Raw genomic sequence first — 70,218 nt, forward strand, 5'->3', positions numbered from 1 at the left:
AATAGATTTCAAAATACTGCTGCTGGTTTATAAAGCACTGAATGGTTTAGGCCCAAAATACATTACTGACCTCCTGCTAAATTATGAACCATCCAGATCTCTCAGGTCTTCAGGGACTGGTCAGCTTTCTGTCCCCAGAGTCAGAACTAAACATGGTAAAGCAGCGTTCAGTTATTATGCTCCAAATATCTGGAACAAACTCCCAGAAACCTGCAGGTCCGCTGCAACTCTTACTACTTTTAAATCCAGGCTGAAGACTTTTCTTTTTGTCGCTGCTTTTAATTGAACTATTCATATCTTAAACTGCACTTTAACTTTTATCCATGTACTTTTTCTTTTAATGTTTAATTGAACTATTCATATCTTAAACTGCACTGTAACTTTTATCCATGTATTTTTCCTTTTAATGTTTATTTTATTAGCTTTTCTTTTTTATGCTTAATTTCTTTCATTTTTTGTAAAGCACTTTGAATTGCCTTGTGTTGAAAAGTGCTATATAAATAAACTTGCCTTGCCTATATTTGAAACATATATTGTAGGGCCATACCTATATAAAACGTGTCTGTGAAGTTTTTTTCTTCAAAATACCAAACAGATCATGCATTTTAGCCATGCCTCATTTCGCTCTATTTGCTCTTTTCCAGCCCTGTTTTTGCAAGGGCTGATTCTGCTTTTGTGGCAGACTACAGCGTCACTTACAGGCCTGGCATATATACTACAGCGTCTCCAGCGCTTTCAAGCGGTCTCTCATTCCCCTGATAGGTAGAGTGTTGCCCATATGGGCGGAGCTCCTCTTTTCTGACGTCAGAACAATTCAAATAATAATCAGCGCCGTTGCAGCCCCGTTTTTAGAGATTTGGGTATGGAGGAAAAGAGAGAGGGTTGTGTTTTCTGACACTTGGTGATTTCCCTGACACACCGGGGACACATATTCATGTATAAAAGACGTACAAAGGTGCATTTTGCATGATAGGTCCCCTTTAAGTTGAACATTGAACTTACAGTAGAGCAGATGTAACACACAAAACTACAGTTCAACATTAACAATACTCTTGTTTCACAGTTAGGTGCCATGCCATTGTTTCAACTGTCCATTATTATGAAACCCCAATAAACCCCAGAAAAGCTCACATTAAACCGAAAGCCATTTTGTTCTACACCAAGTTATCGCTAGAACAAATAGCCATTGCTACAAAGGCCTATTGTTCTTGAAAAAACTCACTCTGATACAAACAGATTATGTTTGATGACTTGGATATTCGTGTATTTTTTCCAGTTTCATCATCTACTTCTACTTCTACATTCAGAGTACGCAATCTTTGTTTATGTTCAAATGGTCGCCGTTTCAAAAAGGCAATGATATAGTAATAAATGATTGCCGTGTCTCCGCCAAGAGACCCCCGACTAATCATAGCTTGCCGTCTTTTAAAACCTTCATGATGTTATTGTGAATGAGGTGATGGATAAAACTTAGGAGAAGAAGAATGTAAACAATTTGCTCAGAAGCATTGTGCTTGATATCGACTATTTTGATTTGAAAAGCCAGAATAAAACAAAATATATATGACTGACCTTTCCTTTGTTTCGCAGTCCCACCTAGCAGCACCCTCATAATTCCTCTTCTCTTTGTTAAAATGTCTGTGTTCCTATTGTCCAACTTCACGAAACAAGTAAAATGTGTCATATTTGGAATAAAAAGGCAAAAAACTATGGTCTTTATGAGAATGTTGAGAGACATAGAGTCAGTTGTCCTCCTCTACAAGGTACCCAATCTGTGTAAGAATGTACCAAACCTCTGCATTCTGTTGGCTTCAATGGTAAACTGCTGAGTTAGATGGTTCCCTGAGGGGGAGGGGCTACCCATTCTTTACGTTAGTCAGGTATAAAAGGAAAGGGTTAAACCAGGTAGATATCAGTTCACCAGCAACAGCACATCTACAGCCAACATGAGCAACACCGGCATGAACATGAGGGGCAAGGTACTTTCAGAAGTCTTTTTGTGATAAGCAGAAATAACTATTTGCAATATCACCATCTGTACCTTGCTAATCTATTTCTAACAATTACAATTCCCTTCTTTCAGATCACCTTCTACGAGGAGAAGAACTTCCAGGGTCGTTCTTATGAGTGCATGAATGACTGCTCTGACATGTCCTCCTCCCTGAGCAGGAGCCAGTCCTGCAGGGTGGAGAGCGGCTGCTTCATGGTGTACGACCGCAACAACTATATGGGAAACCAGTACTTCATGAAGAGGGGCGAGTACTCCGACTGCATGAGCATGATGGGAATGAGGGAGAACATCAAGTCTTGCCGTATGATCCCCATGGTGGGTATACAACTGTAATCGTACGATTCTACTATGGGTGACCACCCCACAACGCTTTACAGTAAATCATTAATTTATCATTCTTCTCCCCAAAGCAGCACAGAGGCCAATTCAGGATGAAGATCTATGAGAAGGAGAACTTCGGTGGTCAGAGTCACGAGATGATGGAGGACTGTGACAACGTCATGGACCGTTACCGCATGAACGAGTGCCAGTCCTGCAACGTGATGGACGGTCACTGGCTGATGTACGAGCAGCCCCAGTTCAGAGGCAAGATGATGTACATGAGGCCCGGAGAGTACAGGAACTTCAGAGACATGGGCATGAGCTGCCAGAAGTTCATGAGCATGAGGCGTATCACCGATTCCTGCTAAATGTTCACTGAATGTTTCCTGAATTCATAAAATGCCAAATAAAAATTAACCTTGAATGTGACTTTTGTCATGCTTATTGTCCAACTGTTAAAATCACACATTATTAATTGAAATTAATTATATAATATTTATTTGACAGTAGGCAACTATTAGCAATGCAAATGTTGCTCCTAACATGTTTTATATCTGATGAGAAATTTGTTGCGAGATTGACAACAACAAAAAACAGAGAATGCCTTACAATTGATATTGGATGACAGATTAATACACTGGGTTGATAATATGTGAAAACACTTTGGGTAAATAAATAAAAAGAGATTACTACGTTTTTAAACCAAGGTATTATTTGTATTTAGTAAACTTGTCATGGTTTTAGATTTATGTTGCAATTTTACGGTTTCATTTTGACATTGTGTTCTCCCTTTGTCTGGTCTTCCTTCCTGTGTTTTCCCTCCTATGTCTGATTGTCTCATTGTGTTCACCTGTTGCAAACTGTTGACCCCCGCTCCACTCTGGCAGGAGGCTGCGCTCCATCAGGACCAAAACCTCTCTCCAGCTGAACAGTTTCTTCCCCTCTGCTACTGGCCTCATCAACAAGGCCCAGGACCCCCACTGAAACTGACTTTATCCACCGCAGAAAAAACGTTATGCATTACATTAATGCACATAACATAATGCGAACAACATCTTGTTATTTTTAAAATGTTGCACATTTCTTCTCCACAACTTTTAAATCAGCACAGCTCTCCACTTTAAATAGAGCATATAGTATTTGTCATATGTTAATGTTGTACATTTGTTATAAAGTGTTACAATTCTTTTTTTTAAATAGCTGTAATAACAGTCCTATTTGTATTTGATTTGCTACGTATTCTTTTTTCTGTGTCTTTGTATGCACCATTTACACCAAAGCAAATTCCTCGTATGTGTAAACCTACTTTGTAATAAAACGATTCTGACTATTACATAATTCAATCACAATTCATTTCTTCATTTCTCAAGGTATGGCTTCAGTATTTAAGGGTTTCGAATATTGAGTGAACACCTGTACGTAGGGGTGTAACGGTTCACAGAGTTCACGGTTCGGTACGTACCTCGGTTTGGGGTTCACGGTTCGGTACAACAAGAAAAAGGTCCCAAATGCATAATTCAGGTTTGTTGTTATTTATTTTTTAACAGTATAAAAATAAGGAACTCTAACATTTTGAATAATTAACTGTATTACACAGTTCACACACACACACACACACACACACACACACACACACACACACACACACACACACACACACACACACACACACACACACACACACACACACACACACACACACACACACACACACACACACACACACACACACACACACACACACACACACACACACACACACACACACAAACTATAGTGGCTGATGTCAAACAAAAAGGTTTCATCAAGCTGTAAAACTGAAAGAATGTCTTGAAAATATTTACAAAATACCGCCCCCTGGATTATATATAGTGTAATGGATACTTGCCCTGAGTGACAGACTTTTCCCCACTCATAAAAAAGGCATATTCGTCGTGTGACTGCATTTGCCGAACCGTGACTGCATTTGCCGAACCGTGACGTCCGAACCATGACGGTTCGGGACGAGTACGGATACCGTTACACCCCTACCTGCTACGTCATATGAAGAAAATCTGATTAGAGATGCAATTGTGGTCAGCACATTATGAAGCTTAAAGCCAATCGAGGTAGAAAGTGTTATCTTATTGTTATCTTATGTTGTTCAAGCCACTTAGTAAGATTTAGACATTCATTATTACTCTTGACTTCTGGTAAATGTCAGGGGAATGCAGCTATTACAATTTAGTGTTTTTGTTCCCAACTCAAATAATGAAGCATTTTGAATTTAACATTACATTAGCCCTGATTCCTTCAACTCGCCCTCAACACAACATTGTTACCTCTGGCTTATATGGGTATTACAGTTATGTATATCCATTTTGCCATACTATCTTGTTTCTTTGTATAGCACTTTGCAACATTGCTATATTAATACAATAATAGCATTAATATTAATAGAAAGAACACATTTTTTTGTTGGGAATAAATTCAATGTATGGCCATTAGATCAACCTCTGATATTTGTAATATCGAGGAGACTCGAACATCAGGACTTACCTATTTAAAGTGGACCTATCATGCTATATTAAACCGCTCTTAAAAAATAATAATCTAGATGCTTCAGTAATGAACAATTACAGGCCCATATCAAACCTTCCATTTCTAGGTAAAATCATTGAAAAAGTTGTTTTTCAAGAGTTGAGTAATGTTTTGCATTTAAATAACTGTTTCGATGTGTTCCAGTCAGGCTTTCGTCCAAACCACAGCACTGAGACTGCTCTTGTAAAGGTCTTTAATGACATCCACTTAAACACAGACAGTGGCAGAACTTCAGTGTTAGTATTATTAGATCTCAGTGCTGCGTTTGACACTGTTGACCACAGCATATTACTAGACCGACTGGAAAACTGGGTGGGACTTTCGGAAACAGTTCTAAATTGGTTTGAATCCTACTTAAAGGATAAAACAACTTTGTTTCTATAGGTAAATGCACATCTGAGTTGACAAATATGACATGTGGGGTTCCTCAAGGCTCCATCTTGGGGCCTCTTCTCTTTAACATCTACATGCTACCACTGGCTCAGATAATGAAAAACAACAAAATAAGTTACCATAGCTATGCAGATGACACACATTTACGTAACAATTTCACCAGGAGACTATGCTCCAATTCAAACACTGAGTAAGTGCATTGAACAAATCAATGACTGGATGTGTCAGAACTTTCTCCAATTAAACAAAGATAAAACTGAGGTAATGGTTTTTGGAACCAAGTCAGAACGTATAAAAGTTAGCGCTGAGCTTCAGTGTGCAATGTTCAAAACAACAGATAAAGCCAGAATCTAGGTGTAGTCATGGACTCTGACCTGAGTTTCAACAGTCACATTAAAACAGTTACTAAATCAGCCTATATCACCTAAAGAATATATCTAGGATTAAAAGACTAATGTCACGGCAGGATTTGGAAAAACTTGTCCATGCCTTTATCTTCAGTAGACTCGACTACTGCAATGGTGTCTTCACAGGTCTCACAAAAAATCTATTAGAAAGCTGCAGCTGATTCAGAACGCCGCTGCTCGAGTCCTCACTAACACTAAGAAAGTGGATCACATCACTCCTGTTCTGAAGTCTTTACACTGGCTTCCTGTGTGTCAAAGAATAGATTTCAAAATACTGCTGCTGGTTTATAAAGCACTGAATGGTTTAGGCCCAAAATACATTACTGACCTCCTGCTAAATTATGAACCATCCAGATCTCTCAGGTCTTCAGGGACTGGTCAGCTTTCTGTCCCCAGAGTCAGAACTAAACATGGAAAGCAGCGTTCAGTTATTATGCTCCAAATATCTGGAACAAACTCCCAGAAACCTGCAGGTCCGCTGCAACTCTTACTACTTTTAAATCCAGGCTGAAGACTTTTCTTTTTGTCGCTGCTTTTAATTGAACTATTCATATCTTAAACTGCACTTTAACTTTTATCCATGTACTTTTTCTTTTAATGTTTAATTGAACTATTCATATCTTAAACTGCACTGTAACTTTTATCCATGTATTTTTCCTTTTAATGTTTATTTTATTAGCTTTTCTTTTTTATGCTTAATTTCTTTCATTTTTTGTAAAGCACTTTGAATTGCCTTGTGTTGAAAAGTGCTATATAAATAAACTTGCCTTGCCTATATTTGAAACATATATTGTAGGGCCATACCTATATAAAACGTGTCTGTGAAGTTTTTTCTTCAAAATACCAAACAGATCATGCATTTTAGCCATGCCTCATTTCGCTCTATTTGCTCTTTTCCAGCCCTGTTTTTGCAAGGGCTGATTCTGCTTTTGTGGCAGACTACAGCGTCACTTACAGGCCTGGCATATACTACAGCGTCTCCAGCGCTTTCAAGCGGTCTCTCATTCCCCTGATAGGTAGAGTTTGCCCATATGGGCGGAGCTCCTCTTTTCTGACGTCAGAACAATTCAAATAATAATCAGCGCCGTTGCAGCCCCGTTTTTAGAGATTTGGGTATGGAGGAAAAGAGAGAGGGTTGTGTTTTCTGACACTTGGTGATTTCCCTGACACGGGGACACATATTCATGTATAAAAGACGTACAAAGGTGCATTTTGCATGATAGGTCCCCTTTAAGTTGAACATTGAACTTACAGTAGAGCAGATGTAACACACAAACTACAGTTCAACATTAACAATACTCTTGTTTCACAGTTAGGTGCCATGCCATTGTTTCAACTGTCCATTATTATGAAACCCCAATAAACCCCAGAAAAGCTCACATTAAACCGAAAGCCATTTTGTTCTACACCAAGTTATCGCTAGAACAAATAGCCATTGCTACAAGGCCTATTGTTCTTGAAAAAACTCACTCTGATACAAACAGATTATGTTTGATGACTTGGATATTCGTGTGTATTTTTCCAGTTTCATCATCTACTTCTACTTCTACATTCAGAGTACGCAATCTTTGTTTTGTTCAAATGGTCGCCGTTTCAAAAAGGCAATGATATAGTAATAAATGATTGCCGTGTCTCCGCCAAGAGACCCCCGACTAATCATAGCTTGCCATCTTTTAAAACCTCATGATGTTATTGTGAATGAGGTGATGGATAAAACTTAGGAGAAGAGAATGTAAACAATTTGCTCAGAAGCATTGTGCTTGATATCGACTATTTTGATTTGAAAAGCCAAAATAAAAAAAATATATATGACTGACCTTTCCTTTGTTTCGCAGTCCCACCTAGCAGCACCCTCATAATTCCTCTTCTCTTTGTTAAAGTCTGTTCCTATGTCCAACTTACGAAACAAGTAAAATGTGTCATATTTGGCATAAAAAGGCAAAAAACTATAGTCTTTATGAGAATGTTGAGAGACATAGAGTCAGTTGTCCTCCTCGACAAGGTACCCAATCCCTGTAAGAATGTACCAAACCTCTGCATTCTGTTGGCTTCAATGGTAAACTGCTGAGTTAGATGGTTCCCTGAGGGGGAGGGCTACCCATTCTTTACGTTAGTCAGGTATAAAAGGAAAGGGTTAAACCAGGTAGATATCAGTTCACCAGCAACAGCACATCTACAGCCAACATGAGCAACACCGGCATGAACATGAGGGGCAAGGTACTTTCAGAAGTCTTTTTGTGATAAGCAGAAATAACTTTGCAATATCACCATGTACCTTGCTAATCTATTTCTAACCATTACAATTCCCTTCTTTCAGATCACCTTCTACGAGGAGAAGAACTTCCAGGGTCGTTCTTATGAGTGCATGAATGACTGCTCTGACATGTCCTCCTCCCTGAGCAGGAGCCAGTCCTGCAGGGTGGAGAGCGGCTGCTTCATGGTCTACGATCGCAACTACATGGGAAACCAGTACTTCATGAGAGGGGCGAGAGTACTCCGACTGCATGAGCATGATGGGAATGAGGGACATCAAGTCTTGCCGTATGATCCCCATGGGGGTATACAACTGTAATCGTACGATTCTACTATGGGTGACCACCCGACAACTCTTTACAGTAAATCATTAATTTATAATTCTTCTCCCCAAAGCAGCACAGAGGCCAGTTCAGGATGAAGATCTATGAGAAGGAGAACTTCGGTGGTCAGAGTCACGAGATGATGGAGGACTGTGACAACGTCATGGACCGTTACCGCATGAACGAGTGCCAGTCCTGCAACGTGATGGACGGTCACTGGCTGATGTACGAGCAGCCCCAGTTCAGAGGCAAGATGATGTACATGAGGCCCGGAGAGTACAGGAACTTCAGAGACATGGGCATGAGCCCAGAGGTTCATGAGCATGAGGCGTATCACCGATTCCTGCTAAATGTTCACTGAATGTTTCCTGAATTATAAAATGCCAAATAAAAAATTAACCTTGAATGTGACTTTTGTCATGCTTATTGTCCAACTGTTAAAATCACACATTATTAATTGAAATTAATTATAAATTTATTTGACAGTAGGCAACTATTAGCAATGCAAATGTTGATCCTAACATGTTTTATATCTGAGGAGAAATTTGTTGCGAGATTGACAACAACAAAAAACAGAGAATGCCTTACAATTGATATTGGATGACAGATTAATACACTGGGTTGATAATATGTGAAAACACTTTGGGTAAATAAATAAAAAAGAGATTACTACGTTTTTAAACCAAGGTATTATTTGTATTTAGTAAACTTGTCATGGTTTTAGATTATGTTGCAATTTTACGGTTTCATTTTGACATTGTGTTCTCCCTTTGTCTGGTCTTCCTTCCTGTGTTTTCCCTCCTATGTCTGATTGTCTCATTGTGTTCACCTGTTGCAAACTGTTGACCCCGCTCCACTCTGGCAGGAGGCTGCGCTCCATCAGGACCAAAACCTCTCTCCAGCTGAACAGTTTCTTCCCCTCTGCTACTGGCCTCATCAACAAGGCCCAGGACCCCCACTGAAACTGACTTTTATCCACCGCAGAAAAAACGTTATGCATTACATTAATGCACATAACATAATGCGAACAACATCTTGTTATTTTTAAAATGTTGCACATTTCTTCTCCACAACTTTTAAATCAGCACAGCTCTCCACTTTAAATAGAGCATATAGTATTTGTCATATGTTAATGTTGTACATTTGTTATAAAAGTGTTACAATTCTTTTTTAAATAGCTGTAATAACAGTCCTATTTGTATTTGATTTGCTACGTATTCTTTTTTCTGTGTCTTTGTATGCACCATTACACCAAAGCAAATTCCTCGTATGTGTAAACCTACTTTGTATAAAAACGATTCTGACTATTACATAATTCAATCACAATTCACTTCTTCATTTCTCAAGGTATGGCTTCAGTATTTAAGGGTTTCGAATATTGAGTGAACACCTGTACGTAGGGGTGTAACGGTTCACAGAGTTCACGGTTCGGTACGTACCTCGGTTTGGGGTTCACGGTTCGGTACAACAAGAAAAAGGTCCCAAATGCATAATTCCAGGTTTGTTGTTATTTATTTTTTAACAGTATAAAAATAAGGAACTCTAACATTTTGAATAATTAACTGTATTACACAGTTCACACACACACACACACACACACACACACACACACACCACACCACACACACACACACACACACACACACAACACACACACACCACACACACACACACACACACACACACACACACACACACACACACACACACACACACACACACACACACACACACACACACACACACAACTATAGTGGCTGATGTCAAACAAAAAGGTTTCATCAAGCTGTAAAACTGAAAAGAATGTCTTGAAAATATTACAAAATACCGCCCCCTGGATTATATATAGTGTAATGGATACTGCCCTGAGTGACAGACTTTTCCCACTCATAAAAAAGGCATATTCGTCGTGTGACTGCATTTGCCGAACCGTGACTGCATTTGCCGAACCGTGACGTCCGAACCGTGACGGTTCGGGACGGATACCGTTACACCCCTACCTGTACGTCATATTGAAGAAAATCTGATTAGAGATGCAATTGTGGTCAGCACATTATGAAGCTTAAAGCCAATCGAGGTAGAAAGTGTTATCTTATTGTTATCTTATGTTGTTCAAGCCACTTAGTAAGATTTTAGACATTCATTATTACTCTTGACTTCTGGTTAAATGTCAGGGGAATGCAGCTATTACAATTTAGTGTTTTTGTTCCCAACTCAAATAATGAAGCATTTTGAATTTAACATTACATTAGCCCTGATTCCTTCAACTCGCCCTCAACACAACATTGTTACCTCTGGCTTATATGGGTATTACAGTTATGTATATCCATTTGCCATACTATCTTGTTTCTTTCGTATAGCACTTTGCAACATTGCTATATTAATACAATAATAGCATTAATATTAATAGGAAGAACACATTTTTTTGTTGGGAATAAATTCAATGTATGGCCATTAGATCAACCTCTGATATTTGTAATATCGAGGAGACTCGAACATCAGGACTTACCTATTTAAAGTGGACCTATCATGCTATATTAAACCGCTCTTAAAAAATAATAATCTAGATGCTTCAGTAATGAACAATTACAGGCCCATATCAAACCTCCCATTTCTAGGTAAAATCATTGAAAAAGTTGTTTTTCAAGAGTTGAGTAATGTTTTGCATTTAAATAACTGTTTCGATGTGTTCCATCAGGCTTTCGTCCAAACCACAGCACTGAGACTGCTCTTGTAAAGGTCTTTAATGACATCCACTTAAACACAGACAGTGGCAGAACTTCAGTGTTAGTATTATTAGATCTCAGTGCTGCGTTTGACACTGTTGACCACAGCATATTACTAGACCGACTGGAAAACTGGGTGGGACTTTCGGAAACAGTTCTAAATTGGTTTGAATCCTACTTAAAGGATAGAAACAACTTTGTTTCTATAGGTAAATGCACATCTGAGTTGACAAATATGACATGTGGGGTTCCTCAAGGCTCCATCTTGGGGCCTCTTCTCTTTAACATCTACATGCTACCACTGGCTCAGATAATGAAGAAGAACAAAATAAGTTACCATAGCTACGCAGATGACACACAAATGTACTTAACAATTTCACCAGGAGACTATGCTCCAATTCAAACACTGAGTAAGTGCATTGAACAAATCAATGACTGGATGTGTCAGAACTTTCTCCAATTAAACAAAGATAAAACTGAGGTAATGGTTTTTGGAGCCAAGTCAGAACGTATAACAGTTAGCGCTGAGCTTCAGTGCAATGTTCAAACAACAGATAAAGCCAGAAATCTAGGTGTAGTCATGGACTCTGACCTGAGTTTCAACAGTCACATTAAAACAGTTACTAAATCAGCCTACTATCACCTAAAGAATATATCTAGGATTAAAAGACTAATGTCACGGCAGGATTTGGAAAAACTTGTCCATGCCTTTATCTTCAGTAGACTCGACTACTGCAATGGTGTCTTCACAGGTCTCACCAAAAAATCTATTAGAAAGCTGCAGCTCATTCAGAACGCCGCTGCTCGAGTCCTCACTAACACTAAGAAAGTGGATCACATCACTCCTGTTCTGAAGTCTTTACACTGGCTTCCTGTGTGTCAAAGAATAGATTTCAAAATACTGCTGCTGGTTTATAAAGCACTGAATGGTTTAGGCCCAAAATACATTACTGACCTCCTGCTAAATTATGAACTCCCACCAGTCTCTCAGGTCTTCAGGGACTGGTCAGCTTTCTGTCCCCAGAGTCAGAACTAAACATGGAGAAGCAGCGTTCAGTTATTATGCTCCAAATATCTGGAACAAACTCCCAGAAACCTGCAGGTCCGCTGCAACTCTTACTACTTTTAAATCCAGGCTGAAGACTTTTCTTTTTGTCGCTGCTTTTAATTGAACTATTCATATCTTAAACTGCACTTTAACTTTTATCCATGTACTTTTCTTTTAATGTTTAATTGAACTATTCATATCTTAAACTGCACTGTAACTTTTATCCATGTATTTTTCCTTTTAATGTTTATTTTATTAGCTTTTCTTTTTATGCTTAATTTCTTTCATTTTTTGTAAAGCACTTTGAATTGCCTTGTGTTGAAAAGTGCTATATAAATAAACTTGCCTTGCCTATATTTGAAACATATATTGTAGGGCCATACCTATATAAAACGTGTCTGTGAAGTTTTTTCTTCAAAATACCAAACAGATCATGCATTTTAGCCATGCCTCATTTCGCTCTATTTGCTCTTTTCCAGCCCTGTTTTTGCAAGGGCTGATTCTGCTTTTGTGGCAGACTACAGCGTCACTTACAGGCCTGGCATATGTACTACAGCGTCTCCAGCGCTTTCAAGCGGTCTCTCATTCCCCTGATAGGTGGAGTTGCCCATATGGGCGGAGCTCCTCTTTTCTGACGTCAGAACAATTCAAATAATAATCAGCGCCGTTGCAGCCCGTTTTTAGAGATTTGGGTATGGAGGAAAAGAGAGAGGGTTGTGTTTTCTGACACTTGGTGATTTCCCTGACACACCGGGGACACATATTCATGTATAAAAGACGTACAAAGGTGCATTTTGCATGATAGGTCCCTTTAAGTTGAACATTGAACTTAGAGCAGATGTAACACACAAAACTACAGTTCAACATTAACAATACTCTTGTTTCACAGTTAGGTGCCATGCCATTGTTTAACTGTCCATTATTATGAAACCCCAATAAACCCCAGAAAAGCTCACATTAAACCGAAAGCCATTTTGTTCTACACCAAGTTCGCTAGAACAAATAGCCATTGCTACAAAGGCCTATTGTTCTTGAAAAAACTCACTCTGATACAAACAGAATATGTTTGATGACTTGTATATTGTGTATTTTTCCAGTTTCATCATCTACTTCTACTTCTACATTCAGAGTACGCAATCTTTGTTTTTGTTCAAATGGTCGCCGTTTCAAAAAAGGCAATGATATAGTAATAAATGATTGCCGTGTCTCCGCCAAGAGACCCCCGACTAATCATAGCTTGCCATCTTTTAAAACCTCCATGATGTTATTGTGAATGAGGTGATGGATAAAACTTAGAAAGAAGAATGTAAATTTGCTCAGAAGCATTGTGCTTGATATCGACTATTTGATTTGAAAAGCCAAATAAAAAAAATATATATGACTGACCTTTCCTTTGTTTCGCAGTCCCACCTAGCAGCACCCTCATAATTCCTCTTCTCTTTGTTAAAGTACTGTATTCCTATAGTCCAACTTTACGAAACAAGTAAATGTGTCATATTTGGCATAAAAAGGCAAAAAACTATAGTCTTTATGAGAATGTTGAGAGACATAGAGTCAGTTGTCCTCCTCTACCCAATCCCTGTAAGAATGTACCAAACCTCTGCATTCTGTTGGCTTCAATGGTAAACTGCTGAGTTAGATGGTTCCCTGAGGGGGAGGGGCTACCCATTCTTTACGTTAGTCAGGTATAAAAGGAAAGGGTTAAACCAGGTAGATATCAGTTCACCAGCAACAGCACATCTACAGCCAACATGAGCAACACCGGCATGAACATGAGGGGCAAGGTACTTTCAGAAGTCTTTTTGTGATAAGCAGAAATAACTGTTTGCAATATCACATGTGTACCTTGCTAATCTATTTCTAACCATTACAATTCCCTTCTTTCAGATCACCTTCTACGAGGAGAAGAACTTCCAGGGTCGTTCTTATGAGTGCATGAATGACTGCTCTGACATGTCCTCCTCCCTGAGCAGGAGCCAGTCCTGCAGGGTGGAGAGCGGCTGCTTCATGGTCTACGATCGTTCCAACTACATGGGAAACCAGTACTTCATGAGAGGGGCGAGTACTCCGACTGCATGAGCATGATGGGAATGAGGGACTCAAGTCTTGCCGTATGATCCCCATGGTGGGTATACAACTGTAACGACGATTCTACTATGGGTGACCACCCGACAACTCTTTACATTAAATCATTATTTATAATTCTTCTTCCCAAAGCAGCACAGAGGCCAGTTCAGGATGAAGATCTATGAGAAGGAGAACTTCGGTGGTCAGAGTCACGAGATGATGGAGGACTGTGACAACGTCATGGACCGTTACCGCATGAACGAGTGCCAGTCCTGCAACGTGATGGACGGTCACTGGCTGATGTACGAGCAGCCCCAGTTCAGAGGCAAGATGATGTACATGAGGCCCGGAGAGTACAGGAACTTCAGAGACATGGGCATGAGCGGCCAGAGGTTCATGAGCATGAGGCGTATCACCGATTCCTGCTAAATGTTCACTGAATGTTTCCTGAATTCATAAAATGCCAAATAAAAAATTAACCTTGAATGTGACTTTTGTCATGCTTATTGTCCAACTGTTAAAATCACACATTATTAATTGAAATTAATTATATAATTTATTTGACAGTAGGCAACTATTAGCAATGCAAATGTTGATCCTAACATGTTTTATATCTGAGGAGAAATTTGTTGCGAGATTGACAACAACAAAAAACAGAGAATGCCTTACAATTGATATTGGATGACAGATTAATACACTGGGTTGATAATATGTGAAAACACTTTGGGTAAATAAATAAAAAAGAGATTACTACGTTTTTAAACCAAGGTATTATTTGTATTTAGTAAACTTGTCATGGTTTTAGATTTATGTTGCAATTTTACGGTTTTATTTTGACATTGTGTTCTCCCTTTGTCTGGTCTTCCTTCCTGTGTTTTCCCTCCTATGTCTGATTGTCTCATTGTGTTCACCTGTTGCAAACTGTTGACCCCGCTCCACTCTGGCAGGAGGCTGCGCTCCATCAGGACCAAAACCTCTCTCCAGCTGAACAGTTTCTTCCCCTCTGCTACTGGCCTCATCAACAAGGCCCAGGACCCCCACTGAAACTGACTTTTATCCACCGCAGAAAAAACGTTATGCATTACATTAATGCACATAACATAATGCGAACAACATCTTGTTATTTTTAAAATGTTGCACATCTCTTCTTCACAACTTTTAAATCAGCACAGCTCTCCACTTTAAATACAGCATATAGTATTTGTCATATGTTAATGTTGTACATTTGTTATAAAAGTGTTACAATTCTTTTTTTAAATAGCTGTAATAACAGTCCTATTTGTATTTGATTTGCTACGTATTCTTTTTTCTGTGTCTTTGTATGCACCATTTACACCAAAGCAAATTCCTCGTATGTGTAAACCTACTTTGTAATAAAAACGATTCTGACTATTACATAATTCAATCACAATTCACTTCTTCATTTCTCAAGGTATGGCTTCAGTATTTAAGGGTTTCGAATATTGAGTGAACACCTGTACGTAGGGGTGTAACGGTTCACAGAGTTCACGGTTCGGTACGTACCTCGGTTTGGGGTTCACGGTTCGGTACAACAAGAAAAAGGTCCCAAATGCATAATTCCAGGTTTGTTGTTATTTATTTTTTAACAGTATAAAAATAAGGAACTCTAACATTTTGAATAATTAACTGTATTACACAGTTGACACACACACACACACACACACACACACACACACACACACACACACACACACACACACACACACACACACACACACACCACAACACACACACACACACCACACACACACCACACACACCACACACACACACACACACACACACACACACACACACACACACACACACACACACACACACACACACACACACACACACACACACACACACACAATAGTGGCTGATGTCAAACAAAAAGGTTTCATCAAGCTGTAAAACTGAAAAGAATGTCTTGAAAATATTACAAAATACCGCCCCCTGGATTATATATAGTGTAATGGATACTGCCCTGAGTGACAGACTTTTTCCCACTCATAAAAAAGGCGTATTCGTCGTGTGACTGCATTTGCCGAACCGTGACGTCAAACCGTGACGTCCAAACGGACGGTTCGGGACGAGTACGGATACCGTTACACCCCTACCTGTACGTCATATTGAAGAAAATCTGATTAGAGATGCAATTGTGGTCAGCACATTATGAAGCTTAAAGCCAATCGAGGTAGAAAGTGTTATCTTATTGTTATCTTATGTTGTTCAAGCCACTTAGTAAGATTTTAGACATTCATTATTACTCTTGACTTCTGGTTAAATGTCAGGGGAATGCAGCTATTACAATTTAGTGTTTTTGTTCCCAACTCAAATAATGAAGCATTTTGAATTTAACATTACATTAGCCCTGATTCCTTCAACTCGCCCTCAACACAACATTGTTACCTCTGGCTTATATGGGTATTACAGTTATGTATATCCATTTGCCATACTATCTTGTTTTCTTTCGTATAGCACTTTGCAACATTGCTATATTAATACAATAATAGCATTAATATTAATAGAAAGAACACATTTTTTTGTTGGGAATAAATTCAATGTATGGCCATTAGATCAACCTCTGATATTTGTAATATCGAGGAGACTCGAACATCAGGACTTACCTATTTAAAGTGGACCTATCATGCTATATTAAACCGCTCTTAAAAAATAATAATCTAGATGCTTCAGTAATGAACAATTACAGGCCCATATCAAACCTTCCATTTCTAGGTAAAATCATTGAAAAAGTTGTTTTTCAAGAGTTGAGTAATGTTTTGCATTTAAATAACTGTTTCGATGTGTTCCAGTCAGGCTTTCGTCCAAACCACAGCACTGAGACTGCTCTTGTAAAGGTCTTTAATGACATCCAATTAAACACAGACAGTGGCAGAACTTCAGTGTTATTATTAGATCTCAGTGCTGCGTTTGACACTGTTGACCACAGCATATTACTAGACCGACTGGAAAACTGGGTGGGACTTTCGGAAACAGTTCTAAATTGGTTTGAATCCTACTTAAAGGATAGAAACAACTTTGTTTCTATAGGTAAATGCACATCTGAGTTGACAAATATGACATGTGGGGTTCCTCAAGGCTCCATCTTGGGGCCTCTCCTCTTTAACATCTACATGCTACCACTGGCTCAGATAATGAAAAACAACAAAATAAGTTACCATAGCTATGCAGATGACACACAAATGTACGTAACAATTTCACCAGGAGACTATTCTCCAGTTAAAACACTGAGTAAGTGCATTGAACAAATCAATGACTGGATGTGTCAGAACTTTCTCCAATTAAACAAAGATAAAACTGAGGTAATGGTTTTTGGAGCCAAGCAGAACGTATAAAAGTTAGCGCTGAGCTTCAGTGTGCAATGTTCAAAACAACAGATAAAGCCAGAAATCTAGGTGTAGTCATGGACTCTGACCTGAGTTTCAACAGTCACATTAAAACAGTTACTAAATCAGCCTACTATCACCTAAAGAATATATCTAGGATTAAAAGACTAATGTCACGGCAGGATTTGGAAAAACTTGTCCATGCCTTTATCTTCAGTAGACTCGACTACTGCAATGGTGTCTTCACAGGTCTCACTAAAAAATCTATTAGAAAGCTGCAGCTGATTCAGAACGCCGCTGCTCGAGTCCTCACTGACACTAAGAAAGTGGATCACATCACTCCTGTTCTGAAGTCTTTACACTGGCTTCCTGTGTGTCAAAGAATAGATTTCAAAATACTGCTGCTGGTTTATAAAGCACTGAATGGTTTAGGCCCAAAATACATTACTGACCTCCTGCTAAATTATGAACCATCCAGATCTCTCAGGTCTTCAGGGACTGTCAGCTTTCTGTCCCCAGAGTCAGAACTAAACATGGAGAAGCAGCATTCAGTTATTATGCTCCAAATATCTGGAACAAACTCCCAGAAACCTGCAGGTCCGCTGCAACTCTTACTACTTTTAAATCCAGGCTGAAGACTTTTCTTTTTGTCGCTGCTTTTAATTGAACTATTCATATCTTAAACTGCACTTTAACTTTTATCCATGTACTTTTTCTTTTAATGTTTAATTGAACTATTCATATCTTAAACTGCACTGTAACTTTTATCCATGTATTTTTCCTTTTAATGTTTATTTTATTAGCTTTTCTTTTTTATGCTTAATTTCTTTCATTTTTTGTAAAGCACTTTGAATTGCCTTGTGTTGAAAAGTGCTATATAAATAAACTTGCCTTGCCTATATTTGAAACAATATTGTAGGGCCATACCTATATAAAACGTGTCTGTGAAGTTTTTCTTCAAAATACCAAACAGATCATGCATTTTAGCCATGCCTCATTTCGCTCTATTTGCTCTTTTCCAGCCCTGTTTTTGCAAGGGCTGATTCTGTTTGTGGCAGACTACAGCGTCACTTACAGGCCTGGCATATGTACTACAGCGTCTCCAGCGCTTTCAAGCGGTCTCTCATTCCCCTGATAGGTGGAGAGTTGCCCATATGGGCGGAGCTCCTCTTTTCTGACGTCAGAACAATTCAAATAATAATCAGCGCCGTTGCAGCCCCGTTTTTAGAGATTTGGGTATGGAGGAAAAGAGAGAGGGTTGTGTTTTCTGACACTTGGTGATTTCCCTGACACACCGGGGACACATATTCATGTATAAAAGACGTACAAAGGTGCATTTTGCATGATAGGTCCCCTTTAAGTTGAACATTGAACTTAGAGCAGATGTAACACACAAAACTACAGTTCAACATTAACAATACTCTTGTTTCACAGTTAGGTGCCATGCCATTGTTTCAACTGTCCATTATTATGAAACCCCAATAAACCCCAGAAAAGCTCACATTAAACCGAAAGCCATTTTGTTCTACACCAAGTTATCGCTAGAACAAATAGCCATTGCTACAAGGCCTATTGTTCTTGAAAAAACTCACTCTGATACAAACAGATATGTTTGATGACTTGGATATTCGTGTATTTTTTCCAGTTTCATCATCTACTTCTACTTCTACATTCAGAGTACGCAATCTTTGTTTTTGTTCAAATGGTCGCCGTTTCAAAAAAGGCAATGATATAGTAATAAATGATTGCCGTGTCTCCGCCAAGAGACCCCCGACTAATCATAGCTTGCCATCTTTTAAAACCTCATGATGTTATTGTGAATGAGGTGATGGATAAAACTTAGAAGAAGAATGTAAACAATTTGCTCAGAAGCATTGTGCTTGATATCGACTATTTTGATTTGAAAAGCCAAATAAAAAAATATATATGACTGACCTTTCCTTTGTTTCACGTCCCACCTAGCAGCACCCTCATAATTCCTCTTCTCTTTGTTTAAAGTACTGTATTCCTATGTCCAACTTACGAAACAAGTAAATGTGTCATATTTGGCATAAAAAGGCAAAAAACTATAGTCTTTATGAGAATGTTGAGAGACATAGAGTCAGTTGTCCTCCTCTACCCAATCCCTGTAAGAATGTACCAAACCTCTGCATTCTGTTGGCTTCAATGGTAAACTGCTGAGTTAGATGGTTCCCTGAGGGGGAGGGGCTACCCATTCTTTACGTTAGTCAGGTATAAAAGGAAAGGGTTAAACCAGGTAGATATCAGTTCACCAGCAACAGCACATCTACAGCCAACATGAGCAACACCGGCATGAACATGAGGGGCAAGGTACTTTCAGAAGTCTTTTTGTGATAAGCAGAAATAACTGTTTGCAATATCACCATCTGTACCTTGCTAATCTATTTCTAACCATTACAATTCCCTTCTTTCAGATCACCTTCTACGAGGAGAAGAACTTCCAGGGTCGTTCTTATGAGTGCATGAATGACTGCTCTGACATGTCCTCCTCCCTGAGCAGGAGCCAGTCCTGCAGGGTGGAGAGCGGCTGCTTCATGGTCTACGATCGCCAACTACATGGGAAACCAGTACTTCATGAAGAGGGGCGAGTACTCCGACTGCATGAGCATGATGGGAATGAGGGAGAACATCAAGTCTTGCCGTATGATCCCCATGGTGGGTATACAACTGTAATCGTACGATTCTACTATGGGTGACCACCCGACAACTTTACAAATCATTAATTTATATTCTTCTCCCCAAAGCAGCACAGAGGCCAGTTCAGGATGAAGATCTATGAGAAGGAGAACTTCGGTGGTCAGAGTCACGAGATGATGGAGGACTGTGACAACGTCATGGACCGTTACCGCATGAACGAGTGCCAGTCCTGCAACGTGATGGACGGTCACTGGCTGATGTACGAGCAGCCCCAGTTCAGAGGCAAGATGATGTACATGAGGCCCGGAGAGTACAGGAACTTCAGAGACATGGGCATGAGCTGCCAGAAGTTCATGAGCATGAGGCGTATCACCGATTCCTGCTAAATGTTCACTGAATGTTTCCTGAATTTATAAAATGCCAAATAAAAAATTAACCTTGAATGTGACTTTTGTCATGCTTATTGTCCAACTGTTAAAATCACACATTATTAATTGAAATTAATTATATAATATTTATTTGACAGTAGGCAACTATTAGCAATGCAAATGTTGATCCTAACATGTTTTATATCTGATGAGAAATTTGTTGCGAGATTGACAACAACAAAAAACAGAGAATGCCTTACAATTGATATTGGATGACAGATTAATACACTGGGTTGATAATATGTGAAAACACTTTGGGTAAATAAATAAAAAAGAGATTACTACGTTTTTAAACCAAGGTATTATTTGTATTTAGTAAACTTGTCATGGTTTTAGATTTATGTTGCAATTTTACGGTTTTATTTTGACATTGTGTTCTCCCTTTGTCTGGTCTTCCTTCCTGTGTTTTCCCTCCTATGTCTGATTGTCTCATTGTGTTCACCTGTTGCAAACTGTTGACCCCGCTCCACTCTGGCAGGAGGCTGCGCTCCATCAGGACCAAAACCTCTCTCCAGCTGAACAGTTTCTTCCCCTCTGCTACTGGCCTCATCAACAAGGCCCAGGACCCCCACTGAAACTGACTTTTATCCACCGCAGAAAAAACGTTATGCATTACATTAATGCACATAACATAATGCGAACAACATCTTGTTATTTTTAAAATGTTGCACATTTCTTCTCACAACTTTTAAATCAGCACAGCTCTCCACTTTAAATAGAGCATATAGTATTTGTCATATGTTAATGTTGTACATTTGTTATAAAAGTGTTACAATTCTTTTTTTAAATAGCTGTAATAACAGTCCTATTTGTATTTGATTTGCTACGTATTCTTTTTTCTGTGTCTTTGTATGCACCATTTACACCAAAGCAAATTCCTCGTATGTGTAAACCTACTTTGTAATAAAAACGATTCTGACTATTACATAATTCAATCACAATTCACTTCTTCATTTCTCAAGGTATGGCTTCAGTATTTAAGGGTTTCGAATATTGAGTGAACACCTGTACGTAGGGGTGTAACGGTTCACAGAGTTCACGGTTCGGTACGTACCTCGGTTTGGGGTTCACGGTTCGGTACAACAAGAAAAAGGTCCCAAATGCATAATTCCAGGTTTGTTGTTATTTATTTTTTAACAGTATAAAAATAAGGAACTCTAACATTTTGAATAATTAACTGTATTACACAGTTACACACACACAACCACACACACCACACACACACACACACACACACACACACAACACACACACACACCACACAACCACACACCACACACACACACACACACACACACACACACACACACACACACACACACACACACCACACACACCACACACACACACACACACACACACACAAATATGGCTGATGTCAAACAAAAAGGTTTCATCAAGCTGTAAAACTGAAAAGAATGTCTTGAAAATATTACAAAATACCGCCCCCTGGATTATATATAGTGTAATGGATACTGCCCTGAGTGACAGACTTTTCCCACTCATAAAAAAGGCATATTCGTCGTGTGACTGCATTTGCCGAACCGTGACGTCCGAACCGTGACGTCCAACCATGACGGTTCGGGACGAGTACGGATACCGTTACACCCCTACCTGTACGTCATATTGAAGAAAATCTGATTAGAGATGCAATTGTGGTCAGCACATTATGAAGCTTAAAGCCAATCGAGGTAGAAAGTGTTATCTTATTGTTATCTTATGTTGTTCAAGCCACTTAGTAAGATTTTAGACATTCATTATTACTCTTGACTTCTGGTTAAATGTCAGGGGAATGCAGCTAATTTAGTGTTTTTGTTCCCAACTCAAATAATGAAGCATTTTGAATTTAACATTACATTAGCCCTGATTCCTTCAACTCGCCCTCAACACAACATTGTTACCTCTGGCTTATATGGGTATTACAGTTATGTATATCCATTTGCCATACTATCTTGTTTTCTTTCGTATAGCACTTTGCAACATTGCTATATTAATACAATAATAGCATTAATATTAATAGAACACATTTTTTTGTTGGGAATAAATTCAATGTATGGCCATTAGATCAACCTCTGATATTTGTAATATCGAGGAGACTCGAACATCAGGACTTACCTATTTAAAGTGGACCTATCATGCTATATTAAACCGCTCTTAAAAAATAATAATCTAGATGCTTCAGTAATGAACAATTACAGGCCCATATCAAACCTCCATTTCTAGGTAAAATCATTGAAAAAGTTGTTTTTCAAGAGTTGAGTAATGTTTTGCATTTAAATAACTGTTTCGATGTGTTCCAATCAGGCTTTCGTCCAAACCACAGCACTGAGACTGCTCTTGTAAAGGTCTTTAATGACATCCACTTAAACACAGACAGTGGCAGAACTTCAGTGTTAGTATTATTAGATCTCAGTGCTGCGTTTGACACTGTTGACCACAGCATATTACTAGACCGACTGGAAAACTGGGTGGGACTTTCGGAAACAGTTCTAAATTGGTTTGAATCCTACTTAAAGGATAGAAACAACTTTGTTTCTATAGGTAAATGCACATCTGAGTTGACAAATATGACATGTGGGGTTCCTCAAGGCTCCATCTTGGGGCCTCTTCTCTTTAACATCTACATGCTACCACTGGCTCAGATAATGAAAAACAACAAAATAAGTTACCATAGCTATGCAGATGACACACAAATGTACGTAACAATTTCACCAGGAGACTATGCTCCAATTCAAACACTGAGTAAGTGCATTGAACAAATCAATGACTGGATGTGTCAGAACTTTCTCCAATTAAACAAAGATAAAACTGAGGTAATGGTTTTTGGAGCCAAGTCAGAACGTATAAAAGTTAGCGCTGAGCTTCAGTGCAATGTTCAAACAACAGATAAAGCCAGAAATCTAGGTGTAGTCATGGTCTGACCTGAGTTTCAACAGTCACATTAAAACAGTTACTAAATCAGCCTACTATCACCTAAAGAATATATCTAGGATTAAAAGACTAATGTCACGGCAGGATTTGGAAAAACTTGTCCATGCCTTTATCTTCAGTAGACTCGACTACTGCAATGGTCTTCACAGGTCTCACTAAAAAATCTATTAGAAAGCTGCAGCTGATTCAGAACGCCGCTGCTCGAGTCCTCACTAACACTAAGAAAGTGGATCACATCACTCCTGTTCTGAAGTCTTTACACTGGCTTCCTGTGTGTCAAAGAATAGATTTCAAAATACTGCTGCTGGTTTATAAAGCACTGAATGGTTTAGGCCCAAAATACATTACTGACCTCCTGCTAAATTATGAACCATCCAGATCTCTCAGGTCTTCAGGGACTGGTCAGCTTTCTGTCCCCAGAGTCAGAACTAAACATGGAAAGCAGCGTTCAGTTATTATGCTCCAAATATCTGGAACAAACTCCCAGAAACCTGCAGGTCCGCTGCAACTCTTACTACTTTTAAATCCAGGCTGAAGACTTTTCTTTTTGTCGCTGCTTTTAATTGAACTATTCATATCTTAAACTGCACTTAACTTTTATCCATGTACTTTTTCTTTTAATGTTTAATTGAACTATTCATATCTTAAACTGCACTGTAACTTTATCCATGTATTTTTCCTTTTAATGTTTATTTTATTAGCTTTTCTTTTTATGCTTAATTTCTTTCATTTTTTGTAAAGCACTTTGAATTGCCTTGTGTTGAAAAGTGCTATATAAATAAACTTGCCTTGCCTATATTTGAAACATATATTGTAGGGCCATACCTATATAAAACGTGTCTGTGAAGTTTTTTTCTTCAAAATACCAAACAGATCATGCATTTTAGCCATGCCTCATTTCGCTCTATTTGCTCTTTTCCAGCCCTGTTTTTGCAAGGGCTGATTCTGCTTTTGTGGCAGACTACAGCGTCACTTACAGGCCTGGCATATACTACAGCGTCTCCAGCGCTTTCAAGCGGTCTCTCATTCCCCTGATAGGTAGAGTGTTGCCCATATGGGCGGAGCTCCTCTTTTCTGACGTCAGAACAATTCAAATAATAATCAGCGCCGTTGCAGCCCCGTTTTTAGAGATTTGGGTATGGAGGAAAAGAGAGAGGGTTGTGTTTTCTGACACTTGGTGATTTCCCTGACACACCGGGGACACATATTCATGTATAAAAACGTACAAAGGTGCATTTTGCATGATAGGTCCCCTTTAAGTTGAACATTGAACTTACAGTAGAGCAGATGTAACACACAAACTACAGTTCAACATTAACAATACTCTTGTTTCACAGTTAGGTGCCATGCCATTGTTTCAACTGTCCATTATTATGAAACCCCAATAAACCCCAGAAAAGCTCACATTAAACCGAAAGCCATTTTTTCTACACCAAGTATCGCTAGAACAAATAGCCATTGCTACAAAGGCCTATTGTTCTTGAAAAAACTCACTCTGATACAAACAGATTATGTTTGATGACTTGGATATTCGTGTATTTTTCCAGTTTCATCATCTACTTCTACTTCTACATTCAGAGTACGCAATCTTTGTTTTGTTCAAATGGTCGCCGTTTCAAAAAGGCAATGATATAGTAATAAATGATTGCCGTGTCTCCGCCAAGAGACCCCCGACTAATCATAGCTTGCCATCTTTTAAAACCTCCATGATGTTATTGTGAATGAGGTGATGGATAAAACTTAGAAGAAGAATGTAAACAATTTGCTCAGAAGCATTGTGCTTGATATCGACTATTTTGATTTGAAAAGCCAAATAAAAAAATATATATGACTGACCTTTCCTTTGTTTCGCAGTCCCACCTAGCAGCACCCTCATAATTCCTCTTCTCTTTGTTAAAGTACTGTTTCCTATAGTCCAACTTTACGAAACAAGTAAATGTGTCATATTTGGCATAAAAAGGCAAAAAACTATAGTCTTTATGAGAATGTTGAGAGACATAGAGTCAGTTGTCCTCCTCTACAAGGTACCCAATCCCTGTAAGAATGTACCAAACCTCTGCATTCTGTTGGCTTCAATGGTAAACTGCTGAGTTAGATGGTTCCCTGAGGGGGAGGGGCTACCCATTCTTTACGTTAGTCAGGTATAAAAGGAAAGGGTTAAACCAGGTAGATATCAGTTCACCAGCAACAGCACATCTACAGCCAACATGAGCAACACCGGCATGAACATGAGGGGCAAGGTACTTTCAGAAGTCTTTTTGTGATAAGCAGAAATAACTGTTTGCAATATCCATGTACCTTGCTAATCTATTTCTAACCATTACAATTCCCTTCTTTCAGATCACCTTCTACGAGGAGAAGAACTTCCAGGGTCGTTCTTATGAGTGCATGAATGACTGCTCTGACATGTCCTCCTCCCTGAGCAGGAGCCAGTCTGCAGGGTGGAGAGCGCTGCTTCATGGTCGATCGTTCAACAACTATGGGAAACCAGTACTTCATGAGAGGGGCGAGTACTCCCACTGCATGAGCATGATGGGAATGAGGGAGATCAAGTCTTGCCGTATGATCCCCATGGTGGGTATACAACTGTAATCGTACGATTCTACTATGGGTGACCACCCACAACGCTTTACAGTAAATCATTAATTTATAATTTTCTCCCCAAAGCAGCACAGAGGCCAGTTCAGGATGAAGATCTATGAGAAGGAGAACTTCGGTGGTCAGAGTCACGAGATGATGGAGGACTGTGACAACGTCATGGACCGTTACCGCATGAACGAGTGCCAGTCCTGCAACGTGATGGACGGTCACTGGCTGATGTACGAGCAGCCCCAGTTCAGAGGCAAGATGATGTACATGAGGCCCGGAGAGTACAGGAACTTCAGAGACATGGGCATGAGCTGCCAGAGTTCATGAGCATGAGGCGTATCACCGATTCCTGCTAAATGTTCACTGAATGTTTCCTGAATTTATAAAATGCCAAATAAAAAATTAACCTTGAATGTGACTTTTGTCATGCTTATTGTCCAACTGTTAAAATCACACATATTAATTGAAATTAATTATATAATATTATTTGACAGTAGGCAACTATTAGCAATGCAAATGTTGATCCTAACATGTTTTATATCTGATGAGAAATTTGTTGCGAGATTGACACAACAAAAAACAGAGAATGCCTTACAATTGATATTGGATGACAGATTAATACACTGGGTTGATAATATGTGAAAACACTTTGGGTAAATAAATAAAAAGAGATTACTACGTTTTTAAACCAAGGTATTATTTGTATTTAGTAAACTTGTCATGGTTTTAGATTTATGTTGCAATTTTACGGTTTCATTTTGACATTGTGTTCTCCCTTTGTCTGGTCTTCCTTCCTGTGTTTTCCCTCCTATGTCTGATTGTCTCATGTGTTCACTGTTGCAAACTGTTGACCCCGCTCCACTTGGCAGGAGGCTGCGCTCCATCAGGACCAAAACCTCTCTCCAGCTGAACATTTTCCCCTCTGCTACTGGCCTCATCAACAAGGCCCAGGACCCCCACTGAAACTGACTTTTATCCACCGCAGAAAAAACGTTATGCATTACATTAATGCACATAACATAATGCGAACAACATCTTGTTATTTTTAAAATGTTGCACATTTCTTCTCCACAACTTTTAAATCAGCACAGCTCTCCACTTTAAATAGAGCATATAGTATTTGTCATATGTTAATGTTGTACATTTGTTATAAAAGTGTTACAATTCTTTTTTTAAATAGCTGTAATAACAGTCCTATTTGTATTTGATTTGCTACGTATTCTTTTTCTGTGTCTTTGTATGCACCATTTACACCAAGCAAATTCCTCGTATGTGTAAACCTACTTTGTAATAAAAACGATTCTGACTATTACATAATTCAATCACAATTTTCTTCATTTCTCAAGGTATGGCTTCAGTATTTAAGGGTTTCGAATATTGAGTGAACACCTGTACGTAGGGGGTGTAACGGTTCACAGAGTTCACGGTTCGGTACGTACCTCGGTTTGGGGTTCACGGTTCGGTAAAACAAGAAAAAAGGTCCCAAATGCATAATTCCAGGTTTGTTGTTATTTATTTTTTAACAGTATAAAAATAAGGAACTCTAACATTTTGAATAATTAACTGATACACAGTTCACACACACAAACACAACCCACACACACACACACACAACACACACACACACACACACAACACACACACACACACACACACACACACACACACACACACACACACACACACAACACACACACCACACACCACACCACACACACACACACACACACACACAAACTATAGTGGCTGATGTCAAACAAAAAGGTTTCATCAAGCTGTAAAACTGAAAAGAATGTCTTGAAAATATTACAAAATACCGCCCCCTGGATTATATATAGTGTAATGGATACTGCCCTGAGTGACAGACTTTTCCCCACTCATAAAAAAGGCATATTCGTCGTGTGACTGCATTTGCCGAACCGTGACTGCATTTGCCGAACCGTGACGTCCGAACCATGACGGTTCGGGACGAGTACGGATACCGTTACACCCCTACCTGTACGTCATATTGAAGAAAATCTGATTAGAGATGCAATTGTGGTCAGCACATTATGAAGCTTAAAGCCAATCGAGGTAGAAAGTGTTATCTTATTGTTATCTTATGTTGTTCAAGCCACTTAGTAAGATTTTAGACATTCATTATTACTCTTGACTTCTGGTTAAATGTCAGGGGAATGCAGCTATTACAATTTAGTGTTTTTGTTCCCAACTCAAATAATGAAGCATTTGAATTTAACATTACATTAGCCCTGATTCCTTCAACTCGCCCTCAACACAACATTGTTACCTCTGGCTTATATGGGTATTACAGTTATGTATATCCATTTGCCATACTATCTTGTTTTCTTTCGTATAGCACTTTGCAACATTGCTATATTAATACAATAATGCATTAATATTAATAGGAAAGAACACATTTTTTTGTTGGGAATAAATTCAATGTATGGCCATTAGATCAACCTCTGATATTTGTAATATCGAGGAGACTCGAACATCAGGACTTACCTATTTAAAGTGGACCTATCATGCTATATTAAACCGCTCTTAAAAAATAATAATCTAGATGCTTCAGTAATGAACAATTACAGGCCCATATCAAACCTCCCATTTCTAGGTAAAATCATTGAAAAAGTTGTTTTCAAGAGTTGAGTAATGTTTTGCATTTAAATAACTTTTCGATGTGTTCCAATCAGCTTTCGTCCAAACCACAGCACTGAGACTGCTCTTGTAAAGGTCTTTAATGACATCCACTTAAACACAGACAGTGGCAGAACTTCAGTGTTAGTATTATTAGATCTCAGTGCTGCGTTTGACACTGTTGACCACAGCATATTACTAGACCGACTGGAAAACTGGGTGGGACTTTCGGAAACAGTTCTAAATTGGTTTGAATCCTACTTAAAGGATAGAAAAACTTTGTTTCTATAGGTAAATGCACATCTGAGTTGACAAATATGACATGTGGGGTTCCTCAAGGCTCCATCTTGGGGCCTCTTCTCTTTAACATCTACATGCTACCACTGGCTCAGATAATGAAGAAGAACAAAATAAGTTACCATAGCTACGCAGATGACACACAAATGTACTTAACAATTTCACCAGGAGACTATGCTCCAATTCAAACACTGAGTAAGTGCATTGAACAAATCATGACTGGATGTGTCAGAACTTTCTCCAATTAAACAAAGATAAAACTGAGGTAATGGTTTTTGGAGCCAAGTCAGAACGTATAACAGTTAGCGCTGAGCTTCAGTCTGCAATGTTCAAACCAACAGATAAAGCCAGAAATCTAGGTGTAGTCATGGACTCTGACCTGAGTTTCAACAGTCACATTAAAACAGTTACTAAATCAGCCTACTATCACCTAAAGAATATTCTAGGATTAAAAGACTAATGTCACGGCAGGATTTGGAAAAACGTGTCCATGCCTTTATCTTCAGTAGACTCGACTACTGCAATAGTGTCTTCACAGGTCTCACCAAAAAATCTATTAGAAAGCTGCAGCTGATTCAGAACGCCGCTGCTCGAGTCCTCACTAACACTAAGAAAGTGGATCACATCACTCCTGTTCTGAAGTCTTTACACTGGCTTCCTGTGTGTCAAAGAATAGATTTCAAAATACTGCTGCTGGTTTATAAAGCACTGAATGGTTTAGGCCCAAAATACATTACTGACCTCCTGCTAAATTATGAACCATCCAGATCTCTCAGGTCTTCAGGGACTGGTCAGCTTTCTGTCCCCAGAGTCAGAACTAAACATGGAGAAGCAGCGTTCAGTTATTATGCTCCAAATATCTGGAACAAACTTCCAGAAACCTGCAGATCCGCTGCAACTCTTACTACTTTTAAATCCAGGCTGAAGACTTTTGTTTTTTGTCGCTGCTTTTAATTGAACTATTCATATCTTAAACTGCACTGTAACTTTTATCCATGTACTTTTTCTTTTAATGTTTAATGGAACTATTCATATCTTAAACTGCACTGTAACTTGTATCCATGTACTTTTTCTTTTAATGTTTAATTGAACTATTCATATCTTAAACTGCACTGTAACTTTTATCCATGTATTTTTCCTTTTAATGTTTATTTTATTAGCTTTTCTTTTTTATGCTTAATTTCTTTCATTTTTGTAAAGCACTTTGAATTGCCTTGTGTTGAAAAGTGCTATATAAATAAACTTGCCTTGCCTATATTGAAACTATATTGTAGGGCCATACCTATATAAAACGTGTCTGTGAAGTTTTTTTTTCAAAATACCAAACAGATCATGCATTTTAGCCATGCCTCATTTCGCTCTATTTGCTCTTTTCCAGCCCTGTTTTTGCAAGGGCTGATTCTGCTTTTGTGGTAGACTACAGCGTCACTTACAGGCCTGGCATATGTACTACAGCGTCTCCAGCGCTTTCGAGCGGTCTCTCATTCCCCTGATAGGTGGAGAGTTGCCCATATGGGCGGAGCTCCTCTTTTCTGACGTCAGAACAATTCAAATAATAATCAGCTCTGTTGCAGCCCCGTTTTTAGAGATTTGGGTATGGAGGAAAAGAGAGAGGGTTGTGTTTTCTGCCACTTGGTGATTTCCCTGACACACCGGGGACACATATTCATGTATAAAAGACGTACAAAGGTGCATTTTGCATGATAGGTCCCCTTTAAGTTGAACATTGAACTTAGAGCAGATGTAACACACAAAACTACAGTTCAACATTAACAATACTCTTGTTTCACAGTTAGGTGCCATGCCATTGTTTCAACTGTCCATTATTATGAAACCCCAATAAACCCCAGAAAAGCTCACATTAAACCGAAAGCCATTTTGTTCTACACCAAGTTATCGCTAGAACAAATAGCCATTGCTACAAAGGCCTATTGTTCTTGAAAAACTCACTCTGATACAAACAGAATATGTTTGATGACTTGGATATTCGTGTATTTTTTCTAGTTTCATCATCTACTTCTACTTCTACATTCAGAGTACGCAATCTTTGTTTTTGTTAAAATGGTCGCCGTTTCAAAAAAGGCAATGATATAGTATAAATGATTGCCGTGTCTCCGCCAAGAGACCCCCGACTAATCATAGCTTGCCGTCTTTTAAAACCTTCATGATGTTATTGTGAATGAGGTGATGGATAAAACTTAGGAGAAGAAGAATGTAAACAATTTGCTCAGAAGCATTGTGCTCGATATAAACTATTTTGATTTGAAAAGTCAGAATAAAAAAAATATATATATATGACTGACCTTTCCTTGTTTCACAGTCCCACCTAGCAGCACCCTCATAATTCCTCTTCTCTTTGTTAAAATGTCTGTGTTCCTATTGTCCAACTTCACGAAACAAGTAAAATGTGTCATACAGTGGGGGAAAAAAGTATTTAGTCAGCCACCAATTGTGCAAGTTCTCCCACTTAAAAAGATGAGAGGCCTGTAATGTTCATCCTAGGTATACCTCAACTATGAGAGACAGAATGAGAAGAAAAACAAAATCCAGAAAATCACAGAATTTATTTGCAAATTATGGTGGAAAATAAGTATTTGGTCAATACAAAAAGTTCATCTCAATCCTTTGTTATATACCCTTGTTGGCAATGACAGAGGTCAAACGTTTTCTGTAAGTCTTCACAAGGTTTTCACACACTGTTGCTGGTATTTTGGCCCATTCCTCCATGCAGATCTCCTCTAGCAGTGATGTTTTGGGGCTGTCGCTGGGCAACACAGACTTTCAACTCCCTCCAAAGATTTTCTATGGGGTTGAGATCTGGAGACTGGCTAGGCCACTCCAGGATTTTGAAATGCTTCTTACGAAGCCACTCCTTCGTTGCCCGGGCGGTGTGTTTGGGATCATTGTCATGCTGAAAGACCCAGCCACGTTTCATCTTCAATGCCCTTGCTGATGGAAGGAGGTTGTCACTCAAAATCTCACGATACATGGCCCCATTCATTCTTTCCTTTACACGGATCAGTCGTCCTGGTCCCTTTGCAGAAAAACAGCCCCAAAGCATGATGTTTCCACCCCCATGTTTCACAGTAAGTATGGTGTTCTTTGGATGCAACTCCGCATTCTTTCTCCTCCAAACACGTCTAGTTGAGTTTTTACCAAAAAGTTCTATTTTGTTTTCATCTGACCATATGACATTCTCTCAATCCTCTTCTGGATCATCTAAATGCTCTCTAGCAAACTTCAGACGGGCCTGGACATGTACTGGCTTAAGCAGGGGGACACGTCTGGCACTGCAGGATTTGAGTCCTTGGCGGCGTAGTGTGTTACTGGTGGTAGCCTTTGTTACTTTGGTCCCAGCTCTCTGCAGGTCATTGACTAGGTGGGTGTTTGCTCACCGTCTTGTGATCATTGTGACCCCACGGGGTGAGATCTTGCGTGGAGCCCCAGATCGAGGGAGATTATCAGTGGTCTTGTATGTCTTCCATTTTCTAATAATTGCTCCCACAGTTGATTTCTTCACACCAAGCTGCTTACCTATTGCAGATTCAGTCTTCCCAGCCTGGTGCAGGTCTACAATTTTGTTTCTGGTGTCCTTTGACAGCTCTTTGGTCTTGGCCATAGTGGAGTTTGGAGTGTGACTGTTTGAGGTTGTGGACAGGTGTCTTTTATACTGATAACGAGTTCAAACAGGTGGCATTAATACAGTTAACGAGTGGAGGACAGAGGAGGCTCTTAAAGAAGAAGGTACAGGTCTGTGAGAGCCAGACATCTTGTTTGTTTGTCGGTGACAAAATACTTATTTTACCGAGGAATTTACCAATTAATTCAATAAAAATCCTACAATGTGATTTCCTGGATTCTTTCCCCCCATTCTGTCTCTCATAGTTGAAGTGTACCAAGGATGAAAATTGCAGGCCTCTCATCTTTTTAAGTGGGAGAACTTTCACAATTGGTGGCTGACTAAATACTTTTTTGCCCCACTGTATTTGGCATAAAAAGGCAGAAAACTATAGTCTTTTTATGAGAATGTTGAGAGACATAGAGTCAGTTGTCCTCCTCTACAAGGTACCCAATCCCTGTAAGAATGTACCAAACCTCTGTCTTTGTTGGCTTCAATGGTAAACTGCTGAGTTAGATGGTTCCCTGAGTGGGAGGGGCTACCCATTCTTTACATTAGTCAGGTATAAAAGGAAAGGGTTAAACCAGGTAGATATCAGTTCACCAGCAACAGCACATCTACAGCCAACATGAGCAACACCAGCATGAACATGAGGGGCGGTACTTTCAGAAGTCTTTTTGTGATAAGCAGACATAACTGTTTGCAATATCACCATATGTACCTTGCTAATCTATTTCTAACCATTAAAATTCCCTTCTTTCAGATCACCTTCTACGAGGAGAAGAACTTCCAGGGTCGTTCTTATGAGTGCATGAATGACTGCTCTGACATGTCCTCCTCCCTGAGCAGGTGCCAGTCCTGCAGGGTGGAGAGCGGCTGCTTCATGGTGTACGACCGTAACAACTACATGGGAAACCAGTACTTCATGAGGAGGGGCGAGTACTCCGACTGCATGAGCATGATGGGAATGAGGGACTGCATCAAGTCTTGCCGTATGATCCCCATGGTGGGTATATAACTGTAACCAACGATTCTACTATGGGTGACCACCCCACAACTCTTTACATTAAATCATTCATTGATAATTCTTCTCCCCAAAGCAGCACAGAGGCCAGTTCAGGATGAAGATCTATGAGAACGAACTTCGGTGGTCAGAGTCACGAGATGATGGAGGACTGTGACAACATCATGGACCGTTACAGCATGAACGAGTGCCAGTCCTGTAACGTGATGGACGGTCACTGGCTGATGTACGAGCAGCCCCAGTTCAGAGGCAAGATGATGTACATGAGGCCCGGAGAGTACAGGAACTTCAGAGACATGGGCATGAGCGGCCAGAGGTTCATGAGCATGAGGCGTATCACCGATTCCTGCTAAATCTTCACTGAATGTTTCCTGAATTTATAAAATGCCAAATAAAAAATTAACCTTGAATGTGACTTTTGTCATGCTTATTGTCCAACTGCTAAAATCACACATTAATTGAAATTAATTATATAAGATTTATTTGACAGTAGGCAACTATTAGCAATGCAAATGTTGATCCTAACATGTTTTATATCTGATGAGAAATGTGTTGCAAGATTGACAAAAAAACTAAACCGAGAATGCCTTACAATTGATATTGGATGACGGATAAATACACTAGGTTGATGATACCTGACAAAACTTGGAGTAATTAAATACAAATGAGATTATTACGTTTTTAAACGAAGGTATTATTTGTATTTAGTAAACTTGTCATGGTTTTGGATTTCTGTTGCAATTTTCCGGTTTTATTTTTGAAATTCTGTTCTCCCTGTGTCTGGTCTTCCTTCCTGTGTTTGCTCCCTGTTCGGTCGTCGTCTTTCTCATCCACGTTACCTGCCTGTACCTGTTGCTCATGCTCCCTGATTTGCTGTTTTAGTTGTTTCATGTTTTTCTTTATCCTCAGCCAGTCAGTACATGCTTTTTGTCTTTTCCTGCATACCAAAGCAATTCCTCGTATGTGTAAACCTACTTTGTAATAAAACGATTCTGATATTACATAATTCAATCACAATTCACTTCTTCATTTCTCAAGGTATGGCTTCAGTATTTAAGGGTTTCGAATATTGAGTGAACACCTGTACGTAGGGGTGTAACGGTTCACAGAGTTCACGGTTCGGTACGTACCTCGGTTTGGGGTTCACGGTTCGGTACAACAAGAAAAAGGTCCCAAATGCATAATTCCAGGTTTGTTGTTATTTATTTTTTAACAGTATAAAAATAAGGAACTCTAACATTTTGAATAATTAACTGTATTACACTTGACACACACAGTCACACACACACACACCACACACACACACACACACACACACCCACACACACACACACACACACCACAACACACACACACACCACACACCACACACACACACCCCCACACACACACACACACACACCACACACACACACACACCACACACACACCACACACCACACACACACACACACACACACACACACATAGTGGCTGATGTCAAACAAAAAGGTTTCATCAAGCTGTAAAACTGAAAAGAATGTCTTGAAAATATTACAAAATACCGCCCCCTGGATTATATATAGTGTAATGGATACTGCCCTGAGTGACAGACTTTTTCCCACTCATAAAAAAGGCGTATTCGTCGTGTGACTGCATTTGCCGAACCGTGACGTCCAACCGTGCGTCCAAACGACGGTTCGGGACGAGTACGGATACCGTTACACCCTACCTGTACGTCATATTGAAGAAAATCTGATTAGAGATGCAATTGTGGTCAGCACATTATGAAGCTTAAAGCCAATCGAGGTAGAAAGTGTTATCTTATTGTTATCTTATGTTGTTCAAGCCACTTAGTAAGATTTTAGACATTCATTATTACTCTTGACTTCTGGTTAAATGTCAGGGGAATGCAGCTATTACAATTTAGTGTTTTTGTTCCCAACTCAAATAATGAAGCATTTTGAATTTAACATTACATTAGCCCTGATTCCTTCAACTCGCCCTCAACACAACATTGTTACCTCTGGCTTATATGGGTATTACAGTTATGTATATCCATTTGCCATACTATCTTGTTTTCTTTCGTATAGCACTTTGCAACATTGCTATATTAATACAATAATAGCATTAATATTAATAGAAAGAACACATTTTTTGTTGGGAATAAATTCAATGTATGGCCATTAGATCAACCTCTGATATTTGTAATATCGAGGAGACTCGAACATCAGGACTTACCTATTTAAAGTGGACCTATCATGCTATATTAAACCGCTCTTAAAAAATAATAATCTAGATGCTTCAGTAATGAACAATTACAGGCCCATATCAAACCTTCCATTTCTAGGTAAAATCATTGAAAAAGTTGTTTTTCAAGAGTTGAGTAATGTTTTGCATTTAAATAACTGTTTCGATGTGTTCCAGTCAGGCTTTCGTCCAAACCACAGCACTGAGACTGCTCTTGTAAAGGTCTTTAATGACATCCACTTAAACACAGACAGTGGCAGAACTTCAGTGTTAGTATTATTAGATCTCAGTGCTGCGTTTGACACTGTTGACCACAGCATATTACTAGACCGACTGGAAAACTGGGTGGGACTTTCGGAAACAGTTATTTAAATTGGTTGAATCCTACTTAAAGGATTAAACAACTTGTTTCTATAGGTAAATGCACATCTGAGTTGACAAATATGACATGTGGGTTCCTCAAGGCTCCATCTTGGGGCCTCTTCTCTTTAACATACACATGCTACCACCTGGCTCAGATAATGAAAACAACAAAATAAGTTAACCATAGCTATGCAGATGACACACAAATGTACGTAACAATTTCACCAGGAGACTATGCTCCAATGCAAACACTGAGTAAGTGCATTGAACAAATCAATGACTGGATGTGTCAGAACTTTCTCCAATTAAACAAAGATAAAACTAAGGTAATGGTTTTTGGAGGCCAAGTCAGAACGTATAAAGTTAGCGCTGAGCTTCAGTGTGCAATGTTCAAAACAACAGATAAAGCCAGACATCTAGGTGTAGTCATGGTCTCTGACCTGAGTTTCAACAGTCCACATTAAACAGTTACTAAATCAGCCTAATATCACCTAAAGAATATATCTAGGATTAAAAGACTAATGTCACGGCAGGATTTGGAAAAACTTGTCCATGCCTTTATCTTCAGTAGACTCCACTACTGCAATGGTGTCTTCACAGGTCTCACTAAAAAATCTATTAGAAAGCTGCAGCTGATTCAGAACGCCGCTGCTCGAGTCCTCACTAACACTAAGAAAGTGGATCACATCACTCCTGTTCTGAAGTCTTTACACTGGCTTCCTGTGTGTCAAAGAATAGATTTCAAAATACTGCTGCTGGTTTATAAAGCACTGAATGGTTTAGGCCCAAAATACATTACTGACCTCCTGCTAAATTATGAACCATCCAGATCTCTCAGGTCTTCAGGGACTGGTCAGCTTTCTGTCCCCAGAGTCAGAACTAAACATGGTAAAGCAGCGTTCAGTTATTATGCTCCAAATATCTGGAACAAACTCCCAGAAACCTGCAGGTCCGCTGCAACTCTTACTACTTTTAAATCCAGGCTGAAGACTTTTCTTTTTGTCGCTGCTTTTAATTGAACTATTCATATCTTAAACTGCACTTTAACTTTTATCCATGTACTTTTTCTTTTAATGTTTAATTGAACTATTCATATCTTAAACTGCACTGTAACTTTTATCCATGTATTTTTCCTTTTAATGTTTATTTTATTAGCTTTTCTTTTTTATGCTTAATTTCTTTCATTTTTTGTAAAGCACTTTGAATTGCCTTGTGTTGAAAAGTGCTATATAAATAAACTTGCCTTGCCTATATTTGAAACATATATTGTAGGGCCATACCTATATAAAACGTGTCTGTGAAGTTTTTTTCTTCAAAATACCAAACAGATCATGCATTTTAGCCATGCCTCATTTCGCTCTATTTGCTCTTTTCCAGCCCTGTTTTTGCAAGGGCTGATTCTGCTTTTGTGGCAGACTACAGCGTCACTTACAGGCCTGGCATATATACTACAGCGTCTCCAGCGCTTTCAAGCGGTCTCTCATTCCCCTGATAGGTAGAGTGTTGCCCATATGGGCGGAGCTCCTCTTTTCTGACGTCAGAACAATTCAAATAATAATCAGCGCCGTTGCAGCCCCGTTTTTAGAGATTTGGGTATGGAGGAAAAGAGAGAGGGTTGTGTTTTCTGACACTTGGTGATTTCCCTGACACACCGGGGACACATATTCATGTATAAAAGACGTACAAAGGTGCATTTTGCATGATAGGTCCCCTTTAAGTTGAACATTGAACTTACAGTAGAGCAGATGTAACACACAAAACTACAGTTCAACATTAACAATACTCTTGTTTCACAGTTAGGTGCCATGCCATTGTTTCAACTGTCCATTATTATGAAACCCCAATAAACCCCAGAAAAGCTCACATTAAACCGAAAGCCATTTTGTTCTACACCAAGTTATCGCTAGAACAAATAGCCATTGCTACAAAGGCCTATTGTTCTTGAAAAAACTCACTCTGATACAAACAGATTATGTTTGATGACTTGGATATTCGTGTATTTTTTCCAGTTTCATCATCTACTTCTACTTCTACATTCAGAGTACGCAATCTTTGTTTATGTTCAAATGGTCGCCGTTTCAAAAAGGCAATGATATAGTAATAAATGATTGCCGTGTCTCCGCCAAGAGACCCCCGACTAATCATAGCTTGCCGTCTTTTAAAACCTTCATGATGTTATTGTGAATGAGGTGATGGATAAAACTTAGGAGAAGAAGAATGTAAACAATTTGCTCAGAAGCATTGTGCTTGATATCGACTATTTTGATTTGAAAAGCCAGAATAAAACAAAATATATATGACTGACCTTTCCTTTGTTTCGCAGTCCCACCTAGCAGCACCCTCATAATTCCTCTTCTCTTTGTTAAAATGTCTGTGTTCCTATTGTCCAACTTCACGAAACAAGTAAAATGTGTCATATTTGGAATAAAAAGGCAAAAAACTATGGTCTTTATGAGAATGTTGAGAGACATAGAGTCAGTTGTCCTCCTCTACAAGGTACCCAATCTGTGTAAGAATGTACCAAACCTCTGCATTCTGTTGGCTTCAATGGTAAACTGCTGAGTTAGATGGTTCCCTGAGGGGGAGGGGCTACCCATTCTTTACGTTAGTCAGGTATAAAAGGAAAGGGTTAAACCAGGTAGATATCAGTTCACCAGCAACAGCACATCTACAGCCAACATGAGCAACACCGGCATGAACATGAGGGGCAAGGTACTTTCAGAAGTCTTTTTGTGATAAGCAGAAATAACTATTTGCAATATCACCATCTGTACCTTGCTAATCTATTTCTAACAATTACAATTCCCTTCTTTCAGATCACCTTCTACGAGGAGAAGAACTTCCAGGGTCGTTCTTATGAGTGCATGAATGACTGCTCTGACATGTCCTCCTCCCTGAGCAGGAGCCAGTCCTGCAGGGTGGAGAGCGGCTGCTTCATGGTGTACGACCGCAACAACTATATGGGAAACCAGTACTTCATGAAGAGGGGCGAGTACTCCGACTGCATGAGCATGATGGGAATGAGGGAGAACATCAAGTCTTGCCGTATGATCCCCATGGTGGGTATACAACTGTAATCGTACGATTCTACTATGGGTGACCACCCCACAACGCTTTACAGTAAATCATTAATTTATCATTCTTCTCCCCAAAGCAGCACAGAGGCCAATTCAGGATGAAGATCTATGAGAAGGAGAACTTCGGTGGTCAGAGTCACGAGATGATGGAGGACTGTGACAACGTCATGGACCGTTACCGCATGAACGAGTGCCAGTCCTGCAACGTGATGGACGGTCACTGGCTGATGTACGAGCAGCCCCAGTTCAGAGGCAAGATGATGTACATGAGGCCCGGAGAGTACAGGAACTTCAGAGACATGGGCATGAGCTGCCAGAAGTTCATGAGCATGAGGCGTATCACCGATTCCTGCTAAATGTTCACTGAATGTTTCCTGAATTTATAAAATGCCAAATAAAAAATTAACCTTGAATGTGACTTTTGTCATGCTTATTGTCCAACTGTTAAAATCACACATTATTAATTGAAATTAATTATATAATATTTATTTGACAGTAGGCAACTATTAGCAATGCAAATGTTGCTCCTAACATGTTTTATATCTGATGAGAAATTTGTTGCGAGATTGACAACAACAAAAAACAGAGAATGCCTTACAATTGATATTGGATGACAGATTAATACACTGGGTTGATAATATGTGAAAACACTTTGGGTAAATAAATAAAAAAGAGATTACTACGTTTTTAAACCAAGGTATTATTTGTATTTAGTAAACTTGTCATGGTTTTAGATTTATGTTGCAATTTTACGGTTTCATTTTGACATTGTGTTCTCCCTTTGTCTGGTCTTCCTTCCTGTGTTTTCCCTCCTATGTCTGATTGTCTCATTGTGTTCACCTGTTGCAAACTGTTGACCCCGCTCCACTCTGGCAGGAGGCTGCGCTCCATCAGGACCAAAACCTCTCTCCAGCTGAACAGTTTCTTCCCCTCTGCTACTGGCCTCATCAACAAGGCCCAGGACCCCCACTGAAACTGACTTTTATCCACCGCAGAAAAAACGTTATGCATTACATTAATGCACATAACATAATGCGAACAACATCTTGTTATTTTTAAAATGTTGCACATTTCTTCTCCACAACTTTTAAATCAGCACAGCTCTCCACTTTAAATAGAGCATATAGTATTTGTCATATGTTAATGTTGTACATTTGTTATAAAAGTGTTACAATTCTTTTTTTAAATAGCTGAAATAACAGTCCTATTTGTATTTGATTTGCTACGTATTCTTTTTTCTGTGTCTTTGTATGCACCATTTACACCAAAGCAAATTCCTCGTATGTGTAAACCTACTTTGTAATAAAAACGATTCTGACTATTACATAATTCAATCACAATTCATTTCTTCATTTCTCAAGGTATGGCTTCAGTATTTAAGGGTTTCGAATATTGAGTGAACACCTGTACGTAGGGGTGTAACGGTTCACAGAGTTCACGGTTCGGTACGTACCTCGGTTTGGGGTTCACGGTTCGGTACAACAAGAAAAAGGTCCCAAATGCATAATTCCAGGTTTGTTGTTATTTATTTTTTAACAGTATAAAAATAAGGAACTCTAACATTTTGAATAATTAACTGTATTACACAGTTCACACACACACACACACACACACACACACACACACACACACACACACACACACACACACACACACACACACACACACACACACACACACACACACACACACACACACACACACACACACACACACACACACACACACACACACACACACACACACACACACACACACACACAAACTATAGTGGCTGATGTCAAACAAAAAGGTTTCATCAAGCTGTAAAACTGAAAAGAATGTCTTGAAAATATTACAAAATACCGCCCCCTGGATTATATATAGTGTAATGGATACTGCCCTGAGTGACAGACTTTTCCCCACTCATAAAAAAGGCATATTCGTCGTGTGACTGCATTTGCCGAACCGTGACTGCATTTGCCGAACCGTGACGTCCGAACCATGACGGTTCGGGACGAGTACGGATACCGTTACACCCCTACCTGTACGTCATATTGAAGAAAATCTGATTAGAGATGCAATTGTGGTCAGCACATTATGAAGCTTAAAGCCAATCGAGGTAGAAAGTGTTATCTTATTGTTATCTTATGTTGTTCAAGCCACTTAGTAAGATTTTAGACATTCATTATTACTCTTGACTTCTGGTTAAATGTCAGGGGAATGCAGCTATTACAATTTAGTGTTTTTGTTCCCAACTCAAATAATGAAGCATTTTGAATTTAACATTACATTAGCCCTGATTCCTTCAACTCGCCCTCAACACAACATTGTTACCTCTGGCTTATATGGGTATTACAGTTATGTATATCCATTTGCCATACTATCTTGTTTTCTTTCGTATAGCACTTTGCAACATTGCTATATTAATACAATAATAGCATTAATATTAATAGGAAGAACACATTTTTTTGTTGGGAATAAATTCAATGTATGGCCATTAGATCAACCTCTGATATTTGTAATATCGAGGAGACTCGAACATCAGGACTTACCTATTTAAAGTGGACCTATCATGCTATATTAAACCGCTCTTAAAAAATAATAATCTAGATGCTTCAGTAATGAACAATTACAGGCCCATATCAAACCTCCCATTTCTAGGTAAAATCATTGAAAAAGTTGTTTTTCAAGAGTTGAGTAATGTTTTGCATTTAAATAACTGTTTCGATGTGTTCCAATCAGGCTTTCGTCCAAACCACAGCACTGAGACTGCTCTTGTAAAGGTCTTTAATGACATCCACTTAAACACAGACAGTGGCAGAACTTCAGTGTTAGTATTATTAGATCTCAGTGCTGCGTTTGACACTGTTGACCACAGCATATTACTAGACCGACTGGAAAACTGGGTGGGACTTTCGGAAACAGTTCTAAATTGGTTTGAATCCTACTTAAAGGATAGAAACAACTTTGTTTCTATAGGTAAATGCACATCTGAGTTGACAAATATGACATGTGGGGTTCCTCAAGGCTCCATCTTGGGGCCTCTTCTCTTTAACATCTACATGCTACCACTGGCTCAGATAATGAAGAAGAACAAAATAAGTTACCATAGCTACGCAGATGACACACAAATGTACTTAACAATTTCACCAGGAGACTATGCTCCAATTCAAACACTGAGTAAGTGCATTGAACAAATCAATGACTGGATGTGTCAGAACTTTCTCCAATTAAACAAAGATAAAACTGAGGTAATGGTTTTTGGAGCCAAGTCAGAACGTATAACAGTTAGCGCTGAGCTTCAGTCTGCAATGTTCAAACCAACAGATAAAGCCAGAAATCTAGGTGTAGTCATGGACTCTGACCTGAGTTTCAACAGTCACATTAAAACAGTTACTAAATCAGCCTACTATCACCTAAAGAATATATCTAGGATTAAAAGACTAATGTCACGGCAGGATTTGGAAAAACGTGTCCATGCCTTTATCTTCAGTAGACTCGACTACTGCAATAGTGTCTTCACAGGTCTCACCAAAAAATCTATTAGAAAGCTGCAGCTGATTCAGAACGCCGCTGCTCGAGTCCTCACTAACACTAAGAAAGTGGATCACATCACTCCTGTTCTGAAGTCTTTACACTGGCTTCCTGTGTGTCAAAGAATAGATTTCAAAATACTGCTGCTGGTTTATAAAGCACTGAATGGTTTAGGCCCAAAATACATTACTGACCTCCTGCTAAATTATGAACCATCCAGATCTCTCAGGTCTTCAGGGACTGGTCAGCTTTCTGTCCCCAGAGTCAGAACTAAACATGGAGAAGCAGCGTTCAGTTATTATGCTCCAAATATCTGGAACAAACTCCCAGAAACCTGCAGGTCCGCTGCAACTCTTACTACTTTTAAATCCAGGCTGAAGACTTTTCTTTTTGTCGCTGCTTTTAATTGAACTATTCATATCTTAAACTGCACTGTAACTTTTATCCATGTACTTTTTCTTTTAATGTTTAATGGAACTATTCATATCTTAAACTGCACTGTAACTTGTATCCATGTACTTTTTCTTTTAATGTTTAATTGAACTATTCATATCTTAAACTGCACTGTAACTTTTATCCATGTATTTTTCCTTTTAATGTTTATTTTATTAGCTTTTCTTTTTTATGCTTAATTTCTTTCATTTTTTGTAAAGCACTTTGAATTGCCTTGTGTTGAAAAGTGCTATATAAATAAACTTGCCTTGCCTATATTTGAAACATATATTGTAGGGCCATACCTATATAAAACGTGTCTGTGAAGTTTTTTTTTCAAAATACCAAACAGATCATGCATTTTAGCCATGCCTCATTTCGCTCTATTTGCTCTTTTCCAGCCCTGTTTTTGCAAGGGCTGATTCTGCTTTTGTGGTAGACTACAGCGTCACTTACAGGCCTGGCATATGTACTACAGCGTCTCCAGCGCTTTCGAGCGGTCTCTCATTCCCCTGATAGGTGGAGAGTTGCCCATATGGGCGGAGCTCCTCTTTTCTGACGTCAGAACAATTCAAATAATAATCAGCTCTGTTGCAGCCCCGTTTTTAGAGATTTGGGTATGGAGGAAAAGAGAGAGGGTTGTGTTTTCTGCCACTTGGTGATTTCCCTGACACACCGGGGACACATATTCATGTATAAAAGACGTACAAAGGTGCATTTTGCATGATAGGTCCCCTTTAAGTTGAACATTGAACTTAGAGCAGATGTAACACACAAAACTACAGTTCAACATTAACAATACTCTTGTTTCACAGTTAGGTGCCATGCCATTGTTTCAACTGTCCATTATTATGAAACCCCAATAAACCCCAGAAAAGCTCACATTAAACCGAAAGCCATTTTGTTCTACACCAAGTTATCGCTAGAACAAATAGCCATTGCTACAAAGGCCTATTGTTCTTGAAAAACTCACTCTGATACAAACAGAATATGTTTGATGACTTGGATATTCGTGTATTTTTTCTAGTTTCATCATCTACTTCTACTTCTACATTCAGAGTACGCAATCTTTGTTTTTGTTAAAATGGTCGCCGTTTCAAAAAAGGCAATGATATAGTAATAAATGATTGCCGTGTCTCCGCCAAGAGACCCCCGACTAATCATAGCTTGCCGTCTTTTAAAACCTTCATGATGTTATTGTGAATGAGGTGATGGATAAAACTTAGGAGAAGAAGAATGTAAACAATTTGCTCAGAAGCATTGTGCTCGATATAAACTATTTTGATTTGAAAAGTCAGAATAAAAAAAATATATATATATGACTGACCTTTCCTTTGTTTCACAGTCCCACCTAGCAGCACCCTCATAATTCCTCTTCTCTTTGTTAAAATGTCTGTGTTCCTATTGTCCAACTTCACGAAACAAGTAAAATGTGTCATACAGTGGGGGAAAAAAGTATTTAGTCAGCCACCAATTGTGCAAGTTCTCCCACTTAAAAAGATGAGAGGCCTGTAATGTTCATCCTAGGTATACCTCAACTATGAGAGACAGAATGAGAAGAAAAACAAAATCCAGAAAATCACAGAATTTATTTGCAAATTATGGTGGAAAATAAGTATTTGGTCAATACAAAAAGTTCATCTCAATCCTTTGTTATATACCCTTTGTTGGCAATGACAGAGGTCAAACGTTTTCTGTAAGTCTTCACAAGGTTTTCACACACTGTTGCTGGTATTTTGGCCCATTCCTCCATGCAGATCTCCTCTAGCAGTGATGTTTTGGGGCTGTCGCTGGGCAACACAGACTTTCAACTCCCTCCAAAGATTTTCTATGGGGTTGAGATCTGGAGACTGGCTAGGCCACTCCAGGATTTTGAAATGCTTCTTACGAAGCCACTCCTTCGTTGCCCGGGCGGTGTGTTTGGGATCATTGTCATGCTGAAAGACCCAGCCACGTTTCATCTTCAATGCCCTTGCTGATGGAAGGAGGTTGTCACTCAAAATCTCACGATACATGGCCCCATTCATTCTTTCCTTTACACGGATCAGTCGTCCTGGTCCCTTTGCAGAAAAACAGCCCCAAAGCATGATGTTTCCACCCCCATGTTTCACAGTAAGTATGGTGTTCTTTGGATGCAACTCCGCATTCTTTCTCCTCCAAACACGTCTAGTTGAGTTTTTACCAAAAAGTTCTATTTTGTTTTCATCTGACCATATGACATTCTCTCAATCCTCTTCTGGATCATCTAAATGCTCTCTAGCAAACTTCAGACGGGCCTGGACATGTACTGGCTTAAGCAGGGGGACACGTCTGGCACTGCAGGATTTGAGTCCTTGGCGGCGTAGTGTGTTACTGGTGGTAGCCTTTGTTACTTTGGTCCCAGCTCTCTGCAGGTCATTGACTAGGTGGGTGTTTGCTCACCGTTCTTGTGATCATTGTGACCCCACGGGGTGAGATCTTGCGTGGAGCCCCAGATCGAGGGAGATTATCAGTGGTCTTGTATGTCTTCCATTTTCTAATAATTGCTCCCACAGTTGATTTCTTCACACCAAGCTGCTTACCTATTGCAGATTCAGTCTTCCCAGCCTGGTGCAGGTCTACAATTTTGTTTCTGGTGTCCTTTGACAGCTCTTTGGTCTTGGCCATAGTGGAGTTTGGAGTGTGACTGTTTGAGGTTGTGGACAGGTGTCTTTTATACTGATAACGAGTTCAAACAGGTGGCATTAATACAGTTAACGAGTGGAGGACAGAGGAGGCTCTTAAAGAAGAAGGTACAGGTCTGTGAGAGCCAGACATCTTGTTTGTTTGTCGGTGACAAAATACTTATTTTACCGAGGAATTTACCAATTAATTCAATAAAAATCCTACAATGTGATTTCCTGGATTCTTTCCCCCCATTCTGTCTCTCATAGTTGAAGTGTACCAAGGATGAAAATTGCAGGCCTCTCATCTTTTTAAGTGGGAGAACTTTCACAATTGGTGGCTGACTAAATACTTTTTTGCCCCACTGTATTTGGCATAAAAAGGCAGAAAACTATAGTCTTTTTATGAGAATGTTGAGAGACATAGAGTCAGTTGTCCTCCTCTACAAGGTACCCAATCCCTGTAAGAATGTACCAAACCTCTGTATTCTGTTGGCTTCAATGGTAAACTGCTGAGTTAGATGGTTCCCTGAGTGGGAGGGGCTACCCATTCTTTACATTAGTCAGGTATAAAAGGAAAGGGTTAAACCAGGTAGATATCAGTTCACCAGCAACAGCACATCTACAGCCAACATGAGCAACACCAGCATGAACATGAGGGGCAAGGTACTTTCAGAAGTCTTTTTGTGATAAGCAGACATAACTGTTTGCAATATCACCATATGTACCTTGCTAATCTATTTCTAACCATTAAAATTCCCTTCTTTCAGATCACCTTCTACGAGGAGAAGAACTTCCAGGGTCGTTCTTATGAGTGCATGAATGACTGCTCTGACATGTCCTCCTCCCTGAGCAGGTGCCAGTCCTGCAGGGTGGAGAGCGGCTGCTTCATGGTGTACGACCGTAACAACTACATGGGAAACCAGTACTTCATGAGGAGGGGCGAGTACTCCGACTGCATGAGCATGATGGGAATGAGGGACTGCATCAAGTCTTGCCGTATGATCCCCATGGTGGGTATATAACTGTAACCAACGATTCTACTATGGGTGACCACCCCACAACTCTTTACATTAAATCATTCATTGATAATTCTTCTCCCCAAAGCAGCACAGAGGCCAGTTCAGGATGAAGATCTATGAGAACGAGAACTTCGGTGGTCAGAGTCACGAGATGATGGAGGACTGTGACAACATCATGGACCGTTACAGCATGAACGAGTGCCAGTCCTGTAACGTGATGGACGGTCACTGGCTGATGTACGAGCAGCCCCAGTTCAGAGGCAAGATGATGTACATGAGGCCCGGAGAGTACAGGAACTTCAGAGACATGGGCATGAGCGGCCAGAGGTTCATGAGCATGAGGCGTATCACCGATTCCTGCTAAATCTTCACTGAATGTTTCCTGAATTTATAAAATGCCAAATAAAAAATTAACCTTGAATGTGACTTTTGTCATGCTTATTGTCCAACTGCTAAAATCACACATTAATTGAAATTAATTATATAAGATTTATTTGACAGTAGGCAACTATTAGCAATGCAAATGTTGATCCTAACATGTTTTATATCTGATGAGAAATGTGTTGCAAGATTGACAAAAAAACTAAACCGAGAATGCCTTACAATTGATATTGGATGACGGATAAATACACTAGGTTGATGATACCTGACAAAACTTGGAGTAATTAAATACAAATGAGATTATTACGTTTTTAAACGAAGGTATTATTTGTATTTAGTAAACTTGTCATGGTTTTGGATTTCTGTTGCAATTTTCCGGTTTTATTTTTGAAATTCTGTTCTCCCTGTGTCTGGTCTTCCTTCCTGTGTTTGCTCCCTGTTCGGTCGTCGTCTTTCTCATCCACGTTACCTGCCTGTACCTGTTGCTCATGCTCCCTGATTTGCTGTTTTAGTTGTTTCATGTTTTTCTTTATCCTCAGCCAGTCAGTACATGCTTTTTGTCTTTTCCTGCATTTGGGTCCTATTTTCTCCAACCCTAACTGTACTAGACACAAACTGTTGACCCCGCTCCCCTCTGGCAGGAGGCTGCGCTCCATCAGGACCAAAACCTCTCTCCACCTGAACAGTTTCTTCCCCTCTGCTACTGGCCTCATCAACAAGGCCCAGGACCCCCACTAAAACTGACTTTTATCCACCCCGGAAAAAACATTATGCATTATATTAATGTATATAACACAATGCTAACAACATCTTGTTATTTTTAAAATGTTGCACAGTTCTTCTCCACATGTTCTATGTTAAATCAGCACAGCTCCACTCTAAATACAGCATATAGTATTTGTCATATGTTAATGTTGTACATTTAATATAAAAGTGTTAAAATATATTTTTTTAAATAGCTGTAATAACAGTCCTATTTTTATTTGATTTTGTTTTGCTACGTATTCATTGTTCTGTCTTTTATGCACCACATACACCAAAGCAAATTTCTCGTATGTGTAAAACTAAAATTTGTAATAAAACCAATTCTGACTATTACATAATTCACTGTTGTCCCTTCAGCACAAAAACATATTAGTGCAAAAACACTAATTTCAGGTGTAATAAATACAATTCACTTCTTTATTTCTCAAGGTATGACTTCAGTATTTAAGGGTTTCAAATCTTAAAAGAACACCTGTACATCATATTGAAAGAAAATCTGATTAGAGATGCAATTGTGGTCAGCATATTATGAAGCTTAAAGCCAATCGAGGTAGAAGGTGTTATTATCTTATGTTGGTTGTTCAAGCCACTTAGTAAGATTTTAGACATTAAATATTACTCTTGACTTCTGGTTAAATGTCAGGGGAATGCAGAATGTTCAGTGTTTTTGTTCCCAACTCAAATAATGAAGCATTTTGAATTTAACATTACATTAGCTCTGATTCCTTCAACTCGCCCTCAACACAACATTGTTACCTCTGGCTCATATGGGTATTACAGTTATTTATATCCATTTGCCATACCATCTTGTTTTCTTTCGTATATCACTTTGCAACATTGCTATATTAATACCATAATAGCATTAATATTAATTGAAAGAACACATTTTTTGTTGGGAATACATTCAATGTATGGCCATTAGATCAACCTCTGATATTTTTAATATCGAGGAGACTCGAACATCAGGACTTACCTACTTAACCCTTCTCTTGCGTTTCGGGTCAAAAGTGACCGAATGACTTCTATTTTAATCATAAATATTGTATTTTTCATCCAATTGCCTCAATACCGTATGTTATCCTCCACACTAGGCCTCTGAACATATACACTTGATGATCACCACTTGCATTGCATTTTGAGTGATTTATTCAACAGTGAAACACCCTTAATGTTTTCGGTCAGATTTGACCGCCATAGAAAATGAATGGGTATGAGTGTATTATGTTCATCCTGCAGATGGAACACACACACACACACACACACACACACACACACACACACACACACACACACACACACACACACACACACACACACACACACACACACACACACACACACACACACACACACACACACACACACACACACACACACACACACACACACACACACACACACACACACACACACACACACACATTACTTGAACCTCTCCCTTTCTCGCACTATATGTATACAATGTATCATACCTTCTCACAGGTGCAAGCTCTGTGCCCCTCGAGAAACACAAACCTCTCACTTTCTCACGCTAAATGCGCCTCCCTTACTGTCTCTCTCAAGCAGTTATATTTGTGCCTTGCTCACATTTGACTCATTGACACAATTAGCAGGCGACCGATTAGGCTATTTTCTGTACGAGGGGCTCTGGACACATTTTTTAACCAGATGAAGAGGAGATTGAACCAGATGAAGAGGAGATAGAGGAAGATGTCTCAGAAATGGAAGACAACAGCGATCCAGACTATGAGCCTACAACAGACCAGGAAGAGGCCCCTGTGGAATCTGGGTGATACAAATCTGCTCAAATATATTCCTTCTAAAAACATCTAAAACCTGTTGAATAGCAATAACTAACTCTTAACTTGATGAATCCACAACAAGTAGAGCTTAAAGTATTTTTATTATTTTTATACATTATACAAAGCTTATTTGTATAGGAATGTCACTGGTGTTACGTGTTACCAGGAAGAAGAGTAACACCAGTGACAATTTGGAGAAAACACTACCATTTTAACAAAATGGCTGCCATCTGTCAGACCAAATATGGCTTCAGTCAATATCAAAATCGTTTAACTCTTCAATACAATACATTTTCCCATTCAAATGTTCACCCCTAGGGCTATGCAATGAGTAACACTAATGACAGACTGGAAAGACGCATGTAAAATTTGAAGATAAATTGACACCTTTAACGAACAAAGTAAGAAGTATCTGACTTTCCTTATGTCTTTGTGCACTGCCTCAAATGATCTCTTGTTACAGGAGGCACTTCAGAGACAGTACATTATTTCAAAATAAAAGCTTTTTGTGTAGCAGTAACACCAATGACGTAATTTTGGGTGACTGACATTTATTTTATATTATTAATAATAATTTGCGTTTTATTTTTACCATTTCAGTGTTAGCCTATATTTAATGCTTGTAATGTTATGTAAATATAAATTAGATTTATTTATTGAAAACAAATCTTTTAAATTAAAACTATAGGCTCCACTTCCATGTATGATCAAAGTGACGAGGCAGTTCCTTGAACTTGGCATTTTAAATAAATTGCAATTTACGTATAAAACCATTTTTTATTTATTTTTTATTTAGTACCATTGCAAAGACAATCTCTATTTATTCAACATATATAATGAATGTGAGTATTAGGTCAACGTCATGTATTTTGGTGTCTATTTTGTAAGTGACAGCACTTCCACCTTTTCTGTAGAATGACCCGGGTATGACCTAACGCAAGAGAAGGGTTGAGTTGAAAATTGAATTGAGAGCAAATGTAACACACAAAACTACAGTTCAACAATTACTATACTCTTGTTTCACAGTTAGGTGCCATGCCATTGTTTCAACTGTCCATTATTATGAAACCCCAATAAACCCCAGAAAAGCTGACATTAAACCGAAAAGCCATTTTGTTCTACATCAAGTTATCGCTAAAACAAATAGCCATTGCTGCAAAGCAGGGGTGGATCTAGACAAATATTCATGGGGTGGCAAGAGGGTGGCAGGAGAATTTCAGGGGTGGCATCCCCTGGCAGAAGTATATGCTGATTTAATCGCAGTCATCATATCAATTAATGTTAACATGGAAAGCCACAATATTTATTTTTAACTCAATAACATTTGGTGACATTATTATGGCACATCAGTAAAGCCTTAAATATAAATATATAAGGTGGCAGACTTAATTTAATGAATTGTAACTGAACAATAACTGAATGAGTTTGTCTCACTCACAAATCTATGCAGACTGCTGCAATAAGTACATTAATTAACTGTCTCGTCGATGTTTGTCTAAATTAATATGATACTATTAACAATCATATTATTCCTACCAGCTGTCAATCACTGTTATGATTCACATATTCAGTGTTATTATTAAATAAACTATATTTTTTGGAGGAGTTAATGATGAATGTTCCTCAAGATGCTTGCTCACCCTCCTTCAAATTTGAAAGACAAGTAATTACTATCATAAATCAAAAGAATCAAAGGAACAGTTCCGCGCCCCACAACTTCATTGCAAACAGTTACAACCTTTACTTTACATCAGAAAGAACAAACATTAAAGAAGTGACTAACTGCATCAATTAGAGTTAAAAAACATGTATTCAGCTAAAACATATACATCGCTGCAGTTATTATCCAGTGGAAAGTCCTTACCTACTGGCCTAGTTAAATCAAAGTGGTTACTTTCTTTTGGCTGGGCAGTGTAGTTTTACACACCGTCTTATTTGACTTTCTCAGGACTTAAAACTGTTTTTTGGGGGCAGACCCCCACAAAGAAAAAAAAATATTTACACACATAAGGTCATCATCTTAACAGTTTATTATGCTCATCGAGTCATCCGTGAGCAGAGCATCAAGTTGGCATGCCTAGAACAGCTGAATGTGGCGATTACCATCTTGTTCAGCAAAACGCCTCACAAACTTATTATGATTTAAAGCTACGGTGCATTTTGATTCAATGCTGAGTACAGCCTGAAGAACATATCGAGGATTAAAAAAATAATGTCACAACAGGACTTAGAAAAGCTTGTCCATGCTTTTATCTTTAGTGGACTCGACTACTGCAATTGTGTATTCACAGGGCTGACAAAAAAAATCCATCAGAAAGCTGCAGCTGATTCAGATTCAGAACGCTGCTGCACGTGTCCTCATTAACATTAAAATAGTGGATCACATCAGTCCGGTTCTGAAATCTCTACATTGGCTTCCAATCGGCCAAATAATTGATTTTAAAGTTCTATTGCTAGTTTTTAAATCATTACATGGTTCAGGACCAAACTATATTGTTGAACTCCTACATAATTACGAGCCATCAAGGTGCCTCAGGTCTTCTGGGACGGGTCTGCTATCGGTTCCGAGAGTAAAAACAAAACATGGAGAGGCAGCATTTAGCTATTATGCCCCGACACTCTGGAACAAACAACCCAAATCGTGCACGTCCGCAGAAACGCTTACTATTTTTAAATCGAGACTAAAAACATATCTCTTTGACGCTGCTTTTAATTGAGATGCTCATATTCGCACTACAGTATGCCTTTTAAACATGTATTCTATACCTGTGGTGTTTATTTGTAATGCCTGTTGTAAAATGCCATTATGTGTTTTTACTGTATGTATTCCTAAAAAGTCTTTTAATTTGTTTTGTAAAGCACTTTGAATTGTCGCGTACAGAAAAGTGCTATATAAATAAACTTGCCTTACAGCCAAACTTGACAGGCTCTTCTCTGTCATTGTAGACCGCCAATACCTCATTCCTTCCGTCTACTTGGATCCGAAATGCTTCTCGTTTTGAGCTGTCCCCCCGTTCAAATGAAATCGCCGCCAATCATATTTCCAGGCTTGCGCCAGGGCCGGGGGAGGGGTTACAATGCTCGCGTCTTGTGCTGCATTCACTTGCACTCGGACATTAGAGAGTTTCTCTCATAAATGTCCGATGAGCCACAACTTTTCTTTCAAAACAAAGCTGTCAACTGGGGTGGCAGATGGGATGGCAAGGCATTTTTATGAGGTGGCAGCTGCCACCCCGTGCCACCCCGTAGAACCACCACTGCTACATTGTTCTTGAAAAAGTCACTGATACAAACAGAATATGTTTGATGACTTGTATATTTATGATTTTTTTCCCAGTTTAATCATCTACTTCTACTTTTAAGTTCAGAATACATAATATTTGTTTTTGGTTCAAATGGTTGCCGTTTCAAAAAAGGCAATGATATAGTAATAAATTATTGCCGTGTCTCCACCAAGAGACCCCCGACTAATCACAGCTTGCCGTCTTTTAAAACCTCCATGATGTTATTGTGAATGAGGTGATGGGGAAAACTTATTAGAAGAATGTAAACAATTTGCTAAGAAGCATTGTGCTTGACATCGACTATCTTGATTTGAAAAGCCAAAATAAAATATATATATATGACTGACCTTTCCTTTGTTTCACAGTCCCACCTAGCAGCACCCTCATAATTCCTCTTCTCTTTGTTTAAAAGTACTGTATTCCTATAGTCCAACTTCACGAAACAAGTAAAATGTGTCATATTTGGCATAAAAAGGCAAAAAACTATAGTCTTTTTATGAGAATGTTGAGAGACATAGAGTCAGTTGTTCTCCTCTACAAGGTACCCAATCCATGTAAGAATGTACCAAACCTCTGCACTCTGTTGGCTTCAATGGTAAACTGCTGAGTTAGATGGTTCCCTGAGGGGGAGGGGCTACCCATTCTTTACGTTATTCAGGTATAAAAGGAAAGGGTTAAACCAGGTAGATATCAGTTCACCAGCAACAGCACATCTACAGCCAACATGAGCAACACCGGCATGAACATGAGGGGCAAGGTACTTTCAGAAGTCTTTTTGTGATAAGCAGAAATAACTATTTGCAAAATCACCATCTGTACCTTGCTAATCTATTTCTAACAATTACAATTCCCTTCTTTCAGATCACCTTCTACGAGGAGAAGAACTTCCAGGGTCGTTCTTATGAGTGCATGAATGACTGCTCTGACATGTCCTCCTCCCTGAGCAGGAGCCAGTCCTGCAGGGTGGAGAGCGGCTGCTTCATGGTCTACGATCGTTCCAACTACATGGGAAACCAGTACTTCATGAAGAGGGGCGAGTACTCCGACTGCATGAGCATGATGGGAATGAGGGACTGCATCAAGTCTTGCCGTATGATCCCCATGGTGGGTATATAACTGTAATCATACGATTCTACTATGGGTGACCACCCCACAACGCTTTACAGTAAATCATTCATTTATAATTATTCTCCCCAAAGCAGCACAGAGGCCAGTTCAGGATGAAGATCTATGAGAACGAGAACTTCGGTGGTCAGAGTCACGAGATGATGGAGGACTGTGACAACGTCATGGACCGTTACCGCATGAACGAGTGCCAGTCCTGCAACGTGATGGACGGTCACTGGCTGATGTACGAGCAGCCCCAGTTCAGAGGCAAGATGATGTACATGAGGCCCGGAGAGTACAGGAACTTCATGGACATGGGCATGAGCGGCCAGAGGTTCATGAGCATGAGGCGTATCACCGATTCCTGCTAAATGTTCACTGAATGTTTCCTGAATTTATAAAATGCCAAATAAAATATTAACCTTGAATGTGACTTTTGTCATGCTTATTGTCCAACTGTTAAAATCACACATTATTAATTGAAATTAATTATATAATATTTATTTGACAGTAAGCAACTATTAGCAATGCAAATGTTGATACTAACATGTTTTATATCTAAGGAGAAATTTGTTGCAAGGTTGACAAAAAAAACAAACAGAGAATGCCTTACAATTGATATTGGATGACGGATTAATAGACTGGGTTGATGATATGTGATAAAAACGAAAGTTACGTATATAACTACGGTTCTATTAATCCTGGATGACCGCCAGAGGAAGTGCTTAGCACTGAATATCTTCTGTCTCGTGCATGCGCAGCTCGAGCATGTATGTCAACAAAGTCACGTGTGACCTTGCATGACCTCGGAAGATATAAGTTCCGGTGTTGTCAATGAGTTCAGTCCTATGGAATCTTCTCGCGGGAACACAAGATTCCGAGTGACCAAGAACTGGACGGATGACTTATATCAACAGAGTCACGAGGAAGCCTGAGTACTTAACTTATAGCGATGGACTAGTTGGACTCTGCAGGAGGACCTCAGCAAACGGGCGCAGGGCAGCAACATTCACTCGTATCTGGTGAATGTGCTCGGGGATGCCCATGTGGCCGCGGCACATATGTTCTCCAGGCGCACACCTCTTAAGGTCGCCCATGTCGTGGAGATACTCCTGGTAGAGTGGCACTTTACTCTGGGTGGCAAGGGACGGTCATTTGCCTTGTATGCCTGGGCAATGACGTCCACGATCCAGTGGGACAAGCGCTGTTTTGAGAGAGCACAGCCCTTTCTAGGACCACCGTAACAGAGAAAGAGAGGGCTGCCCAGACAGGAGAGTCCGGGACACCTCTAGCAAGTGTACAGATTTGGTGCCCACTTGGTGGTTTATATAAAACACTGTTGTAGTGTTGTCCGATCGGACAAGCACATTCTTCCCCCTCAGGTATGGCAGGAAGTGCCTGAGTCCTAGGTGCACAGCTCGTAGCTCTAGCACGTTGATGTGTTCTGTGCAGTCCTGAACAGACCACTGCCCCCGAGCTGTCCTGTTCTTCCACACCGCACCCCATCCCGAGAGGCTGGCATCCGTCGTAACGGTCTCTCTGCGGAAAGGAACGGAGCCCATGGCCACGCCCCATGACATATACGACCTCTCCCTCCATGGGGATAGAGTGGAGAGGCACTGTTGTGACACCCTGATTTATCTGTGCATGTGCAACTTGGGGTCCAAGTGGGGGCCATTCAGCCATCTCTGCAGGGGGCGCAGTGACAACAAGCCCAAGGGAGCTGAGGCAGCTGTCAGCTTGCCCAAGAGGCGGAGAAAGAGACCTGCCCCTTCGGAAGAGGGGAAGAAGCTGGAGGATGTCGTCCAGGTGCTAAGCAGATGGACAGGCCCTTATAGTGACTGTGTCCAGAGCCACACCAATGAAGGTTAGGCTCTGAGAGGGGTTCAGACAACTCTTCTCCAAGTTCACCTTGAGGCCTAGCCAGGTGACATGAGAGAGAAGGAGAGCCGTGTGCTGGGTCGACTGCAACCGGGATGGTGCACAAATCAAGCAGTCGTCTAAGTACGGTAGAATCTTCATACCCTGAGACTGCAGGGGCAAGAGCGCTGCCGCGACACACCTGGTGAACGCCCTTGGGGAGAGGGAGAGTCCAAATGGGAGCACCCTGAACTGGAAATGACGGCCTCTGAAGGCAAAGCGAAGAAACTGCCTATGATGGGCACATGAAAGCAAGCATCTTTCAAGTCGACAGACGTGAACCATTCCCCCCTGGCAACAGTATGAAGAACGTCCACTGTGCTCAGCATATGAAAGGGTAAGATCTTTAGGAACTTGTTGAGTCCCCTCAGATCCAGGATTAGATCCCCCTTGGTGGTTTATATGAAACACTGTTGTAGTGTTGTCCGATCGGACAAGCACATGCTTCAGGCAGCGATCTCACCGACTGACATGCAGGAGCATTCGCTCTTTCCCGGTCCGGGGCTCCTGAGAGTCCGAGCAGTGAACACCGCTAGCTTGGTTTCTGCTCATAGAGTAGTAACCTGTGCAGCGAGAACATGAAAAAAGACTGAACTCGTTGACAACACCGGAACTTATGCCTTCCGGGGTCATGCGAGGTCACACGTGACTTTGTTGACATAAATACTTGACCTGCGCATGTGCGAGACAGAAGATATCCATTGCCAAGCACTGCCTCTGGCGGTCAGTAAGGATGAAATAGAACTTTGAGTAATTAAATTAAAATGAGATTTTGTTTTTAAACCAAGGTATTATTTGTATTCAGTAAACTTGTCATGGTTTTGGATTTGTGTTGCAATTATCCGGTTTTATTTGAAAATGCTGTTGTCCCTTTGTCTGGTCTTCCTTCCTGTGTTTGCCCTCCTGTGTCTAATTGTCTCCTTGTGTTCACCTGTTGGCTCCCCCCAGCCTTGTGTTTCTACCTCCCCTGCCCAGCTGTGTCTTGTCCTGTGATTACCCTTCTGTGTATTTAGTCTTGTCTTCCCTTTTACTCCCTGTTCGCTCATCCACGTTACCTGCCTGTAGCTGTTGTAAGTTTTTTCCTATTCCTTGTGCTCCCCAATTTGCTGTTTTAGTTGTTTCCTGTTTTTCTTTATCATCGGCTTTTTATTAAAGCTCGCTTTTTGTTACATGCCTTTTGTCTTTTGCTGCATTTGGGTCCTATTTTCCCCAACCCTAACAGTACTAGACACAAACTGTTTACCCTGCTCCCCTCTGGCAGGAGGCTGCGCTCCATCAGGACCAAAACCTCTCCCCAGCTGAACAGTTTCTTCCCCTCTGCCACTGGCCTCATCAACAAGGCCCAGGACCCCCACTGAAACTGACTTTTATCCATCCCAGAAAAAACATTATGCATTATATTAATGCACATAACATAATGCGAACAACATCTTGTTATTTTTAAAATGTTGCATATTTCTTCTCCACATTACTTTTAAATCAGCACAGCTCTCCACTTTAAATACAGCATATAGTATTTGTCATATGTTAATATTGTACATTTGTTATAAAAGTGTTAAAATAGTTTTTTTAAATAGTTATAATAACAGTCCTATTTGTATTTGCTGCGTATTCTTTTTTTCTTTTTTAAATGTCTCTTTTTTTAGACATTCATTATTACTCTTGACTTCTGGATAAATGTCAGGGGAATGCAGAATGTTCAGTGTTTTTGTTCCCAACTCAAATAATGAAGCATTTTGAATTTAACATTACATTAGCCCTGATTCCTTCAACTCGCCCTCAACACAACATTGTTACCTCTGGCTCATATGGGTATTAGGGCTGCACGGTATTGAAAAAAACTGACATCGTGATTTTCTTCCCCCCCTGCGGTATATATTGCGGTTTTTTAACCTGTTAAACCCCAAAGTCCCGGCGGGTACTTTTCACGACAGTGTCTCAGGGGATCGTAATATTTAAGAACCTATTAATGTGTTATACCAGATTAACGGAAATAATCTCAGCTAACTGACGATACAAACCATTTTTACCAAAACAAAACACAAGTCTCATAAGAAGCATTTAAATGACCCCTGAGCGAAAAATGCTAACGCACTTTGGCACAGAACTCAAGATAAAAGTACCCTTATTATTACTTATCGTAGCTGCACTTACAAGATATCCGATTAAAGCTGAGGTTCCACAGATTATTTAGGTATATAGTATCATCACTGAGTGATCTGAACTCGGACAGGGGAAGCAAACACAGACATCACAACACGTACCTTTACGTAGCTTCTAGGGGAGATGTTTCACGTAGCTGTCAATCTGATCAAAAGACGTGTTCAATGGCATTAAAACGAGAAAGAAAAAACGCGGTTGAATCGGTTAATCCATAGGATTTTAACGTCTCTGTATAAAAAAATGATTTAATTTATAATCCATAATTCCATTTTTATGTAAATATCGCAGAGCAAAAGTTAGCTGCTAATGGTAGCCACCAGAGTGGCTGCTGCTTCCGGTCTTGGCTATGCGGCAGTCCAGCGCAGTCTAACACACACACATTACCAAAAAAGGAGTGAGAGTGACACGTAGCCAAAACCGGAAGCTGCATACACTCTGGTGCCTACCATTAGCTGCTAACTGTTGTGCTCCAATTTTTACATACGAATGGAATTATGGATTATAAATAATTGCTTCAAAGCCACAGATACATTATCAACCTATGGATCAACCGATTCAGCCGCGTTTTTTATTTCTCGTTTTAATGCCATTGAACACGTCTTTTGATCAAATTGACAGCTACGGTGAGACGATCTCCCGTAAAAGCTCCGTAAAAGGTACGTGTTGTGATGTCTGTGTTTGCTTCCCCTGTTGCGAGATCTGATCGCTTAGATACTATACTTAAATAATCTGTGGAGTCTCAGCTTTAATCGGATATATTGTATGTGCAGTTTCGATAAGTAATAAGGGTATCTTTATTTTGAATTCTGTGCTAAAGTGCGTTAGCATTTTTTTTTTTTTTAAAAGAATAAAACCGCACGTCCCTGCGGTGTGAATACCGCGCATGCGCATACCGCGGTTATCGCCATGACACGGTATATCGTTCAGCCCTAATGGGTATTACAGTTATTTATATCCATTTGCCATACTATCTTGTTTTCTTTCGTATAGCACTTTGCAACATTGCTATACTAATACAATAATAGCATTAATATTAATTGAAAGAACATGTTTTTTGTTGGGAATAAATTCAATGTATGGCCATTAGATCAACCTCTGATATTTTTAATATCGAGGAGACTCGAACAACAGGACTTACCTACTTGAAAATTGAACTTAGAGCAGATGTAACACACAAAACTACAGTTCAACATTAACAATACTCTTGTTTCACAGTTAGGTGCCATGCCATTGTTTTAACTGTCCATTAGTATGAAACCCCAATAAACGCCAGAAAAGCTCACATTAAACCGAAAAGCCATTTTGTTCTACACCAAGTTATCGCTAGAACAAATAGCCATTGCTACAACGGCCCATTGTTCTTGAAAAACTCACTCTGATACAAACAGATTATGTTTGATGACTTGGATATTCGTGTATTTTTTTCATCATCTACTTCTACTTCTACTTTCAGAGTACACAATCTTTGTTTTTGTTAAAATGGTCGCCGTTTCAAAAAAGGCAATGATATAGTAATAAATGATTGCCGTGTCTCCGCCAAGAGACCCCCGACTAATCATAGCTTGCCATCTTTTAAAACCTTCATGATGTTATTGTGAATGAGGTGATGGGAAAAAATTAGAAGAAGAATGTAAACAATTTGCTCAGAAGCATTGTGCTTGATATCGACTATTTTGATTTGAAAAGCCAAAATAAAAAAATATATATATGACTGACCTTTCCTTTGTTTCACAGTCCCACCTAGCAGCACCCTCATAATTCCTCTTCTCTTTGTTTAAAGTACTGTATTCCTATAGTCCAACTTTACGAAACAAGTAAAATGTGTCATATTTGGCATAAAAAGGCAAAAAACTAGTCTTTATGAGAATGCTGAGAGACAGAGTCAGTTGTCCTCCTCTACAAGGTACCCAATCCCTGTAAGAATGTACCAAACCTCTGCATTCAGTTGGCTTCAATGGTAAACTGCTGAGTTAGATGGTTCCCTGAGGGGGAGGGGCTACCCATTCTTTACGTTAGTCAGGTATAAAAGGAAAGGGTTAAACCAGGTAGATATCAGTTCACCAGCAACAGTACATCTACAGCCAACATGAGCAACACCGGCATGAACATGAGGGGCAAGGTACTTTCAGAAGTCTTTTTGTGATAAGAAGAAATAACTATTTGCAATATCACCACCTGTACCTTGCTAATCTATTTCTAACCATTACAATTCCCTTCTTTCAGATCACCTTCTACGAGGAGAAGAACTTCCAGGGTCGTTCTTATGAGTGCATGAATGACTGCTCTGACATGTCCTCCTCCCTGAGCAGGAGCCAGTCCTGCAGGGTGGAGAGCGGCTGCTTCATGGTCTACGATCGTTCCAACTACATGGGAAACCAGTACTTCATGAGGAGGGGCGAGTATTCCGACTGCATGAGCATGATGGGAATGAGGGACTGCATCAAGTCTTGCCGTATGATCCCCATGGTGGGTATACAACTGTAATCGTACGATTCTACTATGGGTGACCACCCGACAACGCTTTACATTAAATCATTAATTTATAATTCTTCTCCCCAAAGCAGCACAGAGGCCAGTTCAGGATGAAGATCTATGAGAAGGAGAACTTCGGTGGTCAGAGTCACGAGATGATGGAGGACTGTGACAACATCATGGACTGTTACCGCATGAACGAGTGCCAGTCCTGCAACGTGATGGACGGTCACTGGCTGATGTACGAGCAGCCCCAGTTCAGAGGCAAGATGATGTACATGAGGCCCGGAGAGTACAGGAACTTCAGAGACATGGGCATGAGCGGCCAGAGGTTCATGAGCATGAGGCGTATCACCGATTCCTGCTAAATGTTCACTGAATGTTTCCTGAATTCATAAAATGCCAAATAAAAAATTAACCTTGAATGTGACTTTTGTCATGCTTATTGTCCAACTGTTAAAATCGCACATTATTAATTGAAATTAATTATATAAGATTTATTTGACAGTAGGCAACTATTAGCAATGAAAATGTTGATCCTAACTTGTTTTATATCTGAGGAGAAATTTGTTGCAAGATTGAAAAAAAAAAAAAACAGAGAATGCCTTACAATTGATATTGGATGACGGATTAATAGACTGGGCTCATCAACAAGACCCCCAATGAAACTGACTTTTATCCATCCCAGAAAAAACATTATGCATTATATATATAACAGAGCACATTTCTCTGTTAATCTCTAAAAACAGCCAGAAACCTCAGGTTCTTTTTAATGTCCTCAACTCGATCATAAATCCCTGTGATGCTTCTTTGGTTGTGCCATCGACTACTCTCTGTGATAGGTTTCTTACATTTTTGTATTGAAAAAGTATCCGCTCTTAGGCTAGCCCACACTAGTGCTACCCCAGATTCTGCTCCTGTTCTGTGCCCTGCTGTCCTCGACCACTTTGAGCCTGTATCCCTCACTTCACTCTCGGATGTTGTCAAGCACCTGCGGCCGACAAACTGCACCTCAGACAGCATTCCCTCTCGCCTTCTCAGAGATGTTTTTGATTCAGTTGGAGCAAGTATTGTATTAGTCATAAACACCTCTCTTAGCTCAGGTTGCGTCCCAGCTGCCTTCAAACATGCTGTGGTCAAGCCACTGTTAAAAAAGAAAATCTCGACCCCTCAATTCCCGCAAATTTTAGGCCCATCTCCCAGCTACCTTTTTTTATCCAAAGCCCTGGAGTGAGTAGTCTACGCCCAGCTGCAGTCTTTTTTAATCTCACATGGAATCCATGAAAAGTTTCAGTCTGGCTTCAAACCAATGCACAGCACTGAAATAGCCCTTTTAAGAGTTTTTAACGATCTGCTCCTAGCCGCCGACTCAGGTAGCCCAGCTGTCCTGGTGCTATTAGACCTAACAGCTGCCTTTGACACAGTGGACCATAGCATCCTGTTGTCACGGCTTGAACAGTCCGCTGGCATCACAGGCTCTGCCCTTGCATGGTTCAGGTCCTACCTGACAGACCGCAGTTTTTCAGTGCAGCTAGGTGCCTTCTCCTCTGCAAAGGCCCCTCTTACTTGTGGGGTTCCCCAAGGCTCTATCCTGGGCCCCATCCTCTTTTTATTGTATATACTGCCCCTAGGTTAAATCCTCAGAAAACGTAACATTCCCTTCCACTGCTACGCTGACAATGTTCAGATTTATCTGCCTCTCAAAGGAAATGACAAACACTCATTACAGCAGTTGATGGATTGCCTGACAGAAATGAAGTCCTGGCTGAGCAGAAATGTTCTTAACCTCAACGAGAGCAAGACTGAGGTCATCTTTTTTGGACCCCAACCTCCAGCCTCTTCTGTTGAAATTCTGGGTCCTCTTAAAACAAACATCCTCCCCTCGGTCATGAATCTTGGAGTGACTTTTACTAACACTTTTAAATTCGACAAGCAGGTCAGCAGCGTAGTGAAATCCTGCTTTTTTAAATTAAGAGTATTGGCCAAAACCAAGTCTTTTTTATCTTTCAAAGACCTGGAGAGAGTTATCAACGCCTTTGTGACCTCGAGACTCGATTATTGCAACGCTCTATATGTGGGTATGGACCAGGCCTCAATTAAACGCCTGCAGCTAGTGCAGAACGCAGCGGCACGTCTCCTCACTGGCCACAAAAAGCGTGACCACATCACCCCAATTCTGGCCTCATTGCACTGGCTTCCAATTCGGTTCCGAATTGATTTTAAAATCCTTTTATTTGTTTTTAAAGCACTAAATGGGCTGGCTCCGGCCTATATAGCTGAACTCCTCCAGCGCTACACCCCAGCCAGAGCGTTAAGGTCTGCTGACCAACTGCTACTGGTAGTGCCTAAAACCAGGCTAAAAACCAGAGGGCACCGAGCCTTCGCGGCGGCTGGCCCCAGGCTCTGGAACACTCTGCCCCTCCATGTGAGGTCGGCCCAGACCCTAGGGGTTTTTAAATCAAAACTAAAAACTCACTTCTTCATCCTGGCCTTCTAATCATAGCAGAGCACGACTCATGACACTTCCCTGTGTTTGATTTTTATATTTGCTGTTGTAATTTATTGTCTTCTGTTTACATCGGTAGTAATGTGTATTTATTATCTGCATGTGCAGCACTTTGGCTCGACCGAAAATCGTTTTTAAATGTGCTATAGAAATAACATTTGATTCGATTTGATTTGATATATGAATGCACATAACATAATGCAAACAATATCTTATTATTTTTAAAATGTTGCACATTTCTTCTCCACATTACTTCTTTTAAATCAGCACAGCTCTCCACTTTAAATACAGCATATAGTATTTGTCATATGTTAATATTGTACATTTGTTATATAAGTGTTAAAATAGTTTTTTTAAATAGTTATAATAACAGTCCTATTTGTATTTGCTGCGTATTCTTTTTTTTCTTTTTTAAATGTCTCTTTTTTTAGACATTCATTATTACTCTTGACTTCTGGTTAAATGTCAGGGGAATGCAGAATGTTCAGTGTTTTTGTTCCCAACTCAAATAATGAAGCATTTTGAATTTAACATTACATTAGCCCTGATTCCTTCAACTCGCCCTCAACACAACATTGTTATCTCTGGCTCATATGGGTATTACAGTTATTTATATCCATTTGCCATACTATCTTGTTTTCTTTCGTATAGCACTTTGCAACATTGCTATACCAATACAATAATAGCATTAATATTAATTGAAAGAACACGTTTTTTGTTGGGAATAAATTCAATGTATGGCCATTAGATCAACCTCTGATATTTTTAATATCGAGGAGACTCGAACAACAGGACTTACCTACTTTAAAATTGAACTTAGAGCAGATGTAACACACAACACTACAGTTCAACATTAACAATACTCTTGTTTCACATTTAGGTGCCATGCCATTGTTTTAACTGTCCATTATTATGAAACCCCAATAAACCCCAGAAAAGCTCACATTAAACGGAAAAGCCATTTTGTTCTACACCAAGTTATCGCTAGAACAAATAGCCATTGCTACAACGGCCTATTGTTCTTGAAAAAATGCACTCTGATACAAACAGAATATGTTTGATGACTTGGATATTCGTGTATTTTTTCCAGTTTCATCATCTACTTCCACTTCTACATTCAGAGTACGCAATCTTTGTTTTTGTTCAAATGGTCACTGTTTGAAAAAGGCAATGATAAAGTAATAAATTATTGCTGTGTCTCCGCCAAGAGATCCCCGACTAATCATAGCATGCCATCTTTTAAAACCTCCATGATGTTATTGTGAATGAGGTGATGGGAAAAACTTAGAAGAAGAATGTAAACAATTTGCTCAGAAGCATTGTACTTGATATCGACTATTTTGATTTGAAAAGCCAAAATAAAAAAATATATATATGACTGACCTTTCCTTTGTTTCGCAGTCCCACCTAGCAGCACCCTCATAATTCCTCTTCTCTTTGTTTAAAGTACTGTATTCCTATAGTTCAACTTTACGAAACAAGTAAGATGTGTCATATTTGGCATAAAAAGACAAAAAACTATAGTCTTTATGAGAATGTTGAGAGACATAGAGTCAGTTGTCCTCCTCTACAAGGTACCCAATCAATGTAAGAATGTACCAAACCTCTGCATTCTGTTGGCTTCAATAGTAAACTGCTGAGTTAGATGGTTCCCGAGGGGGAGGGGCTACCCATTCTTTACGTTAGTCAGGTATAAAAGGAAAGGGTTAAACCAGGTAGATATCAGTTCACCAGCAACAGCACATCTACAGCCAACATGAGCAACACCGGCATGAACATGAGGGGCAAGGTACTTTCAGAAGTCTTTTTGTGATAAGAAGAAATAACTGTTTGCAATATCACCATCTGTACCTTGCTAATCTATTTCTAACCATTACAATTCTCTTCTTTCAGATCACCTTCTACGAGGAGAAGAACTTCCAGGGTCGTTCTTATGAGTGCACGAATGACTGCTCTGACATGTCCTCCTCCCTGAGCAGGAGCCAGTCCTGCAGGGTGGAGAGCGGCTGCTTCATGGTCTACGATCGTTCCAACTACATGGGAAACCAGTACTTCATGAAGAGGGGCGAGTACTCCGACTGCATGAGCATGATGGGAATGAGGGACTGCATCAAGTCTTGCCGTATGATCCCCATGGTGGGTATACAACTGTAATCGTACGATTCTACTATGGGTGACCACCCCACAACGCTTTACATTAAATCATTAATTTATAATTCTTCTCCCCAAAGCAGCACAGAGGCCAGTTCAGGATGAAGATCTATGAGAAGGAGAACTTCGGTGGTCAGAGTCACGAGATGATGGAGGACTGTGACAACATCATGGACCGTTACCGCATGAACGAGTGCCAGTCCTGCAACGTTATGGACGGTCACTGGCTGATGTACGAGCAGCCCCAGTTCAGAGGCAAGATGATGTACATGAGGCCCGGAGAGTACAGGAACTTCAGGGACATGGGCATGAGCTGCCAGAAGTTCATGAGCATGAGGCGTATCACCGATTCCTGCAACTAAATGTTCACTGAATGTTTCCTGAATTTCTAAAATGCCAAATAAAAAATTAACCTTGAATGTGACTTTTGTCATGCTTATTGTCCAACTGCTAAAATCACACATTATTCATGGCAATTAATTATATAATATTTATTTGACAGTAGGCAACTATTAGCAATGAAAATGTTGATCCTCACATGTTTTATATCTGAGGAGAAATGTGTTGCAAGATTGACAAAAAAACAAACAGAGAATGCCTTACAATTGATATTGGATGACGGATTAATACACTGGGTTGATGATATGTGATAAAACGAAAGTTACGTATATAACTACGGTTCTATTAATCCTGGATGACCGCCAGAGGAAGTGCTTAGCACTGGATATCTTCTGTCTCGTGCATGCGCAGCTCGAGTATGTATGTCAACAAAGTCACGTGTGACCTTGCATGACCTCGGAAGGCATAAGTTCCGGTGTTGTCAATGAGTAGAGATAGGGGTGGGCGATATTGAAAAATATATGATCACGATATTTTTCAAGCAGTATCACGATAGACGATATATATCACGATATTTTTTCATGTCGGTTATTATGGTTATTTTTCAAGTTACTTAACAGTACAAGCACCTACAAGGTAACAGAAACTAAAACAAAAAGGAGTAACAGACCAAAATAGCATTTCAAGCTGGTTTTATTTCTGAAATGAATCCCTGAATGAACTTCTTATTATGGGAAATACGAAAACGTCTTTTAAAACTACAACTCCCAGTAGAGACGTGCCATAGATAGAGAACATGTTGCGAAACACAATAACCAGCATGTGTAGTTCTGGGGACGGGGTGGGGGAGGGGGGACGCGGTGGACCCGTTCAAATCCAGTTTTGAACAGTCTGCCGTGGTTCCATCCCATTTCAAGTGCTGTTCGACGCTCGGTGTAACCCTCAGAGCACACTCTCCAATCACAGAGCTTGAGGATTATCACGGGGTTTGTCAAACAGAGCACATGGTGTAGTCCAAACGATAGCTGGGGATTCTGGGTAGTGTAGTGTCTTCTGCCATCCTTTATTCCGAAAAAATATTTGTTTCTCAGAATCGAAGGGGAAAAATACAAAAGCATTGCACACAATTTAAACCAATCAATGTTGTGTAATTAACAAGGATAATCTGGTGTTTTTTAGTCGATGAGTAGTGCAGATATCACTGTAAAATCAATCGACAGTAAGGGGAATACTTACTTCCGGGTGTAAAATTCTCCGTTATCCAATGGGAATGGACGCTCACATTGCCTTTAAGGGCAGCCGACACAAACGAATGCCGTGCTTCCATGAGCGTCAAATCCCGCCGCAGATGGGAATACATTGCAATCAGTTGAGAGCTATTTGCGTCCCTTTATGACGCTGAAGGAGCCTAGGAGCGTCACAACTACACGCCACGGACACTGACCAAACGTCGCTCCTGGACGATTATGGAGTGAGAGTGTGTTGGCTAACCCTAACCCTAGCCAGACAGGGGATCGTGTCCGTCTCTGTGGCTTCAGGCTTGATCGCCGTTCAAATTACAGTTTTAATTATCTCAATGGGAATGGTTATCGTTTCATATGCACGCAAATAAAATAAAAATATAAGCCAACAGAATCAACCAAGACAATAAATGAAGTGCAATACTGTCTGAATCCTGACTAGACAGCTTTAGAGCATGTCTTTCATATCAGTTTATTTGTTTTCAAGTTATTTTATCAATTTTTTTTTTTTCAATTTTTTTTTTTTTTATCACGATAGATACGATATCTCTGAAAAAGCATATCGTGGAGACCTAATATCGTCACGACGATATATATCGTCATATCGCCCACCCCTAGGTTGAAGTCTCCGAGAAGTACAGCGGGAGGGCCAGTTTCAGGGATGTGTGAGAGGAGTTATCCAATTCCTCCAAGATGTACCCCAAGGCGCCTGGTGGACGGTAGAGAACAACAATGGTTAATTGTATAGGACGGGTTACTGTGACGGCATGGAATTCAAAGGTGGAAGGAGTGAAGTTAGGTAGCTTGAAGAGGGAAAAGCTCCATTTGGGAGAGAGCAGGAGACCAGTGCCACCTCCTCTGCCAGTGGGTCTGGGTGTATGGGAGAAGGAATATGCTGTGGAGAGAGCTGCTGGGGTGGATGTGTTGGATGGAGTAATCCAGGTCTCAGTGAGAGCAAGGAAATCCAGAGATTGCAGGGAAGCGTAGCCAGAGATGAAGTCAGCTTTAGGAACAGCTGACTGGCAGTTCCACAGGCCGCCTGAAACTAGATGTTGGATGTCAGTGGAGCATGTGGGATAGACGAGAGCAGGCCGGTTATAGAGATTAGGCGATACACAGGGCCAGTGATAATTGCGAGAAGACACATGAACAGGAATGGAGAAAATACACATGATTATAGCATGAGGGGCTAGAAAGCTAAAGAAAATAAAAATAAAACACCAGCAATACTTAGCTCAATCAGAGTAGGATTTGCCTCCTCTTTGCCACCCTCGTGACTCCCGCAGGACTCCCGCAGGACTCCCGCAGGACTCCCGCAGGACTCCCGCAGGACTCCCGCAGGACTCCCGCAGGACTCCCGCAGGACTCCCGCAGGACTCCAATGTCTGACGCTGAAGCTGACGCTTAAAGAAGAGCAACCTAAATGGACACCTGATTGCTGAGTTCTCACAGCTGTGGTGCCACGCCCCTCTAATTAGTTAACTCTCTACAGCTGATGGGCGACAGCTAAGAGGCCCTGCCTATTTAAATGCAGCCTTGATTGCCTACTGAGAGCAGTGTAACAGGTTCACGTGATCAGATCTGAGATTTAACAGTTAGGTGCCATGCCATTGTTTTAACTGTCCATTAATATGAAACCCCAATAAACCCCAGAAAAGCTCACATTAAACTCACTCCGATAAAAACAGAATATGTTTGATGACTTGGATATTCGTGTATTTTTTCCAGTTTCATCATCTACTTCCACTTCTACATTCAGAGTACGCAATCTTTGTTTTCGTTAAAATGGTCGCCGTTTCAAAAAAGGCAATGATATAGTAATAAATGATTGCCGTGTCTCTGCCAAGAGACCCCCGACTAATCATAGCTTGCCATCTTTTAAAACCTTCATGATGTTATTGTGAATGAGGTGATGGATAAAACTTAGAAGAAGAATGTAAACAATTTGCTCAGAAGCATTGTGCTTGATATCGACTATTTTGATTTGAAAAGCCAAAATAAAAAAATATATATATGACTGACCTTGCCTTTGTTTCACAGTCCCACCTAGCAGCACCGTCATAATTCCTCTTCTCTTTGTTTAAAGTACTGTATTCCTATAGTCCAACTTTACGAAACAAGTAAAATGTGTCATATTTGGCATAAAAAGGCAAAAAACTATAGTCTTTATGAGAATGTTGAGAGACATAGAGTCAGTTGTCCTCCTCTACAAGGTACCCAATCCCTGTAAGAATGTACCAAACCTCTGCATTCTGTTGGCTTCAATAGTAAACTGCTGAGTTAGATGGTTCCCGAGGGGGAGGGACTACCCATTCTTTACGTTCGTCAGGTATAAAAGGAAAGGGTTAAACCAGGTAGGCATCAGTTCACCAGCAACAGCACATCTACAGCCAACATGAGCAACACCGGCATGAACATGAGGGGCAAGGTACTTTCAGAAGTCTTTTTGTGATAAGCAGAAATAACTGTTTGCAATATCACCACCTGTACCTTGCTAATCTATTTCTAACCATTACAATTCTCTTCTTTCAGATCACCTTCTACGAGGAGAAGAACTTCCAGGGTCGTTCTTATGAGTGCATGAATGACTGCTCTGACATGTCCTCCTCCCTGAGCAGGAGCCAGTCCTGCAGGGTGGAGAGCGGCTGCTTCATGGTCTACGATCGTTCCAACTACATGGGAAACCAGTACTTCATGAAGAGGGGCGAGTACTCCGACTGCATGAGCATGATGGGAATGAGGGACTGCATCAAGTCTTGCCGTATGATCCCCATGGTGGGTATAAAACTGTAATGGTACGATTCTACTATGGGTGACCACCCCACAACGCTTTACAGTAAATCATTAATTTATAATTATTGTCCCCAAAGCAGCACAGAGGCCAGTTCAGGATGAAGATCTATGAGAAGGAGAACTTCGGTGGTCAGAGTCACGAGATGATGGAGGACTGCGACAACATCATGGACCGTTACCGCATGAACGAGTGCCAGTCCTGCAACGTGATGGACGGTCACTGGCTGATGTACGAGCAGCCCCAGTTCAGAGGCAAGATGATGTACATGAGGCCCGGAGAGTACAGGAACTTTAGGGACATGGGCATGAGCTGCCAGAAGTTCATGAGCATGAGGCGTATCACCGATT

The 70,218-nt window shown here is 39.9% G+C and overlaps 10 protein-coding genes and 2 pseudogenes across 10 annotated transcripts in view; all 12 read left to right on the forward strand.

Moving 5' to 3' along the window:
* Window positions 1–1,946: 1,946 nt before the first annotated feature.
* LOC117442636 (gamma-crystallin M3-like) lies at window positions 1,947–2,700 on the forward strand. Its single transcript, XM_034078597.2, has 3 exons — window positions 1,947–1,979; window positions 2,084–2,326; window positions 2,425–2,700. The coding sequence occupies exons 1-3, from the start codon at window positions 1,947–1,949 to the stop codon at window positions 2,698–2,700; spliced, it is 552 nt and encodes a 183-aa protein (XP_033934488.1).
* A 5,196-nt stretch (window positions 2,701–7,896) lies between these two features.
* LOC139433432 (gamma-crystallin M3-like) lies at window positions 7,897–9,250 on the forward strand. The gene is made up of 4 exons (XM_071202453.1): window positions 7,897–7,929; window positions 8,030–8,203; window positions 8,362–8,618; window positions 9,154–9,250. The coding sequence occupies exons 1-4, from the start codon at window positions 7,897–7,899 to the stop codon at window positions 9,248–9,250; spliced, it is 561 nt and encodes a 186-aa protein (XP_071058554.1).
* A 4,563-nt stretch (window positions 9,251–13,813) lies between these two features.
* On the forward strand, window positions 13,814–15,173 carry LOC139433433 (gamma-crystallin M3-like). The gene is made up of 4 exons (XM_071202454.1): window positions 13,814–13,846; window positions 13,950–14,120; window positions 14,280–14,521; window positions 15,077–15,173. Exons 1-4 carry the CDS (start codon window positions 13,814–13,816, stop codon window positions 15,171–15,173), a joined length of 543 nt encoding a protein of 180 aa, XP_071058555.1.
* Window positions 15,174–19,771: 4,598 nt separating this feature from the next.
* LOC117442662 (gamma-crystallin M3-like) lies at window positions 19,772–20,526 on the forward strand (annotated as a pseudogene).
* A 5,180-nt stretch (window positions 20,527–25,706) lies between these two features.
* On the forward strand, window positions 25,707–26,415 carry LOC139433434 (gamma-crystallin M2-like). Its single transcript, XM_071202455.1, has 3 exons — window positions 25,707–25,739; window positions 25,840–26,073; window positions 26,167–26,415. The coding sequence occupies exons 1-3, from the start codon at window positions 25,707–25,709 to the stop codon at window positions 26,413–26,415; spliced, it is 516 nt and encodes a 171-aa protein (XP_071058556.1).
* Window positions 26,416–33,356: 6,941 nt separating this feature from the next.
* Window positions 33,357–34,018, forward strand: LOC117442639 (gamma-crystallin M2-like; annotated as a pseudogene).
* Window positions 34,019–38,936: 4,918 nt separating this feature from the next.
* Window positions 38,937–39,690, forward strand: LOC117442637 (gamma-crystallin M3-like). Its single transcript, XM_034078598.2, has 3 exons — window positions 38,937–38,969; window positions 39,074–39,316; window positions 39,415–39,690. The coding sequence occupies exons 1-3, from the start codon at window positions 38,937–38,939 to the stop codon at window positions 39,688–39,690; spliced, it is 552 nt and encodes a 183-aa protein (XP_033934489.1).
* Window positions 39,691–46,548: 6,858 nt separating this feature from the next.
* Window positions 46,549–47,310, forward strand: LOC117442640 (gamma-crystallin M2-like). Its single transcript, XM_034078601.2, has 3 exons — window positions 46,549–46,590; window positions 46,695–46,937; window positions 47,035–47,310. The coding sequence occupies exons 1-3, from the start codon at window positions 46,558–46,560 to the stop codon at window positions 47,308–47,310; spliced, it is 552 nt and encodes a 183-aa protein (XP_033934492.1). The 5' UTR covers window positions 46,549–46,557.
* Window positions 47,311–53,893: 6,583 nt separating this feature from the next.
* On the forward strand, window positions 53,894–54,656 carry LOC117442651 (gamma-crystallin M2-like). The gene is made up of 3 exons (XM_034078611.2): window positions 53,894–53,935; window positions 54,040–54,282; window positions 54,381–54,656. Exons 1-3 carry the CDS (start codon window positions 53,903–53,905, stop codon window positions 54,654–54,656), a joined length of 552 nt encoding a protein of 183 aa, XP_033934502.1. The 5' UTR covers window positions 53,894–53,902.
* Window positions 54,657–60,445: 5,789 nt separating this feature from the next.
* LOC117442647 (gamma-crystallin M2-like) lies at window positions 60,446–61,208 on the forward strand. The gene is made up of 3 exons (XM_034078608.2): window positions 60,446–60,487; window positions 60,592–60,834; window positions 60,933–61,208. The coding sequence occupies exons 1-3, from the start codon at window positions 60,455–60,457 to the stop codon at window positions 61,206–61,208; spliced, it is 552 nt and encodes a 183-aa protein (XP_033934499.1). The 5' UTR covers window positions 60,446–60,454.
* Window positions 61,209–65,102: 3,894 nt separating this feature from the next.
* Window positions 65,103–65,859, forward strand: LOC117442659 (gamma-crystallin M3-like). Its single transcript, XM_034078619.2, has 3 exons — window positions 65,103–65,135; window positions 65,240–65,482; window positions 65,581–65,859. The coding sequence occupies exons 1-3, from the start codon at window positions 65,103–65,105 to the stop codon at window positions 65,857–65,859; spliced, it is 555 nt and encodes a 184-aa protein (XP_033934510.1).
* Window positions 65,860–69,463: 3,604 nt separating this feature from the next.
* Window positions 69,464–70,218, forward strand: part of LOC117442652 (gamma-crystallin M3-like) — a 763-nt gene continuing 8 nt past the window's right edge. Inside the window, exons 1-3 of the mRNA XM_034078612.2 lie at window positions 69,464–69,505; window positions 69,610–69,852; window positions 69,951–70,218. The exon at window positions 69,951–70,218 is cut by the window's right edge and continues 8 nt beyond it. Of these exons, the coding sequence (XP_033934503.1) occupies window positions 69,473–69,505; window positions 69,610–69,852; window positions 69,951–70,218 (544 nt within the window). The 5' untranslated portion in view covers window positions 69,464–69,472. The remainder of the gene's footprint in view (window positions 69,506–69,609; window positions 69,853–69,950) is intronic.

The sequence above is a fragment of the Pseudochaenichthys georgianus genome, unplaced genomic scaffold (assembly GCF_902827115.2).
Source record: "Pseudochaenichthys georgianus unplaced genomic scaffold, fPseGeo1.2 scaffold_449_arrow_ctg1, whole genome shotgun sequence".
Classification (NCBI taxonomy): Eukaryota; Metazoa; Chordata; class Actinopteri; order Perciformes; family Channichthyidae; genus Pseudochaenichthys; species Pseudochaenichthys georgianus.

Bases quoted from the DNA above. Each gene is read 5' to 3' on its own strand.
- LOC117442636 (XM_034078597.2), top strand. From the start codon at position 1,947: ATGAGCAACACCGGCATGAACATGAGGGGCAAG. The intron at 1,980-2,083 runs GTACTTTCAGAA...CCCTTCTTTCAG, and splicing joins GCATGAACATGAGGGGCAAG to ATCACCTTCTACGAGGAGAA. The intron at 2,327-2,424 runs GTGGGTATACAA...TCCCCAAAGCAG, and splicing joins CTTGCCGTATGATCCCCATG to CACAGAGGCCAATTCAGGAT.
- LOC139433432 (XM_071202453.1), top strand. From the start codon at position 7,897: ATGAGCAACACCGGCATGAACATGAGGGGCAAG. The intron at 7,930-8,029 runs GTACTTTCAGAA...CCCTTCTTTCAG, and splicing joins GCATGAACATGAGGGGCAAG to ATCACCTTCTACGAGGAGAA. The intron at 8,619-9,153 runs GTATCACCGATT...CCACTCTGGCAG, and splicing joins GAGGTTCATGAGCATGAGGC to GAGGCTGCGCTCCATCAGGA.
- LOC139433433 (XM_071202454.1), top strand. From the start codon at position 13,814: ATGAGCAACACCGGCATGAACATGAGGGGCAAG. The intron at 14,121-14,279 runs GCGAGTACTCCG...TTCTTCCCAAAG, and splicing joins ACCAGTACTTCATGAGAGGG to CAGCACAGAGGCCAGTTCAG. The intron at 14,522-15,076 runs GTTCATGAGCAT...CCACTCTGGCAG, and splicing joins ATGGGCATGAGCGGCCAGAG to GAGGCTGCGCTCCATCAGGA.
- LOC139433434 (XM_071202455.1), top strand. From the start codon at position 25,707: ATGAGCAACACCGGCATGAACATGAGGGGCAAG. The intron at 25,740-25,839 runs GTACTTTCAGAA...CCCTTCTTTCAG, and splicing joins GCATGAACATGAGGGGCAAG to ATCACCTTCTACGAGGAGAA. The intron at 26,074-26,166 runs GTGGGTATACAA...TTCTCCCCAAAG, and splicing joins CTTGCCGTATGATCCCCATG to CAGCACAGAGGCCAGTTCAG.
- LOC117442637 (XM_034078598.2), top strand. From the start codon at position 38,937: ATGAGCAACACCGGCATGAACATGAGGGGCAAG. The intron at 38,970-39,073 runs GTACTTTCAGAA...CCCTTCTTTCAG, and splicing joins GCATGAACATGAGGGGCAAG to ATCACCTTCTACGAGGAGAA. The intron at 39,317-39,414 runs GTGGGTATACAA...TCCCCAAAGCAG, and splicing joins CTTGCCGTATGATCCCCATG to CACAGAGGCCAATTCAGGAT.
- LOC117442640 (XM_034078601.2), top strand. From the start codon at position 46,558: ATGAGCAACACCAGCATGAACATGAGGGGCAAG. The intron at 46,591-46,694 runs GTACTTTCAGAA...CCCTTCTTTCAG, and splicing joins GCATGAACATGAGGGGCAAG to ATCACCTTCTACGAGGAGAA. The intron at 46,938-47,034 runs GTGGGTATATAA...TCCCCAAAGCAG, and splicing joins CTTGCCGTATGATCCCCATG to CACAGAGGCCAGTTCAGGAT.
- LOC117442651 (XM_034078611.2), top strand. From the start codon at position 53,903: ATGAGCAACACCGGCATGAACATGAGGGGCAAG. The intron at 53,936-54,039 runs GTACTTTCAGAA...CCCTTCTTTCAG, and splicing joins GCATGAACATGAGGGGCAAG to ATCACCTTCTACGAGGAGAA. The intron at 54,283-54,380 runs GTGGGTATATAA...TCCCCAAAGCAG, and splicing joins CTTGCCGTATGATCCCCATG to CACAGAGGCCAGTTCAGGAT.
- LOC117442647 (XM_034078608.2), top strand. From the start codon at position 60,455: ATGAGCAACACCGGCATGAACATGAGGGGCAAG. The intron at 60,488-60,591 runs GTACTTTCAGAA...CCCTTCTTTCAG, and splicing joins GCATGAACATGAGGGGCAAG to ATCACCTTCTACGAGGAGAA. The intron at 60,835-60,932 runs GTGGGTATACAA...TCCCCAAAGCAG, and splicing joins CTTGCCGTATGATCCCCATG to CACAGAGGCCAGTTCAGGAT.
- LOC117442659 (XM_034078619.2), top strand. From the start codon at position 65,103: ATGAGCAACACCGGCATGAACATGAGGGGCAAG. The intron at 65,136-65,239 runs GTACTTTCAGAA...CTCTTCTTTCAG, and splicing joins GCATGAACATGAGGGGCAAG to ATCACCTTCTACGAGGAGAA. The intron at 65,483-65,580 runs GTGGGTATACAA...TCCCCAAAGCAG, and splicing joins CTTGCCGTATGATCCCCATG to CACAGAGGCCAGTTCAGGAT.